Consider the following 72,089-nt stretch of genomic DNA (forward strand, 5'->3'; position numbering starts at 1 on the left):
TACAGTTGGTCTAAACCCCATCAGAGCAAGCAATACTTGTTAATCAGATGGTTAAAATCCTACTATTTAAGAGTCTACTGTTTTATCACGTCTCCTAGAAAGCGCCTCACAGACAGACAGTCGGCTGCTTTGAAGATGAGTCACTCTTGCCATGTGGGCACACATGGGGGCCATTTTGCGCACAGCAAGATCCCAGAAAGCCCAATGAGGTGAATGAACCAGTAAATGCATTTTAACAGAGACGTGGCTGCTTTGTAGTGCGTAGAGCAGGTTTTTAAAAAATACACGCCCTGGGTTTTGCTGTACAATTATCCAAAACGTTGATATTCTCTTTGAAATATTGGGCCAGATTTTGCTGTGAGCGGTGGGGAACCAACGGTGCCAGCCGTTCGTTAGTCTTGTACTTGCCCATTGACTTTACGTGGGGGTTTGCAGGGCAAGTTTGCTGTCAGCCTGAGATCCAAACAGGGCGGCGCCTTCCGACAGGGCAAGCAACTGTGTGTCTCCTTAACCAATCAGATTGAAGAATCGTTAATAAGCAGAGTCTGAACCAGTAAGTTAGAATAGTGAATTGAATGTCCAATCAGGTACAGGAAGCAAAATAAAGAGGGAAAGAACGATTGGATTAAGAGAGAGATAAGAGACAGAGAGAAAAAAGGTTTAAAAAAACTAAACTTTTTAAATCTCCAACAACAATTTATAGCTGAAGGAATGAGACTCCACACTTGTAAAAGTTAATTTTCAGTGCCAGAGAGGTTGCTTGGCAGTAATTTAGACATCACACCCATTAAAAAGGTACTTAGACTGGAATGGACAAGCCTTAACTTTTTTTTGGCAAGTTTAGTCCGCAAACGGCAATTGACACTAGCTCAATTGCTAAATTTAAATCTGAGATAGATAGCTTTTTGGCAACCATTCAGGGATATGGGCCAAAGACAGGTTTATGGAGTTAGATCACAGATCAGCCATGATCTTATCAAATGGCGGAGCAGGCACAAGGGGCTGAATGGCCTATTCCTGTTCCTATGTTCCTATCTATGATGTCAGTACAGGAACTTCACACCTTTCAATACATTTGAATGGGCAGCCAGACAGTGAGATGCCATTTTCAAGCAGGTAATGGAGGAGTGGAGCATCTCAGACAGCAACTTCCAGATTTTTGCATTTGCGCCTCTCCACCCACCGGAGGTTTTGGCCCAATTTGTGCATAAATAACAGAGAGCACTGTTCGCCTCACCATTACTTTCACAGCAAAATCTGGGCCATTGTATTTTTAGTTTATGGGAAGAGGCTGAAACAGGTTTATGATGGGTCTAGGATTTAAGATGCTTTACTGTCTGAGTCTCATAATAATAAGATTATGAAGAACATCTTTAATCCTTTTCAGACACTGCACTTCCTCTTCTCTTGTTTGTTCTTTTTTTTTACAGTTATTGAGTTTAACCGCAGACACCCAGCTATAACCCATTTTCAAACCAGTCAAAGTCTCGCCAGACCACCGGGTGACTGGCCGGAACTCTGGGGAGGGACCACATGGAGTGGATATTTGAAGGAGGACAGTGTCACTTTAAATTGCAGTCTTCACAGGAAAACAAAGGAGGCCTTTTGGGGCAGAAGGCTGTTATTAAAGTCTACTTAAGATTAAAATGATTCATCTCAAATATGGTTTGCTATGACCACAATGTGCATTGCATTCCTTTGTGATCATAGCCCTCTGGTTTCAGCATAAAGCCACAGCTTAATTTATGTACTTTTACTGCATAGGACACCCAGAAACAAACACACACATACATATGTAAATACATATACATAGATAGATGCACACTTGTAAATACATATACACACACATACAAATATATATATAATTTGTAACAAGCTGCTGCAGGCCCAGGACCCAGTGGTCAATTAGACACAAACTATGGTATCCAAACCAGAGTATTTTATTCTCCCCCGATGGGTCTTTACTTGCAGCACAGAACCAGGCAATCACAGGTATTTCCTCCTCCAACTCCGCTCTCTAACTGAATCATTTCCCAGCCTCACAGGACATGAGTACAGATATAAAGATGGAAAATCATCAGCTGGTGAGTGCAGAATTGGAACATCCCAGCCTGTGTCAATTTCACTAGTGTTGATCCTTTATTGGTCGAATAAAGATAGGTGGGGTGATATACCTCGCAGTCACTGTTATCGCCTGAAATTCATCTTGATCACCTTCGGGGGGTCAGAGGGGCACTTCCCAGAATTCTTTGTTCCCTGAATTGGCCTAAAGTTTTTTGAATCTGTTTTTTGCCTCTCCCAGGAAATCACATGGTTGGTGCTGGGTGGGGCTTTGAGAATCTTGATGCTTAGTTGCAAGATAATTGAATGGGACAGGCTCGATGGGCCAGCTGGTTTTATCCTGTCTGTCTTTTTCACATATATGCGCATATATATATTTATAGATTATACACGTATAAATACACCTACACAAACATAGTCACACAATATTTCACTTAACTCTGTCGTTCGGAAAGAAATGAACTCCAGAAACTGAAGTCACAAAACCTTGGGACAATGGCCCATCCGAACTGGCACTCATCCTGGACCTATGGACTGCCTTCTGGGTCAGGACTAAGAGCACAGACACATGAGCAAGTCTCCCATTTATGCCCCCACCCCACCTCAGCATAGGATGGCCAAAGATCAGTGTAATAAAATAAAATGCAAAAAACCGTGGTGTAATAAATTCAGTGTGGACAAACCGCAGTAAAACAGACCGCAGTGTAATAAACCGCAGCGTGGATAAACCGCAGTTAATAAACCGCGGTGTGGATGAACTGCAGTGTAATAAACTGCGGCGTGGATGAACTGCAGTGTAATAAACTGCGGCGTGGATGAACTGCAGTGTGGACGAACTGCAGTGTAATAAACTGCAGTGTGGATAAACCTCAGTGTGGACGAACTGCAGTGTAATAAACTGCAGTGTAATGAACCGCAGTGTGGATGAACTGCAGTGTAATAAACTGCGGTGTGGATGAACTGCAGTGTAATAAACCACAGTGTGGATGAACTGCAGTGTAATAAACTGCAGTGTGGATAAACCGCAGTGTGGATGAACTGCAGTGTAATAAACTGCGGTGTGGATGAACTGCAGTGTAATAAACCACAGTGTGGATGAACTGCAGTATAATAAACTGCGGTGTGGATGAACTGCAGTGTAATAAACTGCAGTGTAATGAACCGCAGTGTGGATGAACTGCAGTGTAATAAACCGCAGTGTGGATGAACTGCAGTGTAATAAACTGCAGTGTGGATAAACCGCAGTGTGGACGAACTGCAGTGTAATAAACTGCAGTGTAATGAACCGCAGTGTGGATGAACTGCAGTGTAATAAACTGCGGTGTGGATGAACTGCAGTGTAATAAACCACAGTGTGGATGAACTGCAGTGTAATAAACTGCAGTGTGGATAAACCGCAGTGTGGATGAACTGCAGTGTAATAAACTGCAGTGTAATGAACCGCAGTGTGGATGAACTGCAGTGTAATAAACTGTGGTGTGGATGAACTGCAGTGTAATAAACTGCAGTGTAATGAACCACAGTGTGGATGAACTGCAGTGTAATAAACTGTGGTGTGGATGAACTGCAGTGTAATAAACCGCAGTGTGGATGAACTGCAGTGTAATAAACTGCAGTGTAATGAACCACAGTGTGGATGAACCGCAATGAAATAAACTGCAGTGCAATAAACTGCAGTGTAATAAACTGAAGTGTGGATAAAACGCAGTGTAATAATCCGCAGTGTAATAAACTGCAGTGTAATAAACTGCAGTGCAATAAACCGCAGTGTAATAAACTGCAGTGTAATAAACCGCAGGGTAATAAACTGCAGTGTAATAAACCGCAATGTAATAAACCACAGTGTAATAAACTGCAGTGTAATAAACCGCAGCATAATAAACTGCAGTGTAATAAACTGAAGTGTGGATAAACCGCAGTGTAATAATCCGCAGTGTAATAAACTGCAGTGTAATAAACTGCAGTGCAATAAACCGCAGTGTAATAAACTGCAGTGTAATAAACCGCAGTGTAATAAACTGCAGTGTAATAAACTGCAGTGCAATAAGCCGCAGTGTAATAAACTGCAGTGTAATAAACTGCGGTGTGGATAAACCACTGTGTAATAAACCACAGTGTAATAAACTGCAGTGTAATAAACTGCAGTGTAATAAACTGCAGTGTAATAAACCACAGTGAAATAAACTGCAGTGTGGATAAACCGCAGTGAAATAAATTGCAGCGTGGATAAACCGCAGTGTGGATAAACCGCAGTGTGGATAAACCGCTGTGTAATAAACTGCAGTGCAATAAACCGCAGTGTAATAAACCGCAGTGTGGATAAACCGCTGTGTAATAAACCGCAGTGTGGATAAACCGTTGTGTAATAAACCACAGTGTAATAAGCCAGTGTAATAAAGCACCATGTAATAAATTGCAGTTTGGCTAAACCGCAATGTAATAAACCATAGTGTAATAAATCACAATTCGGATAAACCACCGTGTAATAAACCATAGTGTGGATAAACCACCGTGTGGTTAAAACACAGTGTGGATAAACACAGATAAACAAAGATGGTTTATAAATACATAAGGAGCAAGAAGATAACTAAGGAAAGAGTAGGGCCTATTGGAGACCATAAAGGTAACCTGTGTTTGGAGGCGGAAGACGTGGGTATGGTTCTTAATGAATACTTTGCATCTGTCTTCACAAAAGAGGGGGTGATGCAGACATTAAGGAGGAGGAGAGTGAAATATTGGATGGGATAAACATAGTGAGAGAGGAAATATTAATGGGCTTAGCATCTTTGAAAGTAGATAAATCACCGGGCCCAGATGAAATGTATTCTAGGCTGTTAAGTGAAGCAAGGGAGGAAATAGCAGAGGCTCTGACCATCATTTTCCAGTCCTCTATGGCTACAGGCATGGTGGGAGGACTGCAGGACTGCAAACATTGTATCATTGTTTAAAAAGGGAGAATGGGATCGACTGAGTAATTACATGCCAATCAGCCTAATCTCGGTTGTGGGCACATTATCGGAAAAAATTCTGAGGGGCAGTATTAATCGTCATGTAGAAAAGCACGGGTTAATCAAGGACAGTCAGCGTGGATTTGTTAAGGGAAGGTCGTGTCTGACTAACTTGATTGAATTTTTTGAGGATGTAACAACGAGAGTCGATGAGGATAGTGCATTTGATGTAGTATACATGGATTTTAGCAAGGCTTTTGACAAGGTCCCACATGACTGACTGGTCAGAAAAGTAAAAGCCCATGGGATCCAAGGGAAAGTGGCAAATTGGATCCAGTGGCAGGAAGCAAAAGGGTATTTTTGTGACTGGAAGGCTGTTTCCAGTGGGGTTCCACAGGACTCAGTACTAGGTCCCTTGCATTTCGTGGTCTATATCAATGATTTAGACTTAAATATAGGGGCATGATTAAAAAGTTTGCAGATTATACAAAAATTGACCATGTGGTTGATAATGAAGAGGAAAGCTGTAGACTGCAGGAAGATATCAATAGACTGGTCAGGTGGGCAGAAAAGTAGCAAATGGAATTCAATCCAGAGAAGTGTGAAGCAATGCAATTGGGGAGGGCAAACAAGGAAAGGGAATACACAATAAATGGGAGGGTGCTGAGAGGTGTAGATGAACAGAGGGACCTTGGAATGCGTGTCCACAGATTGCTAAAGGTAGAAGGACAGGTAGACAAGGTGGTTAAAAAGGTATATGGGAAGCTTTATTAGCTGAGGCATAGAATATAAGAGCAGGGAGGTTATGCTAGAACTGTATAAAACACTAGTTAGGCCACAGCTAGAGTGCTGCATACAGTTCTGGTCACCACATTACAGGAAAGATGTGATTGAGAGGGTACAGAGGAGATTTACGAGGATGTTGCCAGGACTGGAGAATTTTAGCAATGAGGAAAGATTGGATAGGCTGGGGGTTTTTCTTTGGAACAGAGGAGGCTGAGGGGAAATTTAATTGAGGTGTATAAAATTATGAGGGGCCGAGATAGAGTGGATAGAGAGGACCTATTTCCCTTAGCAGAGAGGTCAATAACCAGGGGGCATAGAATTAAAGTAATTGGTAGAAGGATTAGAGGGGAGCTGAGGAGAAACTTTTTCACCCAGAGAGTGGTTGGGGGGTCTGGAACTCACTACCTGAAAGGATGGGAGAGGCAGAAACCCTCAACTCATTTAAAAAACACTTGGATATGCACTTGTAGTGCTGTAACCTACAGGGCTACCGACCAAAAGTTGGAAAGTGGGATCTGGCTAGATAGCTCTTTTTCGCCCGGCATAGACTCGATGGGCCAAACGGCCTCCTTCGGTGCTGTGAATTTCTATGATTCTAAGGATCGCAGTGGAATAAACTGCAGTTTGGATGAAGTGCAGAGTAACAAACTGCAGTGTTATAAACCACAGTATAATAAGCCGCAGTGTAATAAACCACAATGTGGATAAACCAGAGTGAATTTGACTGGGAGGGGAAGCGGTGTGAGGCTCCTTTATCCGGGGAGTCTCACTCCGCTTGGTTTCGGTGTCAGGTCGAGCCCTGACATCAGATTCGGGCTGCATGTCCACTGACTGTAGTGTGAATAGGGAATAAAACGGTTTGGCACCGATTGTACTGTGGTAGTGTGAATGCATTAGAAGGTCTCACAGTGAAATCGTCTGCAGTCATTACAGCGGCTAGCTTGGGGGGAGGGGTTAATTATAATCCTTTTGAAATAAATTGTATTAAATATTTATTTTCTAATACGAAGCGTCCCGGATCAAATGTTAATCTTACGAAAATGTAGAATGATTTATTTTCATAATCCAGACACAACGCCGATTTTTCAGGGTCCTTTGTATTTATATGAAAATCCTTATTATTAGCAGGTCCTTCTCGAGGAAGTGAGGTAGTTCTAACAGCAGCAGCCTGTTATGTTTGTTTCATCCTTTAAAGGAGAGCTCAACACAAATAACGTTTAATATCCATTATTAGCGTGCTAGATTTGCACCAGGAATCGCAGAGAGGAGGGACAGTTCAAGGAGAGAGAGACCTAAAACGACAAAGAGGGACAGTCAGAGAAAGAGAGAAACAAAGATGTAAAGGAAACAGAGAGGGAGAAAAAGTAGCAAAGAAAAAGACAGAGGTAAAGGAAGGAGGAGAGAAAGATCGAGGAAAAGAGGAAAAAATAGAAAAGTGGGAGAGCAAGAGAGACTGGGAGTCAGACGAGAGATGCAGACAGAGAACGAGAAAGGGAAATGAGGTCTTTCTAATTCTCCATGTAAATGTTGTACCTGTTGATGTCCTGGGATGATTGGCGATTCTATTCTTTCAAAAATATGACTGCTGTAAGGTGGAATAAGTCACAGTGTGCAAAAAAGGTGAGACTTTAAGTATGACACTGGAACTCTGTTGATGCACAGATCAGCCATGATCGAATTGAATGGCGGAACAGGCTCGAGGGGCTGAATGTCACGTTCCTGTGTTTCTATTTTAAAGAGTATTTGAGGTGTCTACACCTGGCGAAGTTAGTAGCTGGAATGATGGTAATGATTTTAGTCAAACACGCCAAGTCTGCTCGTTGCAAGTAATGCAACACTTGCATAAATCATAAAATCATACAGCACAGGAAGCCATTCGGCCCATCGTGCCTGTGCCGGCTCTTTGAAAGAGCTACCCAATTAGTCCCACTCCCCTGTTCTTTCCCCATAGCCCTACAAATTTTTCCTTTTCAAGTATTTATCCAATTCCCTTTTGAAAATTACTATTGAATCTGCTTCCACCGCCCTTTCAGGCAGCGCATTCCAGATCATAACAACTCACTGCTTCATCCCCCACCACCCCCCACTCCGGATTTTTTGCCAAATATTTTAAATCTGTGTCTCCTGGTTACCGACCCCCCTGCCAGTGGAAACAGTTTCTCCCTATCTATTCTATCAAGATCCTAATAGTTTTGAACACCTCGATTAAGCCATAACCTTCTCTGCTCTAAGGAGAACAATCCCAGCTGCTCCAGTCTCTCCGTTGTTAACCAGAAAAGTTAGATTTACACAACTTCAGATATTTAAAAAGCACGGGGACATAAGGATTTTTCCTTAAAGGCTGGACTGTAGATAAGTTGATGAAGTTGGGTTTAGAATTTCAACTCTATGAACTGGCCAAAGAAACGATTCACATCGCTTCCTGAAGCAGCAGTGTGGCGACACCAGCGGATTTACCAGGGGAAATTACTGCCAGACTTATTCCAGGTACCTTCGACACGTCGCGGTTTTATCTTTTGACATTTCTAAATTGGTAATGTGGCTAAAAAGATGGAAATTGACCTTTTAAAGTTCACACGCTTAAGTCTGATTTTTTTATGAATGGGGTTTTATTTATTTCGAAAGGAACAATATAAAACCCAGGATGACACCCAGGTAACGGGTGCAACAGCAGCATCAGACAACGAGAGAAAAATATATCAAATGTGATTTTCAATTCGACCCCTGTCTTCCCACAACCTCCCATATAACCCAATACACAGAGAACAGACATGGCCCGCCCCGGAATGGCCCAGTAGCCCACCCCATCCTAATCTGTGTATGTATATTTAAACCGACCTTATTGATCTGGTTTAAAATAACATGGAAGCAGCAAACTCATAAGGGACATAAACCTCATAAATAACACACCGCTTGGGTAGAGATACCAAGACAGTATATTACCGTATTCATTACAGTGTCCCTGCTGATTTCGCTAATACTGATATAATTCATGCATTATAATGCCTGTTGGGGTTATTCTGTTGGATTATAATAGGAATAGGTTCCATTGCTTTCTGTGGGACATATTTTGTTTGAATGCGGTGGCTGGAGTCACGAGGACAGTACTCTTTTTTTTCTATTTGAAATATCCCATTCCATAAATAGGGACTTTGTTATAATTGCGAATTAAACGGGCTGATTTTGTTTTCGTGCATTGACCGATTGCTCCAAATTTAATCGTGGATACTCTGAGCGTTGGGAAAATTACCAGCATCATCAGAAACAGATCATTTATCTCATTGGGATCTTGCTGTGTGCAAATTTGCCAGTAGCATTTGCAAACGTCGCAACAGTGGCTGCACTTCAAATGTAATTCATTGGCCGTAAAGCATTTTGGGGCGTCCCTGAGAATGTGAAAAACGCGGTAGAAAATCCAGGTTATTTCTTTCCTACAAATCTCAAAAGTACAGTTAAGTGTCACGGGAAAAAAAAAGCTTTCCTTCTGTGTCAGGTTCACACACAAATAATAAGCTCTTTAGACGATTTACTGTGTTTCTTCCTGGTTAAAGGAAAAGGTTCAAAACACACAATCAAAGAAACGCCAGTGTTGGAGTTCGAGTTCAGGTCTTTAGTTGTTCACATATACTGTAAGTGTCCCGTAGAACTCACTTCCCATACTTCCGATGTATTAACTATGGGACCTGCACACCTCCCACAAATGGTTAATGACATGATTTACGCTCCAGCACATTTGTAAAGGATGTAAAAAAAAAATAACTTCGGCGGCTCCAATGATTTGTAATTGTGTACATTTGGTCAGCAGAGATCTTCCGATTGAATTATTCAGTAGGCAAAGGGCTAAGGGCTAGAATGTGGGAGTAAGTGGTATAAATTTAATGCTACAGCAGGAAATGCTTCAAAGACATGCCAAGAGATTACCGCTTTGAAAGCAATACTGATGGTGAGATTAGTGTCACTGGATGTAAACTGCAAACAGCTGCTCTAGTGTCAGACTAATGTTTAATCATTGTTGCTACGCTGATGATGTCACAGGACATTCTTTGTTGCTATGCTTATGATGTCATTAAGCAGGGATTCCTTCTTGATTTGAGTTTGTCCTAATAGGTTGTTGCTACGGTGACGACATTCCATGCTGCTGTGAGCAAGACGTCATAACATGACATTTTCAGTTGTTACCGTGATGACGCCATAACAGGTATTCCGTAGTGCTATGAGAATGACGTCACAAAAGAACGTTCCCTTTTTTTGCTCAGTGCATGATGTCATAATCGGGTATGTTTTGCTGCTGGGAACATGAGACGCTCGGCTATCCTGTGTTGCTATGCAGATGATGTCATAACACTACCGCATTCACTCGAGTTAATGATATCATCCAAACGCGTTGTTTGATTACTTTGTTTCCGAATTAAGAAAGCCCTTGGTGAGACGCCGCGCCCCGCAGTGCAGGAAACCCAGGAAACAGAGATTAGGCGGCACCCAACTTGGTTTTTGAAAGCCTGGGATTGAGGAGGAAGTTAAAACTGAACGGTAAAGAGTTTACATATTTAAGCTCCTTGAAATGAATGGGTTACTTGATAATGTGGGGTTGAAATCATTTTATCCGTGATTTTTTTTAAATCAACTTTTATTTTAAATATTAACAGTTAGATTTCTTTCAAATTTAACTAGACTTTTTACATCAGTAAATCTATCACACTTCCACCAATGTCCATCCCGGGATTGAGAAGTTGGGGCAGTTACTGATTTCAGCTACAGACACCGACGTGAACAGAGTGATGCGCAGTAACAGTGTAATAACAAAGTAATTGAAATGATTGCAAATAAAGTAAAGTCTACCAATAAAACAAACGGGGTGAAGATATTCACACTTGAAGTACCATGAATGCTTTAATCATCTTTATTTCGCTCAGGAGAGTACCTACTGTATAAATGCAACAAATAAAGGCGTGCTGTACCCTGGATTGTACGATGCCCTGTTTGTACCGTCATCTATGAACTGGAGTGCTTCCAATTTCTGGTATGTTTCCAGTATACTGCACCGACTGTCAACAAAGCAGGGCAGATTATTTTCTACTTTATTTATATTCGTATTTTGCTAAAGATGGCGCCTCACGAGGCAGAGTTCCTGCCACTGGACGCCCCAAGCTACACCAAATTAGATATTTTGATCTCCAAAGCGAGCAGAATCTCAGTTACCAATATGGGCAAAGGCAGCTACAGAACTTATGCGGCGTGTGGACAGTGACTGAGGCACCCCTGGCTGCCTGGGGCAGACCAGCAAAGTAGTTTTCACTATTACTACGCTTCCCCAACCATTGACAAAGTTACTGGCCAGTGAAACAGGCGCTATTTGGGACTTCAGAGCAACTGCGCATGCACTGTTGACTTGATCCATTGTAGACGTCATTCTGCGGTATAAATGGGGACCATAAAGAGGAGCCGACACCGCACAGCAGAATCAGATTGGCCACGATCTAACCTAAATTATAAATATCAAATCAGTACCAGTGTCAGGCAGATCCATTTCTTACTCTTTGTTATGTATCTATCCTGCCAATGGAAGTCCTGATCTCCGAGGCACATTAAATATTATGCCCTCAGTCATGTCGTTCTGCTTATCCTGGCTGGGCACAACTCGGTCCTGTAGCTTTTTCTGAAATACAAGACTATAATTTTGCCTTTCAGGGTAAATGGAAGCACGTGCCTGTGCAATGGTACCCCATATTTTGGAGCATCCAGTGTGTGTGCCCAGTATAGCCTGGCTGGCACATATAATATTGACCAGGGCAACATTGGCTGTCCTGAAGAGTGAAGCTTCTGTCTATAAATATATATGGCCACCGTTATATACCTCATCATATACGTTAGCTACGGACGATTCTATTTTTCGTCCTGTTACATGGAATCTGACACATTAAGTGCTGTCAGACCATAGCCTAGTGTAGATCCGGGTGCAATTGACAGGGGGGTGACTTTATATTTAGCAACTCTGGTCATATTTCTATAGTGTATTATTTAAGTGTGTCAGCCGTGGTTCAGTGGCGGCACTATTCCCTCTGAGTCAAAAGGTCGTGGGTTCAAGTCCCACTCCAGAGACTTAAGCAAAAATGTAGGCTGACGCTTCCAGTGCAGGAGTGCTGCATTGTCGAAGGTGCCGTCTTTCCGCCTACCCTCCCAGGTGAACATACATGATCCTATGGCACTATTGGTGTCCTTCAACCAACAACACTAAAATAGATTATCTGGTCATTATCGCATTGCTGTGTATGGAATCTTGCTGTGCACATATTGGCTGCCCGTTTCCTACATTACAACAAGGACCACACTTTAATTTTCCTACAATCACAAATGTGCTTGAAATCCTAGTATAACAGTTTAACTGCAACGCCAATTAAACCCGTCCTTCATTGCAGCTGCAGCCATTATTGAAAGAAATGTGTGTAATCAGTACATCCAGCACATGTCTACAGCTTCCCTAAGCAGGACCTTCTTAAAATAATTTTATTGTAACCTTTAGTGTAATTTTGTTGCCCTCTGCCAATGGATCAGAGGGTAAATCATCGCCTCCATTTTACAATTCTCACCCTCATATTCAAATCCCTCCATGGCCTCACCCCTCCTTATCTCTGTAACCTCCTCCAGCCTTAAAATCCTCCGAGATCTCTGCATTGCTCCAACTCTGGCCTCTTGTGCATCCCCGATTTCCTTCCCTCCACCATTGGCGGCCGTGCCTTCGACCATCTAGGCCCTAAGCTCTGGAATTCATTCCCTAAACCTCTCCACCTCTCTCTCCTTTTAAGGCCCTCTTTAAAACCTAGCTCTTTGACCAGTCACCAGTCTCCTTCTTTGGCTCGGTGTCAATTGTTGTTTGATTACACCTCTGTGAAGCGCCTTGGGACGTTTTACTACATTAAAGGCGCTATATAAATGCAAGTTGTTGTTTTAGGAGAGTCAGGGGTGTAAAGGGATAAAGCTGGAGATGGGGGCACATAATTGGGTGTGTTGATTTGATTTGTTGGTGAACATTTGGTTTACAGCCAGCACTGATGACATCTTGAGAGGAACTGGCTTGGAGGCATCTCTGCGGCTGATAGAGTGCAGGAGCCGAGCTGACATCAGTAGATGTGTAGTCATTAAACCAAGGTACTTTGAACGATCCCATAATTTTAACTGTGTATGTTGATTCAGCTCGCTCACACTGTGGGGCTCTGCAATTCCTCTAGTTCCCCGAGATAGCATCAACACTCACTGTTTAAACAAAAAAATGTTAAAGAAATAGCTGCGGGAAAAAGGGACCGTGACTTTAATTTTTTTTTATACAAAGGAATAGTCATGTAAAAGGGGTACTGTTAATAATTTCTCTTTAAACGGGGTTCCAATGCATCTTTATCGGATCGTTATGAAAACTATTACATGGGAATGAAACACTGACTGTGTAGGGTATTCACCCTTTATTGAAAAAACAAGATTGCAGGTAATACTTGGGTATCGTGTAACACTCAAAGAACACCAGCTGCATTGGGATAAAACGACCACACAGATCTCCTTCCAGCCATACATTCCCAAAGAGGCGATCTCCGCCGCTTTGTTTTATACCTTGCCACTTTATGGAGCATGTGTAAAAGTTTATCTAAAGTACAATAATCTGCTCGAAAAACTATCCGCCTGTTTCCAGCGACACGTGTTCGGACGCAGCTGTTCCCAATGCTTTTTTTTAAAAGGACTTATAAAAGCTCCAGAATGTTAATCAGTTTCTTTGCACCAAAGGGGAGCCTTTCTCTGTTTTATTAGGCGCTGCGCTTCTTGAGATAAAGTTTTTCTGGGTGGTTATTGATGATTTCGGCTTGAGCTGTAACATTTTATAAATGTGTGCAACAGGAGGGTTCTTCCTGCCTGCTTCCAATAAACTTCAAAGCTGTTCGTTCCCTTTTTCAACATCATCGACTTTGTGTCCTGATTCATTTCATACCATTTTAGAATCAAGTGGTTGGTGAACTAACGGCAACCCAGAGTCGAGTCTGCCAATGAACACATTTCACTGAACAAATATATATGTGAATGAGTGAGTGAGTGAGTAATTGAGTAAGCGAGTGAATGAATGAGTGAGTAAATGAGTGAGTGCGTGAGCGTTTGAGTGTGTGTGTGTTTGAGTGAGTGTGAATTAGTGAATGAGTGAGTGAATGTGTGTGTGAGCGTTTGAGTGTGTGAAAGTGAGTGTTTGAGTGAGTGAGTAAATGTGAATGAATGAATGTGTAAATGAGTGAGTGTGTGAATGAGTCAATGAGTGAGTGTGAGCGTTTGAGTGTGTGAATGAGTGTGTATGAGTGCGATTGAGTGAATGAATGAGTGAGTGTGTGAATGAGTCAATGCGTGAGTGTGTGAACGTTTGAGTGTTTAAATGAGGGTGTGTGTGCGTTTGAGTGAGTGAGTGTGAATGAGTGAATGAGTGAGTCTGTGAATGAGAGAATGAGTGTGTGAATGAGTCAATGAGGTGAGTGAGTGTGAGCATTTGAGTGTGTGAATGAGTATGTGAATGAGTCAATAAGTGAGTGAGTAAGTGTGAATGAATGTGCGTGTGAGCGTTTGAGTGAGTGAATGAGAGTGTGAGCGTTTGAGTGTGTGAATGAGTGTGTCTGTGAGCGTTATGTGGGTGAGGTGTGGTCTCATTAAAACAAATACCAGTGTACATTTCAAGCTCGACTTATAACCGTTCTGCTTATTGTGTGAATTTCACTAGCTTTTGGATCACTTAAGCCTCGTCTGGTCAGGTGATTAACGAATAATAAGGATTCATTCAAAAAAAATAAAGCGAAATGTTGATTTATTTTGTCGAGAGAGATCTACCAAAGAGCCAGAGAAATGTCGCTAAAGAGGGTCAGAATAAATATAGGGATAGATAGAAAGAAGAGAAGGAACGAGAGAGAAAAGAGTGATAAAGAAGGAAAGAGAGAGAAGAAATAACCTTAAATTATTTTAAGAGTAGATACCCAGGCATAAAATGGAACAGTGGGGAACACAATAAACATTTTTTAAAAAGAAGTCGAGAAAATGGAGTGAAGTTGAACCCAAACTTATAAAAAAGGCCAAAAGGGCAGGAATACATGAAAATAATTAAATCATGGAACAAGCAGGGGCGAGGCTGGATAATGTTTCCGAACTATTTCCTCTTGGGAAAATGCTTCACTGTTCGAATGAAGTGAGAAAAGAATCAAAACCAAGGCCCCTGTTCTGTGAGGAGTTACATCAGTAATAGACTCATTAATGTGCAGCCTTCTCTCACCTGCAGAGATAATTCCCAACATTTTATATTATGTATTTCTGACATAACTCGACTTTGTTAAAGAATGAACAGGAAGAAATTCATTATATAAAGCAACAAACAAAAACTGCAAATGCTGGAAATCTGAAACAAAAATTGTTGGCAACACTCAGCAAGTCGGGCAGCATCTGTGGAGAAAAGAGATCAGTCAGGGTTTCCGGCAACTTCCTCAAAACTGATGAGGAAAAGTTATATTTAATTTTTCGACACTCGCTCAAAGCTGAGCGTCTGTGCTGCTTCGAATGGAGATTTCACCCCGAGCCAGAAACAACGTTTATAATCGGCAGAATTTGTAATTATGAGATTTCCTAGGAGCACGACATACAGAAAGATGCACACACACGTTCACACATAAGCGCACGTACACACGCGTTCTCTCTCACACACACACACACTCATCAGCACACTGAGAATCTCACGGACAAAAAAAATCCCACACACTCCGCCACGGACATACACAAACACACCCACGTGCACAATCACAATCATCCACGTGCACTCACGGCCCGTCACACTCGCGGTGCAGAATCTCACGCGTACACAATCGCACGTGTAGTCGCAATCTCACGTTCACACAATCACACGCAGCAGCACCTAATCTCAATCCCATCCTTACATAGAATCTCACATATTCACAGACAAAAGACCACAATCAGACTGAAACAATGACCGCTATACAGACACCGCTTCTCACCATCGCCTTGCACTGCTTTGAGTTCCAGGTCTTTTTTAGGTTGAATATTTTTTTCCTGAACAAGTTTTCTTTTCGACTCAGTTAATAACATGTTTATCTCACATTCTCTTCTGTCCTTGGGACTATAATAAAATCAGTAGCAAAATCAATAAAAGTGAGGATCTCCAAATCGAGTTCTCAGCAGCTTCATCCCGTTGCCTCTCGTCTTTCCCGTGGCTTTTTTTATATACTTTATTTGTGACCAATTTACTGTCGATCCTGCTCCCCGCGTCAGCTGGTGCACGTAACAATCGCTGGTTGGTCGCGTCTGGGTTTAAGGAGCTGAAACTGATGCAGATTGATAGTAAAAGGATATCACAAAAATCGCTGTAACTTTCGCGCTGTTATTTACTGGTGTCCAGCACAAGGTACTTCAGACTAGTTTTTGCTCAATTCTCCTTTAAGAAGGCAAAGATTTTATTGTTTGGGGCTTTTTCTTCAATCGGTTTTGGAACTAGGCTACAAGTGGGCCCGGGTTTCTCAGCGCTTAAATCTGATATGCAAAGGGTGGGGGGAGGTATTGCTGCAGTTAACTTTTCACTTGAAGCCTTTCTATTGATTCCCACGTGCTTTGTATGTCGCTTTATTGTTCGTCGTATTCCAGGAAATTGCAGCTGTCAATCATTTCTCCATACGCATTATTTTCGAAATGAAAAAAAAAGCAGAGTAACCCCTTTTTTTGGAAATTTAGCATCCGTGTGTCCCGGGTTTTTTGCCAAGCGCGACCGAAACCAGATTAATGAAACCGACAGCTACCTTTTGAATTTTTAAAAGGTCAAATCCCAGTTATGTTTTATTTTCGATTAAACCCACAAAATGAGATGGTTGTTAAGTTAAGACTCAATATATATTCTAGCTATATGCTGCACGTTCTTGCCTCCTATGTTTTCCTTTCAAAATTAAATGAGCTGCCTAGAAACTGCAAACGGCCCTTACTTTTCGAAAGTGTCTTTTTATAAATCTATACTCCGTGCAATACTTCGCTGATGTTATGATGTTATAATCTAGCTTTCATTACCAACACGCACAGCGTTTACAGCAATACCAAGAAATGCGAGTCATTGCGCCGTGATTTACTGTAGCTTTATAGCAAGACAAGCTTTTTTCTTATGTTTGCCTTTAGCGAGCCAGCATGTTTGTATTTGTTAACCCCCCGATTCTGTTAATGAAGAACAAAAGCCCGGCCATTCTTTGCACGTCCCTTCCCCTTTAATGGTGGATTGAGTTCGCCCAGGGTCAGGGGTCAGCCAGGGGTCAGATGGGTCATTGTATTGTGATCATGGGTCAATAAGCAACCGCACAGCCACTAAATCCACATCATTACCTAAATAGCACCGGAATGCTCAGGACCATTCACCGCAGACAGAGTGGCCGAATTCTTAAGAAAGCTAATCAATACTTTGAATAAACCTGGTTTCGTTTCATTTGTGTGTGTGTGTGTATGTGTGTTGTGTGTGTGCGGTGTTTTAATCTTCGTGGGTTGGTTTTATAAAGACTTGGATGCAACTGTGAAACTTACACGCGTGCATTTTCCTGAGAATATTTCATTACAATCCCACATGATTTAAGAGTCAGTGCCCTCCTTCAGTATTGATTTGTGGATTTCGGAGTAGAATCACGGAAATTAAGGCACGGAAAGAAGCCATCAGCTGGGACTGTCCAACCGAAACCCCATTTGCCTGCTCTTTTCCCCTATCCTCTTATATTCCTTTCCAAATACCTAGCAGATTCCCTCTTCAGTGATGCTCTGTTTAGTTGTGTGAGGATTCCCCTACCAGAATAACAAGCCCTGTGTCTCATTTGAGGTTAGTGGCCATTCTGATTCAGAAAGTTAAAGGCTGGGACATTAGATGGTCAAATCGTTCATATGGTACTCCAAAGACAGATTCGCGTCCAAGAGCAGCGTTTGTACAGGAGGTTTTGTTATATCGAACAGCTGGATTGATCCCTTCTAGTCAGGCCGGAACCTAGACTCAAGCTCCTGGCCCTATAAAAACGGTAGAGCTGATACAGCCTGCTCCTGGTCATTGGAAGTGCGTTTAATGCGCTTTTAAAAAATGGAATTGTCCAATAGTTTGAATTGAGCGAGGTAAATAACACAGCAAAGTGGGAAGTTGCTGCTAAAGAATGAATGATCAGATAATATTGAATTAAAAGAAGTAGACAGCATACATTTCAGGTAGTTGGCAGCCGTCGAGGAACATTGGTGAAAAGGAAGATAAAAAAAACAGGTTCCAAGCTGAAACTTCTCTTCATATAGTGGCATTCTCCCTGAAGAAAGAAACGAACGATACGCTGTAACGATAATGATCTATCTGTGTACTTAGTTACCCATAGAATTATCTACCTGCACCATATAAGTGCTTACTTATTTTAAGAGATCATTAATTCTATACATTAACAATTAACATTAGCAAACAGTGGAGAATTAGCATTCACTAATAGACATGTGATAAAATATATACAGTTTTCACAAATTGATGTACGATATAAATTATGAGAATTTAATGAAGATTTAATTGCTAAAAGAGCTCGTTTTCTCTCAATCAAAACAATATTTAAAAGGTAGTGTCAGGTTTAGGGTAGGTTAGTATTCTCCTCTAAAGTGTGACCTTTGAGTCTATCAACTGAGACTCCTACTTGGCTTCTCTTTTTAGAATGAGGATTAATATTCACTTTGTTTTATGGTTGATGAAGAAGACAACAGAGATGCAAGTTATCTCTACTACCCGCAACCGCTGTGTGCAAGTTAAACACCACTAATGGACTCCTATTCTCCCTATATTGCAGATAACCTGACCAGATACAGCATGCATCATTTGATCATGTTTGTGTTAAATCTCAACCAGTTAATCATTATAATCTTATCAGTAAAACCACGCAAAGTAAAGGGAATCAAATTGAACTAATGCGTATGTGGAATAGTTTCTTTTTCCATTTTGGTGTCGATTTAATACGTGTGCACGAGTGTGTAACCTAACTGAGATTTCTGTTACTTGTTACTGGTTGAAGGGATTTCGAAATGTCGATGGAGGGAAGCGTTCCTAAAGATATAACTAGAAAATAACGAGCATTGCTTCAACTTCTAATATGAAAGGTATCTGATATCTGCTATTAATGAATAAACACATTCCACAGCCCAAAATCTCAATTTGATCCTCTCCCAAAAAGATTCAGAAACCTTGCCTTTGAAACGATAGATCCACACGATGATTACTGTGATCCGGTATTTTTTCATCCAAGACTAACGTGGGTCAGTGTTTACAATGCAGAGACCGCCAAGAGCTCGCTGATTGCCCACCTCACAATGATCAATACTGTGTACAAGCAAAGTTATATTCTGAACACCTGGTAGAAGGGTCAGGGGGACAAACCCCACGGAGTTGCAACATTGGTTATATGTTATTTATCATTGCTGCAACTTGGCCTTTATAATTGTAATGTTTAAAAACAATTTGTCCACGATTATAAGGTAGTATATCCGCTTGCGTAGGCTGACGCCGCAGTTTGAAGTCACTATTTTCTTCAGAGGCGACGATGCCGATGAATAAAACAACAACTTGCATTTATATAGCGCCTTTAACATGGTTAAACGTCCCAAGGCGCTTCACAGGAGCAATTATCAGACATAATTTGACACCGAGTCACGTAAAGAGCTATTAGGACAGGTGACCAAAAGATTGGTCAAAGAGATAAGCTTTAAGGAGCGTCTTAAATGAGGAGAGCGAGGTAGAGAGGCGGAGAGGTTAAGGGAGGGAATTCCAGAGCTTAGGGCCTAGGCAGCTGAAGGCAAAATGCTGGAGATGCTGCAAATGTCGGTGATTTTTTTTCAGATTCCATATTAAAGATACTTACAGATAACTTCGTTCTCTCTCTGTAAGTCCTTTGCTATTTTAAAGATATTCATTAACATCACATTGATTCACATTTGGCGAAGGGGCGAAATTTCCGCCAACTCACATTTAATGTGATGCAAAGTTAACGCAGGGACCATTCTCCATACTGAGAATCTCACTCTAAAAAACAAAAGTTGCATCCTGTTTCAGTTAGAGGTACGTAAAGATGAAAGGGGTAGCATTTAAACAGAATGCGGCCCATTCAGTACAGACTGTACTATAGATTTCACTGTCTTCATAATAGTTTGGACACCGGGAAGGCTGGTTGTGGGTTTTTCAAATACAAGGTTTTCAGGTTATTTGAAAAATGAGAGATATTGAATGTAGGGACGTACAATTGATTTGTTTTGTTAAGTCCACACAATATAAAAATTCTAATACATATGTTTCAAGCTGTACGGTGGTAAAGAGTGGAAGGGAGTGAGATTGTGTGAGATTAAAGAGACTTTACAGTAGCATCGTTTCTGTAATTGTTTTAATATACGTGAGCACCTTCATTTAAATCTTGTTTAGAGGTCGAAGGTTCTGTTATTTTATTTAATCAAATCCTTCTCCTTCTCAAAAAAAAAGTTACAGAAACTTCCTTCCTAGACACAGCATTGCCTGAAAGTCAAAACAATTCTGTTGCGTTTTTAGAGATAAATAAAATGAGTTGGTAACTATTTTGCTGCAAGTTTCATCGCCAATTTGGAGAATCAGCCGTGGAACTTTAGTCTTAAATATGGAGCAAATCAGTTAGGACATGGAGTGGAACACTAAATGTAAAGATATGTCAGTGCGTGCGTGTGCGGATATTACATTGTATAGACAGCAAAGGAGGGGAAGATGTGAAAATGGCTCGAAGAAGCTACGAGGAATATAAACCCCGTCTGGTGTGCAAGAAACAAAAGGATATATTCTTAACCATTCACTCCGGACAAAAACAACCCCTCTACCGATTAAATGAATAGATATTAAAATGAGAGTGAGAGAATAATAAATATGTGATCTCAAAGGCTGCAAGAGTAATTAAACATAGCGGGCATTGATTCAATATAGGATGAGATAATGTAAAAATAATTACAGCACTAGCTGTTTTTTTGAAGTACTGGGTCATGTTTGTTGTGTATTAAATTCAAGAGCAATGAATGTTTTATCTCATTGAATCAGTGCACTATTACATTAAAATCTTTGTCATTATAAGAGGGGCCGAAAACTACGCTGAATAATTCCAATGATACTCTTAAATTACATATAAAGTACGAAAAAGATTTCAATATTGGTTTGTCATCGATGTGGGAAGGGATGTATGGGAAATGTGCGGCATGTGTGTGATTGGAGTTCCGTAATGATTGAGGGTAAAGCAATACTTGCTGTCTTAGCTGAAATAAGAAGCTGACAAAGGATTCATTCTTGTGTTTTTGTTTCCTTTACTCGGGGGGTTTCTCGTGTTGCTGGAGACGTGTAAAGCGAGTCCCTGTTTCTGTCAGGATATTCGCAAGGCCAGGGACCAGCTAAAAGTCTGAAGGGGCATTTAGAAAAAAATCTTTTTTTTTTTGGAAGCGAGGTTAAATCCTCCTGATCTGCCATTAAAATGTTCACAAAGCCGTGAGTGTGTTTTGTGAAGGCGAGAGAGAAAGTGTCTGTGTGTTCTGCACGTGTAAGAAAGTGTGTGCCTCTTTGTGCGCGTATATAACGTATATGTGTGAGTATATGTGTTTGTAGGTGTTCGTGTGTGTGAGTATATGTGTTTGTAGGTATGAGTTTGTGTGTGTGAGAGAGAGAAAGTATGTGTTTGTAGTTATGTGTGTGAGTATATGTTTGTAGGCATGAGCGTGTGTGCGTGTGAGAGAATGTGTGTTTGTAGGTGTGTATGAGAGAAAGTATATGTTCGTAAGTATGAGCGTGTGTGTGGAAGAGAGGGTATATGTGTTTGTAGGTGTGTGTGTGTGTTTGTAGGTGTGAGTGTGTGTGTAAGAAGGATCTCCAAATAATGATACAGAAATAATTCGGGTGGTTGCACACCTGTAAAAATAGTAACACCTCAATACACTCTAATGTAACATTGCACACTTTCCCTGCCGTGTTCTGCGAGATTGATAAACAGGACCTCATGATTCATCCAGAATGGGAGAACATCGACCCTCGCCGTTTGAATTTCCGGAAACAAAACCACAGCGAAATCCAGAATTTCTTTTTTTTTGGTGATTGTGGTGAGGTGGAAAACGAAACCAAAACTTGTCAGCCCAACCTGGAATTTTCCTTGACTGCTTAATGTCTAAATACTGCGCAGGATGTGACTCCTTTTGATAAGGAAACTAATAAATATGAGGCGCTTGGTTCTTAACGAGGAGAAAATTGACACTGAACAAGAGACAGGATACAAGACATGTTTATATTATTTGTGTATGAGAGTAGTGTGTGTCCTGTAAGCGTGAGAGTATGTGCCTAAATGTCTCTTGTGTTCGTATGTAATTTGTATCTGTGGGTGTTTGTATCTACACACATCTGTGGTTTTGTTTATTTGTGTATAATATAGAGGAGAGCCGGAGAGACTGCCACAGAATACAAGAACCCCTTTTAGTTACCAAGCATTTTAATCTCAGTACTTTAGAATGTCCGCTGAGTAACTGTTTGCACAGAATATAGAAATAGGGCTGATTTCAGATTAACCTCACCACTTAGAAATGAAAATAAAGAAATATTAATTTCAGTACAATAGGGCGAAGCGTCAGGCCCTGTGTATGGGGTTGCTCTGCAGGTTGTTAATTTCCAGTTTCACTCGAAGCCGAGTCAAGCTCCATTCTAATTACAGTATGGCTGCTACAAGCCAATAAATTTACCGACCTGGGAATGAATCTACGCTGCAGCCTGACCGTGAGTACACTCACGTTGCCTTTTCTCGAATTGCTTGCCTTATCATCTGGTACAGGATCTATCCCGAGCGCTTCTTACATCTGTATCCTGTTATTGAGGGATCGCTGGGGCAGAAGCTGATTTTGTTTTTTTAATTATTTGAAGGGCATATTGTGTATTGAAACGTTGCATTTGCTGGATGGATTTTGGAGCTTCCTCTGACAAAATGGCTGATGCCGGTTTTAGATTTTCGGAAAACAACACGATTACTTGTCATAGGTGGAGAGCCCCGAATCAGGAAGGTTTTAATCTTCCCTGCCCCCTGCACACACTCACCCATATATATATATATATACATACACACACATATATAGACACACACAAATACACACACATACATACATACACATACATACAGACATAAATATATACACATATATATACGCACACATATATAGGCAAACACATACTCACATGCACACAAATATATATATACACACATATATTTATATATACGCACATATATATACATTCATATATACACATATACATATATACACACATACATGCACACATATTATGTATACACACACATATATATATATATATATATATATACATGCATACATAGCACTAAGTGCAGTTGCCTGGGCTGCGAGCTACTTTACCAACTAACACGCTGTTGGTCTGTTGAGTTATCAAACAGCGACTCAAATTTACCGCGTTCCAGTACCCTGCCTGTGTGGAGCTGGGTAGGGAACCCAGAGGTCGAAACTACATCTCAAACCTGCTCAGTGTCTGCCTGACTGACCTCCGGCTGTGACATGGCATATTTGTTCTAGTCACTGAACTAGATTGGATTCTCTCCTCCCCCCCTCCCCCTTCACTCCCCGATAAGGCTCGGATCGATCACTTTAAAATCAACATTTTAAAAAGTTAAGGCGACCGTTTGAACATGACGGATCGGGGTAACCGGATCAAAAATCAAAACACGGCCGGAGAGAAAGGGGGGAAGAGAATGTAATGGCAAATTGGACGTATTTAATACAATATTCCCAGCCCCTATTTGAACTGCAATCGCAGAGACCGGCATGCAGTGATTACCTCGTTTAAAACCGACTCTATTAACTAAAAATAATCAACCGCTCGATATGATTTCATGCAGAATTTTTTTTTTCACCGAAGGAGCGCACAGCTGATTCTTGGCACATAATAGCAAATGTGGAAATTATAAAACGACGAGGTAAAATCGACTTCCTGGCCTATAAAACAAACATGCTGTGTGTGAGTGAGAGAGAGAGAGAGGAAACACCGTCTCTTCCATGGGCGTGTTGCAAAAATAGTTTCTTTGATTAAGACGCACTTTAGTAAGTCTTTTTTGTGCCCTTTAAAGTACTGAGCGGGATGATATCTGGGTCACTAAATCTCCCCACGCTTTTTTTTGCTTCAAAATTAATCGTAAAGGCTGTGCCTGACTTTAGACAAAAAAAATATTAGAATATTTAAAGTTAATGTTTGAAACCTTCCCAATAATTCGGGCTTGTGTGTGGAAGGCACGAGGAGTCAGGTAGAAGCAGCTTTAAAGGGTTTAGTATGCAACTGTTGGGCGGATCAAAGGAGGAGAAATCGAATGTCCCAAACGTAATGTAATACACACTTATTTTAGTTTTATATTATAAGTAACATGTAACCTCGCGGCTTCCCTCCGGTTTTAAAGCCCTGCATTAATGTTAACACTGTAAGAATGAGATCAATAACATTGACTGTTGCATCGCTTTTAAATGAAATAAATTGAAGATATTGAGTCTTGGGCCACGCTTGGCGTAGAAAGCGAATGAGGGACAATATGAGTCCTACTCTGTAGTGTTTGAAGCCTTGTTCTGCTCTGCAGGCACATTGCAAGGCAATATATATGAATTCTGATAACACAGATGTTTTATATTTTGCGAACTCATTCCCTAACTCAATTTTAGCTTATAGCTGCTCATACTGTGCTTTAGACTGGAGCACGGAGATTTGGCACTGTCGTGTCATACGTTTTCTAAGTGGTGCTGAGAATAATCGGAAGATTAGCGGATCTAAATCAAGAAATTTAGTGACTCTAAAGATGTCCTTGCTAACCTGAAGTTTGTGTGTGATGTATTTGAATATATAATTTATATATAATAGACTGGATCAGAACTGGAAAGATATAGCAGTTAAATAGCAAATATAGTGACATGAAAAGAAAGATCTCAGCCACCTTACAAGGCGGGAGGATTAATACCAGGACTGGTCAGAAAGGGATAATGAAACTGCTTTGTCATGATGAACCTAGATTGCTAATCCACACTTCGACGAGCAATTAATATAATTTGAATGAATCTATGGTTTATTAAACCCAGATGCCAATAAGGTATTTTGTTGCCTGCACGCACGCTACGAGTTTCTGAAACTACCCTGAAAAGCGTTGATTTGGACCTATCTGTTATTGTAGGTGAAATCACATTGTCCTGTATAAGGAATTGCAACCAGTTGTACATGTGTACTGGAAAATGTGGAATTCGGTTTGATTTCCTTGAACGTATCCTCCAGGTGGTCCCATTTAAACAATGGATCAAACCCAGACACAACACGTGGTTCCAAGGGACGCTTGATAATTATTCATTGGAATATTTAAACACAACAGATTTGAATTTATTTTTGATATTTTTGCCAAATGAACCACGCCACAACAATAGAGGAAAGTTTGATTAAAAAGAACATCGACATATAACCCCTCCAAATAGTAAAGAAAATGTCTTCCATGCTTTCGGGTGTGTATTAAGTTGCAGCATTTCTGAGGTTGGGGCCGGGGGATTATACTGCAATCGTCTTGATTAGTTAAGCTTTTAATAACTCTTTAGCTAAAAGGTTTTTTTTTCGAACATTCCATATTGAACTGAAACACCAAATTACCTATTCCAGACATTGCACGTTCAAGTTTTTGCTTAGAATCCCCCCAAAAAATACATTAATAAGAATTCACAAATCGCGACGTTCAAAGATTGAAACACAAAAAACCCACGACGTTAATAAATCTTTACATTGCGTGATTAATGTATCAGGAGCTGTTCAAAATTCCTACCCATACTGGATTGGATTTACGATTGTGCAAGAATATAAGCGTGGTTTTTAAGATTAAAAAGTGACTGAACATACATGTTGCACAGCGAGCACTGGTCGTTTAAAGATTCCTTGTACCTCTAATAATAAAGAAATCTCGTTTTAGCAGCGGAAGTGCATGTGGGTTATATTTAATGTGATGTGTACTTGCTGCTCGGGCGGTTATGAGTGTTTCAGGGGGTGGGGGCTGGGGTGGGGCGGGGGGGGCAGAATATCAGCTTTTATTGCATCACATGTAGAAAGTATCCAATCAGCTTTGAGTTGAGGAAAATTATTTGGTGGAGTGTCTCTCGACAAGTGTGCTGTACTGTGAACTTCTCTCTAGGAAGGAAGCGGGCTGGAGTTGCTAAGAGCATCTTAAATATCTCATTTAACCGGTGCTTTTTTTAAAAAAAAAATATTTTTTTTAAGCTTTCACCAAAATGCTGCAATGAAATGCAGAATACATGCAAACATATTGTTCATTTTAATCTTTGCACCACTACTTGAGCCATTTAATTTTTACAAAAAATAATTAATGGCAGAGCAATCCCCTTTCTTTTTTGGATGGCGAATACAATGGTTGGGATTATTCCAACATGCGTGGATTATATCTCAAATGTTGTGCTGGAAGGATTTCAATTTGGCCACCTCGAAATGGACGGGGTTAAACTGGGTTACCTGCGGATCAATGGGAAGCAAATGTTCGCTTTGTCTCAGGTCCTGGCGGATCTATTCAAACACGTCCCTAGGACCACGATCCGAAAGAGAATGGAGCAGCTGAAGATCAAAAGGCGCCGCTGCGATCTGCGGGAACTGCGGACTCTCAAAGCCATGAACTCGGTGCCAAGCCGAGCAGTCAAATGCTCGCTCATTTCCAAAGAGGACATCGAGGCTTTGTACACGGTTTACAAAACGCCCGACCCCACCAAGAAGAAAATCAAGGTAAAGGTGAGAGAGAGAGGGCAGCTCTCCAGCCCGACCAGGCTCGGTTATTTCTCCGGCTTCTGCAGCAGAGAGAGGACCGTCTTGCTGCGGGCTCGGGATCCTGCCGTGCATTGCGAGGAGAAATGCAAAACTCCGGGCGAATTAACTGAAAACGGTGGCATTCCAGACGGGCACAGCTGCTGCCCGGCGGCTGATCCCGCTGGCAAAGGCTTCCCAAACTATGAAAATGCAGGAAAATCCAGTTTCTGTCCCGTGTACCGAGAGCAAGACGTGTTTTACCCGGACGTGGTCCGTCGGTTTCCCAAAGCTTACCAACCCGCCATTGCAGTTCGATTCAACGGAGCCGATGGTCCCGTTCATTTCAGGGCGAAATATTCCTGTTGCAACGAGAGCAAAAATATGGGAAGTGGATTTATCGGTAACTATAATTCATCCTTAACACCCTCGGCTTTCAAATCTGTTAAAAGGATGGTCCTATCTGGAGATATAAAAGCTTTGAACGAAACTCGTTCTGCCCAGACTTGCCAGAGCGCCTCTCTGGGTTGTTCCAGCGACTCTGACTGCAGTTTGGATCCCGAGAACGACTCCGATTTCGGGTCAACGGATGAAGAGGAAGACGACGAGGGAGAGTCGGTATTTTCCGGCTCCAGCAGCGACGATGAGAGCTCTTCCGCCTCCGACTCTAGCTCGGCGTGTAGCGGGGTCTCGCTGCACAGCACCCGCTTCAGGCGAGCCACTTTACCCAGCCTCTGCTGCAAGGGCCCCGCGTTCCCGTCACAGCCCGGCCCCCAGGAGAGATCGGAGCCCACCGTGGGGGACCGCCAGTCACCTTACGCCGGAGGTAAGCTCCAGTCGCGCCCGTTCTTCCGCCAGCCGGAGCAGGGTGCCTCAATTAGTTCCGATTGCGCCCAGTACAATAGGACGGCCGACACCAACCCAGCTCCTCGCAGTCTCAAGCCTGTCCGCCCTCCAGCCGAGCAGATCGCCCTCTTACAGTCAGAAAATCCCAGTCGGCCGCTACAACTGACCCCCAACAACTTTGCAAAGCATTGGGCCTCTTTAACCCGCCTCAAAGACAACTCGCAATCTTCACAACAAAGGGATTCATTACATTCAAATGCACGGTCCGGAGCATCTGCTGCACTCTGCCCGAACAAGAACTATTTGAAAACCGACGGGACTGACAAAGCACCTTCATTAGATCTCAATGCCCAACTAGAGGAAAAGATTAAACAGCCTTTCGAGGGCTCTGGTTTGAGGGAGCGGTCACCAGTCACCAGCAGGACTCGTAATCAGTTTAAAGCACAGCAGAATGTCGAAAGTGTCTCCAATCCCATCCATAAAACAGGCGTTCGGACCTTCGGAGCTAACGAGGGGCCGGGGAACCACGATCACAAGAGAAAACGGCGGAAAGCCAAACTGGGCTCTGGGATCCATTTGAATGAAAACAGTGGGATCGTACAATCAGTGAGGGAGCTTCCTGGCTCCTTCCATCAGCCCACACATTCTACCTCAAAAGGAGTACAAAACCACAGCACTTTACAAAGCAAGGCTTCTGCTATTGATAGGTGGGATAATGGTGCAAAAAAGAAACAGGTTTCTTCCAGGCGCGGTCGGCCGGAAAAGCAGCGTACCTCGAAAAGATACCCAGGGAAGGCATCTGACAGGATTCAGCCATGGGTAACCGAGAGAGGCAAAAGGGCGAATTTGTTGAAAGGCTCTGCGAAGTGCAAACGTGTCACTTGCGGATTAACGACGCCGGTTAAGAAAGCTTTTAGTCTAATGGGCAATTTCCCCTCCCCGCCTTCGCTGGTTGTGGGCGACGATGGCGATTTGTACCCTGCCTATTCGTTTTGCTCCGACGACTCCCGCTCACTACAGAAAGCTCATCCGGTGTGGAGATGGCAAATCGGGGGCACCGCAATTCCTCTTCCACCAAGCCATAAATTCAAGGGGTTTAGCCTTTAAACCTTTAACCGGCATCAGGCTAGGTATTGGTTTGAACGCAAATTGTCTATGGGTAAGATTCTGCAGGGGCCCCCCTAATGGTATTCTAATCACGACATTCCCAGGCTGTTTGAAAACACCCAAAATCAGAAAATCGTTTACAACAATGATTAAAAGTACATCTTGATCATTTCATCTCAATACAAAACACTGCCACAATTCCACCAAAAAGTTGTCACAATGAATTCACTACAAAACTTAAATTTATGAATTATATATATATATATGTTTCTTTGAAGACTGACTTGTATAATAGTGATGGGGGGGAAAGTGAAACAATCAGAATCTAGTCCCAGAGATGTACAAACCTATATGTAGCTTTGCACTATTTATTTTCTTTGTGCAATCGACCTGTATACATGGGAGTGTCACTTTGTGAACGAACAGCCTATCAATCGAGCGCATTTTCAAACAATGCATTAAAAACGATAAAACAAACTTCACGTATCCTTTCACAGTAATCAGAATGCAATGTGGTGTCGGGAGGGGTTGTGTCTCGATAGTAGGGATTTTTTTTTTAAAAACTATCAGACAATCCCATCACAACAATCTCTTTTACTTATCTCAGTTCTTTCACTGTGTCCAATAAGCTGTAATTAAAAGTAGTCAAAATATAGAGTTGACAGGACAAGGAGAATCAGCTGTCATCTTTTATATAAGGTGGGGAGTTCTTTCAAAATTGTGTTGCAGTTCGTTTTTTAAAAAAATATTTTTTTCTCAAAATTCGGTCGTATTGATAAGCTATTGTCATATTTTATTTAAAACACAGTTGAACTGAAGTCTCAGTGAAGACCGAGGGGAAAAAGCGAGGGGTACCTTCCTTTGACTGTGTATATGAGCCAATGAGTAAATATCCTAGGGTCTGTGTGTTGCTTCTGTCTCCTGCTTAATAATCGGATGTATAATTTGCAGGGGAAACACAGTAACCTTCCGTTTAGATGCAAATCAGTTGAACTCTAGAGGAAGAGAGGTTAACGCACCAGGGCATGCATTGCTGATCAAAACCCACGTAATGTTCCAATCAATAGTTTCTTTCAGCAGAAAAAAAAAGACTGATTCTTGAGTTGAAATGCGATTGTAATTCCTTTTTTTAAATTAAAATTTATTCCTCAGTTGTTGTAAGTTTTATTTATTTAGTATTTGATAAAGGTTTCTTTCAGGAACAACAAAGAAAAAAGTTTGGCACGTAAGTTTCCTTTTGTTCTTTGTTGAACTGACAGTTTGCTGCGAGCGAGCGAGGCTTCAAGGGGACGATCTTGTACCTTGTGCTCTCAGCATTAACAGTTGGAATTAATGCTTAATTTTCACGGAAGAATCAGTGGAAAAACGTGGCGACGGTGTTGCACGTTTAAAAGGATAATTTATACTGTTTTTCTGTTCACAATAATGGCACTAACGCCAGTTTTGAATTAGCCTGATGCAAAACACATTTAACACAAGTACATTTGAGGGGAACCTGAGCATCTCATAAGATTTTAAATCTGTTCTGCCCTCTCCCGCGACCACCTCTCTCCGCAATAAAAAAAAGACAATTGCATTTTCTGCCAAGATGGTGGTCGTTTATTTACATATACAGGGTCCGCAGTGGAGGAGTTGAGAGATAACAGTTCAAGTTACTCTCACGCTTCGGGTCAGAGGAACTGCTACATGTCACGAGAGCGATGCGGGCTGCGAACAAAAAGGTTCAAATGTTCCATACATTCGCTTTTAGTGTCACGGAAGCTAGATGATAGATTGAACAGAATTGGAGGAGTAAACAAAAAAGCAGGCAGAGCGAGGGGCGAAATGCAGAGAGAGAGAGAGAGAGACTGTTTTTGTTGTTAGTGAGGAGGAGGATGGGTGGTTGTACTATATGAACGCCTGGAGGGATCAGGCAGTCTGCATTGGGGCGGCCTTAAGATTAAAACGTGACACAGTCATTGGAAAAAGACCAATCTAACATACTCAGCATGTATCACAATCATTCGCAACCCGTGCGTTTAAAATGCAAGGTTCGCCGTGTACAATCCACTTGGACACGTGACTGAGCATTTTACACAATCAAAAGAAAATCGAGTGGGTAAAATGAGTCAATTTCAGGGGAAGTTGTAATCGGAACTCAAGGGACCGACACAGGCTTCAAATCTCCTAGCTCGGCTCCACTGCCAGCTGTCCAGCAAGGAACTGGTTCTAATCATCAAGAGTCTTTTTCCATATAAGAGTCTCTCATTTTCTACCAGAAGATAACATCCCACTTGTAAAAGGAAAACGCATCTAATTACATGGAGTATATATACAGTTGATGTGAGAGAACATTTTTTTTCACCAGTTTTCGAGTCCTACAATTAAAACGCCAGAAATCGTTCGACCATCCGCTGTTATAAAGTACACGGCTACAAAATTTGGAAGTGATCATTCAAACTGCAGTCCTGGTTTTATACACAGCCGGTGAGTCGCGTCGGTGTTCCAGGCTAGTTTTTAAAATGTTAATTACATTTCTATTCAACCAGTTGCAACAGATTGAAGAACCCGCCCGATACATGTACCGGATACATGGGAACACACACGGAAAGGTCCTGGCCGTGGAATCGGAATCGGTACATGCAAAATTAAATAAAAAGAGGCAAGAATTAGTCAGAAAGCATGAACAAACTGATATAAAATATAGGAGCAACAATTTCACCCTGTGTTGCATGTGTATTGTGTATATATAAAATATATGTGTGCGTGTGTGACAGATAGGTATAGATAGATACTGTTAACCAAAACACTCTCACGGCAAAGGTTTGTTTCTGACCTAACCCTGCGGGTTTTGATGCCCGAATCCACTTCTTTCACACCGATTTATCCATTTACCCAGCTTAGTATTTTCGATTGTGTTTCTACCTCTGGCCCACTTTTTCTGACAACGTTCAAGTGGTTCCGTCTGCTCCACTTTCAGTCCCAAACTGAAATCACACTGGCCCTCGCAAAGCAGCAAAAGAGGCGGTAACGCAAGGAGTTTTCATCTGACTGCATCACTTTTAATGTGATTCTAAATCAACAGGAGGATGACGATTAATCCTTCCAATCCATTCTTAAAAAGGGAACTGTTCTGTTGCTGTCACGTCATTACAGAGAGTCCTGGATTTACACCTAGGCTTTGATCAATTGTAACACAATCACTGGGATCTGACACGCTGATCGGTTTTTCCTACCAAATTGGTTTTTAGCTGTTGCTGGGGCCAGTGGGCCGATCTTAGAGCAGTTTCTACACTTATACTATATAAGCAGATTAAATAGGAATATTTTGGGTTAATATTCTGACAGATATTAGATATTACCACAAAGACTCCACGAAGAACCCTTGCTGAGTCCTTATTTGCTGTTAACAATTTGAAGAGGGTATTATTTGTGATTCAAATAAATATGAACTGCACAGCGCTTGGATAATTCTTAGATTGGACTCAACATCTGCCAATTATTGTTTCAACCAGAGATAGTATTTTCTGTTAAGCTTGAAGCATAAATGGTTTTACCCTGACAGCAACATCACTTCGAGGCATAACTGGGATTTCAAAGGCCTTTCTCGGCTTTCCTTGCATGTGTTCAGCAGCCGCTTGTGTCAGCTCGGCCTGGTGTGTTAGTCGCTAAGTTAGGTATTGACTTGTTCTTTTTATTATTGACAAGCCTAGAAGAAGGGGACAAGAATTGCACGCCGACAAGGTTGAGAAGAGTAAAGAAGACCAGAAACATCAGCGACCCTGGGTTTTAAAAGCCTGTGGATTGTAGAATGAAGGAACGATTGAGTGAAGTAAAAGGTAACATAGTCTTAAGGTCCCGGGAGTCAGAATACTAGACAGTGGAGTGAGGCTCGATTTCAACACGGGAGGGAGGGAGGCAGCGACTAAGGAAGAGCTTGTAGGACTGGGCATGTGCTGAATGTTATGGAATTAGGATATTGTATTTATATGATCACCTTAATTATAATTTCTTTTCAGCTCCAGTAAGCATTGTAATCGAAGACAACTTCCTAACTCGTCAAATAGACACAAATTTTGACACAAGTGCCAAGGAGTTCTAATGAGTCTCAGTAATGAGAATATTCAAACATTCCAATTGAAACCAGCCAAAATTTCACAGATTTTCTATTTTGCTTTGTTATGCTGCTTTTTATTATAATTCTTATATTCCATATTTTACATTACACAGAAAGAATTAATAAATGTATCCGGTTATAAAAAGAACAAACTCCCTAAAACACCTCACAACGGCAACACAACGAAACCTGAGAATGAGGTCGGTGTTGATTCACAGCGTCGGATGATGTCAGGCAATTTTTTTTAATGTGGTAGGTTTGCTGTACAGTTTTCCTTGGAGTATATGCATCGCCTGTTCTTTATTCGAGGTCAGCCCCACAGATTCTAGTGGATGCAATCCCTTTTTATTTATATGCTAGAATGCGTGAATTGCCACGTGTAGAAACCATCAAACTGTCACACCTTGGCACATTGTACAATATCTCAAAGCTGAATTTTAAAAAAGGTAAGATATACTATAGTGTGCAGTGTGATTTGAGCTTCAGAGTCTCTTGATCCAGCACTGCAAAAAGAGCCACCACGATTTTAGAGCATTTAATATCTCACTAAGGTGGAAGGGGGCGAGGAAGCGTTAGATCCCATGTATAATACAACAGTAGAGCTTGCGGTGATATGCGTGTGTTTATATATTTATGTATAATTCCAATCAACTTACCAGGGACATTGCAGCACAAACTGCTTTTCTGACCAGATCACTTCGGCACTTATCTTTCAATGACAGGTCTCCATAGGCATTGGAAACTGTGATATTTAATATCGTTTGCTAATATTTTATCTGTTCACCAGGGACCCGGTGCGCCAAAGAATTCGAATACACTAATATGCAGCGAATGGAAAATTCATTCGTCTCACATTTCAGGATGTGATGTTATGCTGTGCAGAAATCAAATAAACACCGTGCATTGATCATTTATACTTCGCCTTAAACAAAACAGAACAACTCAAGCCTACAAGTATGTTCGGTTCTACTCGCTTCAATTGAAAATATAAATTCCTAACCCTGTGGTTTTAAAAAACGATTATCTATTAGCCAGATGGTAAAGATTGTGGGCCAAATAGACCATTAACAATCGTATAGTTGATAAAAGCACATCAATTCCCTAATGTGGGATCTCCATTAGTTTCCTTTTATGCTGAACACCAGCATACATTCTATTGACTAATTAGCTTTTGTATTTGCCAGGATTCAAGTGTACCACAATAAAACCAGCGCTGGATCGGACTAATAATACCAGTATATATATGAACGTTCGGAGTAACATTTCCCAGTGTCTTCTGTTATTTCACGTTCTGGTGGCTGCTGATGTAAAGCGAGGTTTCAACATTGTTCCTAGTTTTTTTTAAAAACTGTCTTTGAAATAAGATGGCTCATAAAAACAATACTTGTGCAAAGCTCTCCGCCATCTCAACGTTCCATTTGTACAGTTCTTTCAAACCAAAAAAAGTTTTGGTCTCCGAAGTAAACACATTGAACACTTTTTACAGATCTCGACAGAATGGTGGGTGGAATTTCTGCTGCCCTGTGCTGAGATTTCAGGCACTGCGTCACTAACAGGTCCTGTGAGCTCTCTGCTTCCAGCGTGTCCCGTTCACAAGGATTTTTTTTTAAAAAACAGTTAAAAGCAACTGAAACCATTGCTTTTATGTTCAGTCAAAATGTTTTTCTCAACGCATTTGTTGTCTGTGAAGGCCAGTGTTAGACTGGGGTCTGAAGGCTGATTCTGATTTTAATGAAAAGTTATCACTGTTTACTGAAGTCACTGTGGATGCAGACCTGTGAAGTATGGTCTGAAAACATTGTTAACAATCTCATCCACATGGCGAAAATCTAGTTCCTAGTTCCTTGCACGGTGATTCATCAGTTACCTAACATTCGCTTAACTGATACGGACTTACAACTTCGGTCAGCGTGTAAAGGCTAGGACTTAATAATATCCTAACTATAAAAATAAAATTACAACTAAACACATCTATATAGTTCTTTCTTTCTTTCTATCTCGATCTATCCATCGATATTTCTCTCTATATCTATTTCTTTGTTTCTATCTCTCAGTCTATCCCTTTCTTTGCTTCTTTCTTTCAAAATTTCCCTGGTATACCTATCCATCTACCTGTATTCCATCTGTCTCTATATTTCTGTTTGGATCTATCTGTCTGTCCATCCATCCATCCATCCATCTATCTATCTATCTATCTATCTACCTATCTCTCTATCTATCTACTTACATAGAGGGAAGATACTATATAGGAATGGTTATGCAGTTAGACAATTAATAGATTTAGCTAAACATTAAGCCGATTTTTACAAGATAAATAGTCAATTTCTGGCAATATTTTAGTGTTTGATCAGGTAGAATCACTTTGAAAGACTGTTAAGTAGCAGTTCTGTTCTATTATCTATGGCATCAATTTTGTTTTGTGTATTTTATTGGTAAAATATTTTAATATAGTATTGAAAGCATAGATATGACAGGTGAAGATATACCCGTCAGTGAGATGTGTAATATGCTAGGTCGGTATAATTATAAATGGAATAGATAACAGGGACAAATGGAATCAATGGGAATCGAAAATAATAATTCTTTACCAGAAAGAACCACGTATCGCTTCAGAGTTTATTTGTGTTTTACAGCTGGCTCTCTGCCAGTGACGCTGCGTTGTTTTGGGGGACGAGGAAAACCAGATGTGCATTAGGAATTCAACACTGTGTTTAAAAAAGAGGGCAGAGGGGTGGCAACTTGGACCGTGCCGTCATCATGCGAGGCAAAAGGAGTCTGTCCAAACTGCTGACACCTTCGTGATCCTCCGTTAAACAAACAGGAAAACGATGCAAAGACTGGCCGGTGGCGTCAGGTGTTTATAAAGAAAAGAGATAATCGTATTTTGAAACGTGAAGCAATGGGAACTGTGCTGGACCCCCAGTTTTAGTGACTCCTGCCTCCAACCAGGCAACACACTCGGGTCGGACAAACGTCAAACAATCACAGCGTCAACGTGGAGGATCTTACGGCCAATATCCAAAAATCTATCTGAATTGGGGGAAAAAATCACGAAATGTAGTAACAACCGTTGATATAATACTGGAAGGATTCTGCCCTTCATATAAGTATTGAAAAAGAACTCCTGCACGCAGGAAATAAACAGCCCAGCTTTCTCTGTCCATCTTCACTCTGTCCCTTTATCTCTAGGTTTCTGACCGTGTTGTGTGTGTGTGTGTGTGTGTTTTTATCTCTGTCCGTCTGTCGATGTCTCTGCATCAGTCTCTTTTTGTCCGCTTATCTGTACTCATGTCTCTTTCTATCTTATGTCTCTATATAGCTGTCTTTCTCTCTGACTATCCATGCCTCTGTCTCTCTGTTTCTGTCTCTCTGTTTGTCTGTCTCTTTATCTCTTGTCTCCTACTGTCTGTAACCTCCTCCAGTCCTACGAATCCTCAGAGATCTCTCCGTGCCTTCAGCTGCCTAGGCCCTAAGCTCTGGAATTCCCTTCCTAAACCTCTCCGCCTTTTACCTCGCTCCTCCTTTAAGACGCTCCTTAAAACTCTTTGACCAAGCTTTTGGTCACCTGTACTAATATTTCCTCATATGGCTCGGTGTCAATTTCTGTTTTATAACTCTCGCCTTGGGACGTTTTACTACATTAAAGGCGCTATATAAATGCAAGTTGTTGTTGCTTCCTATCTCTGCCTCTCTGTCTATTTCTCTCTGCCTATACATTCCTCCGTCTCTCTGTTGCTGTCTCTCTGTCTCTATCTTCTGCTGTTTCCTATCCACGTTGCTGTTCCTCTGTACCTGCCTCTTACTCTTGCCCATTCGTGTCTCTTTATCTCTCTCTGCCTCCGTGTCTCTCTCTGTCTCCGTGTCTCTCTGTCTCTGTATCTCTCTCTGTCTCCGTGTCTCTCTGTCTCTGTATCTCTCTCTGTCTCCGTGTCTCTCTCTGTCTCTGTATCTCTCTCTGTCTCAATGTCTCTCTGTCTCTGTATCTCTCTCTGTCTCTGTGTCTCTCTCTGCCTCTGTACCTCTCTGTCTCTGTATCTCTCTCTGTCTCTGTGTCTCTCTCTGCCTCTGTACCTCTCTGTCTCTGTATCTCTCTCTCTGTATCTCTCTCTCTGTCTCTGTGTGTGTCTCTCTGTCTCTGGATCTCTCTCTCTGCCTCTGTATCTCCCTCTCTCTGTCTATGTATCTCTCTCTCTGTCTCTGTATCTTTCTCTCTGTCTCTCTGTCTCTCTCTGTGTATCTCTCTCTCTGTCTCTCTCTCTCTGACTCTCTGTCTGTGTATCTCTCTCTCTGTTTCTCTGTCTCTCGCTCTCCGTATCTCTCTCTGTCTCTCTCTCTCTCTGTCTCTGTATCTCTCGCTCTCTGTATCTCTCTGCCTCTCTCTCTCTCTCTGTGTATCTCTCTCTCTGTCTCTGTCTCTCTCTCTCTCTCTCTGACTCTCTGTCACTGTATCTCTCTCTCTGTCTCTCTCTCTGTGTCTCTGTATCTCTCTCTCTCTCTGTATCTCTCTGTCTCTCTCTGTATCTCTCTCTGTCTCTGTCTCTCTCTCTCTGACTCTCTCTGTCTGTGTATCTCTCTCTCTGTCTCTGTATCTCTCTGTCTCTGTATCTCTCTGTCTCTCTCTGTATCTCTCTCTGTCTCTGTCTCTCTCTCTCTGACTCTCTCTCTGTCTCTGTCTCTCTCTGTATCTCTCTCTGTCTCTGTCTCTCTCTCTCTGACTCTCTCTGTCTGTGTATCTCTCTCTCTCTGTCTCTGTATCTCTCTCTCTCTGTATCTCTGTTCCTGTGTAGGTTTCGTTCTCTTTCATTTAACATACGAACCAAATGTGCTTCCATTTAAATTGCAATAGTTTCTCTTATTCGAATAATGATCATTTATAGTCAGTAGTTCACTTAAAAGTAATTGAAAAACGCAGCAAATTGCGCGTTTGTACATTTACACGAACAGTGTTGAAAGTATCATCATTCTCGCGAGTCTTTCCTGTATCTCTGATCAGGCGCTGAGCCGGTAGCAGTGTTTTACGAGTGGAGAATAGGAACAATAACCATTTCCAGTATTCTTTCTTACATTCGGCCCCACCACACTAATCACACGAAGGTGTCTCCACTGCAGGATGCGGAAGGTCTGGTTTGTATTTTCCAGAGCTTCCTAACAAAAAAAATCTCTATTGCATTTACTATTTTTAAAAGAAACTATGATTATTGATCGGTATTTTCTCTGTCACTGGGGGTGGAGGAACTTTTTTTGTTATTTAATATACGCACTTAATATTAATCTACTGCTTAATATTAATAATTAAAAAGTCACTGTGTGAAAGTCTTTCAGGTGTTTTTGGGAAACGTGACAAAGCTGTATAAATGTATTATTAATACTGAAGTTTCATTCTCCATCATTTTTCTGTTTATTTTCCGTTCCAGGCCTTTGTGTTGCTGCTCTATGATTGAAAGTGGAGTTTCCTGTTCCTACGGTCACTTTTTTGCGAACTTTTATTGAATGTTATCACAAAGCTGGCGATAACTGGTATTGGCTGGATTACCTCAGGCGGATCAGCGTGAAATCAATGCATGCAGGTCATACAAGACCAATCAATTGTACAAACCCAGCAGCCTCACACCTGGATTATTCCATGCCTTGTTTACTATAAGAGAACAATCACTGAACTTCGGAATAATTCACTGATTTGAGACACTTCTGACAGATTTGACCCTTACAGCGCTGTATGAATGTAACCCTTTCTATGTAATGTTGCAATGCATTTAACTTCAATATATATGTTAATAGTAAGTGATAGAGTTTATATCATTCATTTTTTTAAAAAATGGTCATTCAATCCTCTCAATCACTATTACATATCCTAATGGCCGGACCAGACCTTTAGTTCTCAACCATGCTATCTGGGCAGTAGCAAGTCTGGTAGATACAGCAAAAAAAAGTTATCAGAAATTGCTGTTAATTGCTGCGACCTAACTCCCCCACCCCCGCCTCCCATGTGACTCACTATAGATTATTACTAGCAGCCGTCTAACTTTGGGAGAGGAACATCAGGATGACAATTATATATATGAACTGAGTAAATCCGATGAGAAATGGGTAGTATAACAAACAATCCTTTTTTTAAACTAACTATAGTGAAACATGTGTGTATATATTGAAAATAGCATAACAACGCACATGTTGTGCGGACGCAAGCGGGAATAATCCTCTGGTGTTAACACCAATACAGCAGCATGCCTTGTAGCCCTTTATCACAGCTAAATCACATTCCGTAAATGTGGATGATTTTTCCTCCGGTGGAAACGCTGTATCGGGCTCGCTGAGCTGTAACTAGGAGGACTGGCGCAGCTTGCGAGGCGCACAGTCTCATTTCCATTTTTATGAGCTGATCGTATCTTTGGGTTAGTTGTTTATTTTGGAGCTGTTATCCCCGGGGTGTTGATTCTGATTCTCACCCTTCCTCTCTTTCTCTCTCTCTGCTCCTTTGCGTGTCTCTAACCCTCTCTATCTGCCGCACCTTCATTCTCCCCTCTGCCGTCTCTTTCTTGATTCTATGACCGTCTCTTGTTCTACCCATCCTCTCTATGTTTCGCTCTACTTCACACTCTCCTCTGTGCCTGCGTCTGTCTGCCCTTCTGTTTCTCCTCGTCTCCCTTCTTTGCCTCTCTCTCCTCTTCCCTGTGAACTCGGTGAACTGCGCTCACAGCTGTATTTGCAAATAGAGCTCCCGACTCGGAGCGCCCAGCTGCGCTCCAAAGTGCCTCCTTCATTTGCAACTGTCTAGTTTAAATACCTTTAAGCCCATGAGCTGTTCGTTACAAAAAAGAGAGAGGGAGAGAGGGGAAGCGAGTCATACGGTTTCAGAAACACTCTGCTACAATTAACGATGGAATATTATTAAGTACACAGCACTTGAAACCGGGATACCTAAAAAACAAAGCCAAGACGAATAAAGACACAAGTCCTTTAACATAATGACTGTTCCGCGTGGTACTTTGATGGAAATTAAGACGTGAGGACCCAATAACTACTTAATAAGCGCTTCCACTTATCTGTATTTCCGAAACTGCCTAATTCCGAGTAGACAAATCAAAACATCCACTTTACAGAATTCAGCAAATATGTGGCATTTTTAAAATCCTTATTAGGCAACCATCAACATTATATTCAAGTAAGTGGAAGGTTTGTTATCTAACCGGTTCTCAAAAATTACATTTCTTTTTTCTCTGTTTTAATTTGTCCAATCTGGTGACTTTTCCTACATTACAACAGTGACTACACTTCAAAAGTACTTTATTGTAAAGCGCTTTGGGGCGTCCTGAGGTCGTGAAAGGTGCTATATAAATGCAAGTTATTTTCTTTCCTTTTCAAGTATTTATCCAATTCCCTTTTGAAAGTTACAATTGAATCTGCTTCCACCGCCCTTTCAGGCCGTGCATTCCAGATCAGAACAACTCGCTGTGTAAAAAATAATCTCCTCATCTTCCCTCTTGTTCATTTGCCAATTATTTAAAATATATATCCTTTGTTACCGATCCACCCGCCAGTGGAAATAGTTTCTTCTTATTTACTCTATCAAACCCCCTCATAATTTCGAACACCTCAATTAAATCTCCCCTTAACCTTCTCTGCTCTCAGGAGAACAATCCCAGCTTCTCTGGTTTCTCGACATAATTGGAGTCCCTCATTTCTTTCTTCTTTTGTTAGATCTGCACTGTCAGATACATTGGTTGTTTATTGAGTCGGATCCGTGTTACCATTTCTAATTCTAGACACAATAACACTGAAGGAAGTGTGTTTCCTTTTATGTTCTGAAAAATAAATTGGCGATTTCCAGCCAAACAGCAGCGTCACATTCAGACACAGAGCTGCTCATTAACTTCGTGAATGTAGACGACAGCTTCTGGATAAAATGCAAAGCGGAGAACTGAGCGTCTCATAATTTCAACGTCTGTGAAACCCAACAACTTTTGTCAATATATAAAGTTTATGAGTATTATAATTACACGTTGTAACTAAATTAAATAAAAGTTGGAATCAGCGAAAGGAGCACCTGGGGTATTATTTAAAATCAATGGGTACAGAAATGCAGAAAAACAACACTTTATGTGGCATTGCAAGCTTTTTATTGTATTTTATCTGGGGCAATGGAGGCGATTGTATCGAGGCACGGGCATCTGACTAATTTGGTTGTCGGATGCATAGGAATTGAGAAATCGGCTTGATATCTGCCATCTGCGTTGTCTCTGTAACTCCCTCCCGTTATTTTATATCCCGGTCGGAATATCACAAGTGTACACTGTGCTGCTGCCGAAGAGGTGGCTTTATATCTAGTCAGTTATTACATTGTAATTTTACTGCACATCTACCATCGGTTGTGGAAAGATAATTAAGGGTTTGGAGGAGACTGGGCTGACTAAAAATAAAGTGCAGATGTTATTGATAATTGAATTAATACAGCAATATCACAGGTGTTGGTTTATAAAGCGTGGATTTTAGTATTACATATGGCAAAATAATTATCATTTTAACACTTTAATGCCATTCAGATCCCTTGTTTTTTTACTCTGTTACACATATTTTGATTGTTACAATTACTTCAGAATGCAAAGATTGCGATTTCACACCTCGGATGCTCCAATTTGTTAACTAACAATCTAAGTAATAATTAGGGATGTTTGTAAACCCAGACTGCAATATAATTTCCATTTAGGACTTGTAACCCTTCCCTCTGAGCACATACACACACTTTCTCCCCGGCAATGTTGCACATATCCTTAAAGAACCTTTAAATTGGACACAAATCAAATTGTAATTTCAGACTGCACTGGAATCCAACGCCGTTGAAGAAAGGGGGCTCATGTCACTCACACGCCCCCCATTAAATTAGTTTTCCTTCTACAACTTGTTGAAATTCGCCAGTCTCTGCTTGGAACCTAACTTTTCATTCATACCTCAACAATTTTTTTTAAAGTTTTCCTGCATTTTCGCTCATGGGCCAAATACTGAGGGTTTTTTTTTAAAGTCAGTTTCTGTGTTTAAACCTGTTGTTATAACATTAACATAACATTAACCGTGCTTCCTGTTCAATGTGCCCAACCTTATCAAAAATACTTCCATCCAAAGTTTAAATTGATACTGCTAATTGATTGCACTTTATTACCATGCGTAGCTCAATTGCTAAATTTAAATGTGAGATAGATAGCTTTTTGGTATTAAGGGATATGGGCCAAAGGCGGGTATATGGAGTTAGATCACAGATCAGCCATGATCTTATCAAATGGCGGAGCAGGCAAGAGGGGCTGAATGGCCTACTCCTGTTCCTATGTAGCAAAACATCGACTGAGCGTGTCGGCCGCTGTATATGTACGTGTGCATACACAAGTGTGAGTGTCTGTGCATTTTATTGTGTGGTGTGTTTGGTGATTATTTGTGTGCGTTGTTTGTGTATATGTTGTGTGCGTGAATCTGTGTTTGCATGTATGTGTATTTATTGTGAGGTTGGGGTAAAAGAAATGGCGAATACGCTGGGAGGGGAGGAGAAAAAACCGGACTAGAAACAGTTCCTTTCTCTTTATGTTCAGGCCCGTCGTGGTGACAACATCCTTTCTAACCAATTCTCCCGGTCAGCCTGTCCCCAGAACAGCGTGAGTTATTCCGCGCACCCACGGCGCTGATACCGAGTCCCGCTTTGTACTTCTAACCGTATACACGTGTGTGTATATGGAGAGACACATACATACGCGTACAGGAATTAAGGCCAGAGCGTACAACATTACTGATCGCCCCATGTGAGCTGCAGTAAACAGCAGATTGCTGAATGCTTTCTACATTCTCCGTGTACAAGTTTATTTGAATGTACACAGTAGGTGTGCAGATATAAAATATACCCCCTACCCCACCACCGATTTAAGGATTGGTGAGATGGAAGTGTTGCTGCTACTTTTTGTGAAGCTATGAGTCCAGTCCGGATCAATTCAGAGAGACGCATGCGACAATAAATTGCCATGGTTTAAAGTTTTCTTTTTTTTTCTATTGTCCATGTGAATTTTTATACAATTTTTGAATGATTCCTAGGACATTCTCTCACAAAATGACCAATAACCAGAGACGACCATCAGACTCATTGTCGTGTATTTCTACGGTGCGAATTATTTACAGATTGAGACCCTTTGCATTGTTCAATTGTTTAATTCGGATTGTTTCTGTTGTAGGTGGGATGTGTAAATCGTACCGCTGCAATCTAGTACCAGAGGCACAGTGTTTAGCGGCCCCGGATCGATCAGGAATCGAAGGTGCTTTTTACAACCAGGCGATCTGATTTCTGAAACCCCCTTTTAAAAAAAAAGTAAAATGTAATTTCTGTGGAAAGGTTCACCAAGACTTTTAAATCCAAACCTTGTCCAATAATCATTCCGACTCCCTGTCCACAGTGATTGCCGTTTGTGTACGGTATACTGCTGCTTCTTGTTGAGTTGGATCCCTGGCGCTTTGATTACCCGTGCGGTTTATCACGGAGCAGGAATGAAATTAATCAGTGTATAAATAAACTCAAATCTAAAACTTTTGTCGAAAAGTTGGGATTCAGTGCCCGTTGTGTGCGAGCGGTGCAGACTAACATTTCCCCCAAAGCGTTACTATTGTCTCACATATTGAACCCTCCCGTTAGGTGATTTTTTTCTTTCTGTGTCTAAATTCACAGATTGTCCTTAATTTGCAATGGGAGCGAACAATTTGGTGTTTCTAGATTTTTTGGTATTTTTTGGGGGGTGGGGAAATCAAAGCCAATCGGTGTAAAACTAAAACAAAGGGCATCTTTCCATCAGATTCAAGCTGCCAGCTCTCCGATCCCTGCCCGACTGTCTTTGTGTCTCTCTCGGCGGTCGCCATGTTTCCAGCTCCGAGTCGATCGCCTCGCCGTCTGGTCTTTTTGTTAACATGCTTCCTTCTCTCTACAATCACAACCCGAACCGCATTTCTTGAAACAAACAGCACAAAAAAAAACGCAGCATAATTGCAGGGTGCCAGGCACTGCATTTTAGAAGTTTGCTTTTCGCACTGAAATAAAATAAATACATTTTTACAGGCGAGAGAGACGGTTACACAGAAAGTTAGTGACTGGCAATGGCGTGTTTTTAAAAATCTAAAACCTTCGATGCTGCACAGATACCCCGTGTGCTTGTGCTAGGATTAAATATTTGCACTGAATAAGCACAGAATCGTTTCCTTTTCATTATTCCCGATTAGGAATTGTAGGTCTCCGCGAGCAAACGAATTGTGATTTTAGAAAATATCACATTTCACACTGCGGTGTTTGGAAACAATGAAATCCCAAAGTTAAGAGTGAATTATATTCCCGCGATTTTTGTTTTTGTTTTGGTCAAATCATTTAAAACTCCACTGAGGTGAAGCATAGATGCTGACTCTGTGAATTTATTCCACAGCTGCACAGTTTTACGAAGTATTAATAAATAATCGCCAATCTTACATCTGCAAATGTCAGGAGGCAATGTTCAGATTGTTTTACTGTGGAGTTTTGGCCCGAGGTGATGATCACATAGGATGGCTGGAAATTTAATGTCAATATTACAGACACAGCACAAAATACAGCTGAATAAAAATATCTACACAGCGGAAGCGTAAACCAAAACATTTGCGTCGAAGCCACAATCCTTTCTGCAAAAACACTGCAAAAATCACTTGCAGCTACTGGAAATCAAGGGAATGCAGCATTTACACATTTATCTGATTATTTTGTATGACAAGGATGGCGGAGCATTTTAACCCGACGATAAGTAAAGCCTTCAGGTTTTTTTTGGGCAGGAATCAGTTTTGGAAAATTATCCGTGTAACAAAAAACTGTTGTCTATTAGTGACACGAGGATTCAAATTAAAAAGAGCAGATGTGAACGGGCAACAGTGGAGTTTTTCAGCTGTAACGTGTGCTACATATTGCACTCTTCGCTGGTAAGCATTTCATTGTGCCTGTTTCTAAGTCTGCAGATGTAGGAAGCTGAATGTGGACACATGTTATGCTGGATCAGAAATAATAGGGGTTTTTTTTGCTAACAAAAGTCCGAGTTTTACAGCCCTGTCTAACCGAATCTAATAAAAGACTCTGTATATAACCTGATTCTTTTGACGAGAAAGTGTCCTACTGGGTAAGATGTTTGACAACAATCAGTGTGGCAATGAAAGTAAAAAATAATTGGAGACTATGTCCTTGCATCAGGATTAGTCCATGTTATTCCTAAATATTATCCCTTGACCAGGAATTTCATATAAATGGGAGTGAATCCTATTTCTAACTCACTCCCATTTATATGAAATTCCTGGTCCAAGCTAACATTTGCTGTATATTTTTCATTTATCTGGAGCCTGTTGTATGTGACAGATCCTGATCTCGTTAGTATTTTATAGCAGTTGCCACCAACTCTTCCTCCTGGCTGGTGCTTTATGTTCTAGTATTTTTGTGATAACGACATATGTTTCGATTAAGTATTGGAGCCGTTTTGCTTTACTGTTAGATTGTTTCGCCTTGATAAGGTACTTTATCTTAAAGAAACAACTAATTCTAACACGCATTCTTAGCATTTTCTGATCAATAATATTCTGTGACAAAACTGTTGATACAAACAGTAAAACTTTTCCAATCTGTTCAGCAAAAATTGAACTCCCGTTGTTTGTTTTCGGGCAGAGTGTAAATGGACATTGATCGTTTAATCCATTGGTCAGATAGTTACTCCCTTATGATCACAATTATGGCTAACCAGCTGCACTTTACAGCCTAGATGAACTGACATAATTAGTACCTCACTAAAATCAGAATAGTGACATCTTATATAGTTTCGATTCGTGTTTCAAGTGGTGATACCCAACTGGTTGCAACTATTTAGAAAGCAATGGAGCAAAATAAACATAGCAGAATATTTTTCCTGCCTACTTCAACATGTTTATTGTAGTCAAATAAACAACCGGGACTTTACAGTAGCAAAAGACACGTTAAGTAACAAGTCTTCCAGTCTGTCTTAAATACGTTTGCAACTACATTTCCTAGTGGAGTCTATCCAGCAATCTCAATTTAACTACGTTAGTTATTGTACAGCTCTGCCGTAGAGATTCGGTTACAGTCTAACATATAATTTGTTTTAAAAACAGACACCGAGACAGAGGGAACAACCACACCGGATTTTATAACATTAGATTATAAACATGGTTCCCCATCAAAGGGCAGTCGTAAATCCCTGCCTGAAATTAAGTAAATAATAATAATTAGCTTCTAACAGGTGTTGGTGGTCCCTTTAATTCGCACCTTTCCTAGGATTGAAACTGACAAGACTACAAGACAGACAATGTCTTATTCAGGTGTAGTTCACTCTTTGTTACTAAGTTCCTGCAACTGTTTTTGTAAAAACAAATAAATAAGATAAAAAGATTTATTTACACGACCAATTTTCCACTGGTACTATTCCATATTTATTCCGGAAGTTCTTTGCTCCCACTCCCCAAGCGACTGGTAAAATAGAGCCTTAAAGATGAAGCACTATTTAATTGTTTTATTCTAATGTTACATTTTTATTATCTCCAACATTGAAAAAAGTTTGCTGGGGAATCCCCTTTGTCACAACCCTGTATAGCACTATAACCAGTGGGTTGATTATGAATTTCAGAGGTCGATGGATATGCTTATTGAAGTAAACGTCCTTTCTCCGCCTAATCCCCCTGGTCGTCTTGGCAAGAAGTGAACGACCATTGTTTATATTAAACCCTTGTTCGTGTGGCAGTCGATGCTGTGTTTAAATTTATTTGCTTATCACATATCTGCAAGCAAAAATAATAACGGAGATGTTGCATTTAAAAAAAACAATTTTATTGCCCTTGGAGAGAGTACATTTAGTTCATGTTCACTAATGAGCGTTGTATCTTGCATTAAGACTTTTGCAGATTTTCAGCCATTAACGAGTTTTCCATGTGTTGCAACGGACATTTTTTTTAAAAAAGCAATTTAAATCGCTGGATTGCCTTCTAAATAAACCGGTTATCTATACTGCTACTGTTGCACCCTTTCTAAAACAGTGAGTTTAAAGCTTTCGGCTATTGGAAATAACCGAAACATTCCTGAATGTATTTAATTAATTAGAACATTCCAGAATATGGATCAATCATTCTAATCTCTGCCCTTTCGGGATGAAAGGGTTTTAAATCAGATCTCCTCAATGAGCCGTGGAAATGATTCTAGATTTGGGGAACAATTTCTATCAGACCGTGAGTTGCAGGAGAGACATTGTTACTTTCATGTCAATGAGGGGAGTTTTATTTTTTTAAAAAAACATTATTGACCACAACCAGTGCTGGACATTCTCCTGAGTAAACCCCGATTATTTCATCAAGATTCCATGTTTAATTTATTTTTAGTTTTAAAAATCGAAATTAAAGGCAACTGAGTGTCAACGTTAGTCTTAAACGTATCTCAACAACAAGAAACATACTTTTCTCATTGAATGAGTGACTTTTGAACCTCGGGCTGATACGTTAACTAAGGTTATTTTTCCCCCCCATTGCATTACAAAAGAATCTAAACTCAACAGACCATGTACTGGTCCGGGGTTTTTAAAAAAAAAGATTTAAATATATCTACTATCATAGAACTGGGATGCGTCATTACACGCTACATACAACTCAATGCAACTAGACCTGGAGATGGAATGTGTTCTCTGAATGCACCGAGGAGGAAATGGCGTGTCTCTATGAAATAACTGCTTCAATGCTATCACGATATTTAAAGGGCGTCCTACTCCCTTGGACCAGAAATCCATTTTTGGTTCCTGTTGTGCGCAGTACAACGGTCTTCTGGGATCACTCGTGTAAACAGACCCACGGGGGGCGGGGAGAGGGAGCTGGAGATGTTTCAGTCCATTAGCTCTGTTTTAACTGGTGGGTTTGACTGAACTGTATCATTATTGGGGGCCGCATCTACTGAAGTGACAGATCAGTGTCAGAACTCACCTGAGGTACAGGTATCCTCGGTGCTGGTATATGGAACCGAGCCTGTACCGATCCGGTATCTCTACCTGTGGGACTTCAAAAAAATGACCTATTCCGCCGAGGGATGTGGCACTTTCTCCTATTTTTGAAACCCCGTTCTGTGATTAGGTGAGGGAAGTGATAGGCTGTGTCTTTTGCCGGAAACGTGGCAGATTGTCCCCATGGATTGAAACCCTGAGATCAGGTTATTGGGACACTGGCAATGAAGTTGACCCGTGTATCCACTCATTCCCATTCAGCGAAACCCAGCGGGTTCGATTAGGGGAGTAAAGTGATTTCAGGAAGGGTGGGGCGGCTGTTATCCAGGAATATTCCCATTGCGTCTCGATTAACCGGCATCAAGTGTGGGATCTGTATTACAGGTCTGTGCATCTTTAAAAATTGTTGGACTATAACCTGGTGTTGTAAGATTCCTTACATCTTTAAAAACCCAACGCATTGTACCGTAAGGATATCCTGCTGCTCTGATCCAAGTCAGGTATCCCTTTGTAAGGAGCTGTTTATCGTTGAGCGGTATGGAACATTTCTGGCCTCCATTTACTGATTTGCATTACAAACGGCACCTCTCATTCCCATCCTGGAACATGCATTTTTCTCATTAAGACCCACTTTCAGTAGATAAGAGGATCGCCCTGCCATTTGTTTCCACTGTTAATCCCGTTGACAAGTGTTCGCCAAACAGTAAATCACAGGAGTGTGGGAACTCTATTAGAGGAAAATAGAACGAGTTTGTGCTTAAATAAAGGATTGGTGATGCAACTGCATTAACAGAACGGCAAGGTTCGAGTGTGTGTGTTCCGCATTGTCGTGACACAGTGCAACAGTGCACAAGATTTAAGGACTTCCACCAAACCTCATGTTCTCTTTTCAGACGCTAACAGACCTGCTGTGTAATTCCAAGCAATTTCAGATTTCCAGCAATTGTAGTTCTTTTCTCCCCTTGCTCTGTCCTGTTCCCCCCCACCCCCAAAAAAAGGCTTTGCAACCCCCAACCTCCTTGTTGAGCAATCACACAGAACCCTTAAACTAGGCCCTGGGGTATTAACATACCAAGGCCTAACTCACTAGTTCATCGGTACGCAAGCAATCGAAGTCAAGCTGAACCTCTTAGGCTTTGGAGGCTTGATTCCTACTGGCAAATCCATAATCCCATCTGAGTTTGTTGGGATTTGTTTCCATGGTGACGTCATGACATCACAACACATGCTCGCTGAAAAGGTTAATTTTAGAGGCAATAAAAAGGATTTTAAACATCATCCCCAGGAGGGACAACCAATTGCATAGAATTTACTGCACAGAAACAGGCCATTCGGCCCAGCAGGTCTATGCCAGTGTTTACGCTCCACATATCAGCATGTCCATCTATTCCATTCTCCCTTATCTAGCTTCTCCTTAAATTAACCTATGCTATTCGCCTCAACCACTCCATGTCTAACGAATTCCACATTTTCACCACTCTCTGAGTAAACAAGTTTCTCCTAAATTCCCTATTGGATGTATTAGTGACTATCTTATAGTTATAGCCCCTAGTTTTGGATTCTCCCTCAAGTGGAAATATTTTCTCTACTTCTACCCTATCAAACCCCTTCATAATTTTAAAGACCTCTATCAGGTCACCCCTCAATCTTCTTTTTAGAGAAAAGAGACCCAACCTGTTCAGTCTTTCAATTGAGGAACTATTTAAGGTCTGATTTAATTTTTTTCCTCCCCAAACCTTGCTCAACTTTGGGGCCTGAACCAGGAAAGACTGTGTTCACTCTCTGATCTGCAGTTTGGGTCTCAAACCATCAGTTGCTGGGGATTCAATTTTTTGGGTCTGCAAATTGATTCAATCTGACAAGGACCATGTTTACACATCCTCTTTAGCACTGCCAGAACCCTTTCTCTGCGACACTGAAATCAGTGTGCCAATGCACTCCATAATCCCTCTCTCCATTATCTTTGTGGAAGTGCTCGCACACGTATTTCAAATGGGCTACTACCTCTGCTAAAATAGTGGAGAGAGTAATTTCAAGCAAAATGTTGCTTTGGTATGTTACTATCCCATGATGTAATTTCAAGGCTCACAATTGTATTCTACATACACTTACCTCATTACTTAAGAACAGGAGTAGGCCATTCAGCCCCTCGAGCCTGTTCTGCCATTCAATTGGATCATGGCTGATCTGTACCTTAGCACCATTTACCTGCCTCTGCTCCGTATCCCTTGATACCCTTCCCTAACAAAAATCTATCGATCTCAGTCTTGAAAGCTCCAATTGTCCCCCAGCATCCACAGTCTTTTGAGGGAGAGAGTTCCAGATTTCCACTACCCTTTGTGTGTAAAAGTGCTTCTTCCTGCTTTAATTCCTTCAGGGCCTAGCTCTAATTTTAAGATCATGACCACTTGTTCTGGATTCCTCCAGCAGAGGAAGTAGTTTCTCTGTCTCTACCCTATTAAATCCCTTTATCATTTTAAAGGCCTTGATTACTGGGATACCAACTGGAATAAATGAAGTGTTTGTGACAATCTGAGACCTCCGGGGGCCCAATCCCCAACAGCTTGGACTACTCCTCATGCCTTCAAGACTAAGCCTTCAGTCTCATAAAGCGTTCCTAGGTTGGAAGGTCTGCTCCCCTCTCCACCCCATTGACAATGTTTATTGTCCAACAGTTTTAAAATATGCATCCAGAGAGCACTGTGCAGTTGCTGGTCATAAATTGCATCTTTTTATGGAGGTGCCTTTATGTAAAGGGTCAGGAAGTTCAAAGATTTTCCTACCCCATCTGCAGCAGCTCGTCAAGGCTTAACCCACACCCTTACTCTTGTCACATCTGATATTTATACTAAAACTATAAGGTTTATTTTTAATTTCACTTGAGAGAACACTGTAATTAAACAGTAACAAAATGTGATTAAACAGTTGGACCGTGCAATTTATATCAATGATTTTGGTTCCAATTAAGAGCCCAGAAAACTAAAGGCATTCCCCTCTTCCCAACTCCCTCCACAACACACCCAGCATTCTGAGCAGCCTCTTCATCAAGCACTTTGATCACTCTGGGGGCTGGAGCCAGAGCAGTAACATTTCAAAATACAATGCAATTTGCTCTATCTTGTTCAAACCAGTAAGTGATATTCGCCAATAAATAATATCAATTTCTGACATGTTTCCACCTTATACAAGGAGGGCACCACTAAAAGAAATATAGGAACAGGAGTAGGCCATTCAGCCCCTCGAGCCTGCCCCGCCATTCAATTAGGTCATGGCTGATCTGCACCTCAACTCCATTTACCCTCCTTAGCTCCATATCCCTTGACACTCTAACACAACAAAAATCAATTGGCTCACAACTAACTAAAAATGCGTGCAATTTTGAATAATATTCTGTTTGACAGTCAATGAAAACTGGTGTGTCCAGCGGTACCCACTGGTCGCGAAACGCTTGAAGTGAACTGGTAGGCACTGGTGTGTGATCCCATTCCAGGGTCACCCGGGCACGTACGAGTCCCCGGAAGAGGGGCAAGCATCCAGAGAGTAAGATTCCAGCAGACAGTGTAAATCAGTTGTTTTTGGCTAAAAGTTAATTCTGTCGCTAGTGGACTGGTAACACAGTATAGTCATGGTGCAAATGATTCCTATTCATGATAGTGACAAAAGCACAAACTGAGCAAAAAGCAATAGCTTTCCGTAGGAAAATTAGCTCCCAAATTGAACTGATCAGAGTAGGACAGAGATTTTGCATTTTACGGCTCTTCTTAGCTTTTTTTTTCAAAAACTACAACAATTATAATTTTATTAACTAATCACCTAGATATCCTAACCCCTGGAGGGGCAGAGATGTGGTCAGGGGTCCAAATTTGGACCCAAATCCACTGGGTTTCAATCACATTTCAAATGAGCAGAAAATTATAATTCATGGAGGAGGGGTGCCTCTTCTGTCCACCCACTCTACCTTCCGGCAATGGTTTGGGGACGTGTCTGGAGGTGTTACTGGGCTACCTCAGCCATAGGATCTCCTTCTAGTGTAGGTCCCAACACATTAGAACCTAACGGTAATCAATCCTAGATGATTTGAATACTGCTCAAAGATTGGGCCCTTCGACCTGAAACCATAATAATTTATAGAGTATCTTTCGCCAGAAACAGGACTCTGTATCCCCCTCTTGGAGTGGTAGGGTGCCGCTCCACAATTCCATGGGGCTAGCAGCGATGGCCTTTTTCCGTTGCGTCACTATAGGCACAGGCACCTGCCCCTATTATTTAACTGGCCCCAACCCTGGGCTTTGGGATGGGGTCACTGTCAGCACAACAGCCCGGCAGGATCTCCCAGACATGCCCCTAAACCGGTGCCCAGGACTTGGGGGTGGGGTGAGCAAGAACGAGAAGCACCCACCCCTCCCCCGATTGAGACTTTCTGCGCAGTTTGAACGGGGTGGAAACCCAGCAGTTCCCCCAACCTCTGACCCCTTGCCCCCTCCCCATGACCACCAGAATTCCTGCCCCTCCATGGGTAGAATTTTGGAGGCTATTTTCTTTCGTTTTAGTGATGTCAGAGCTCATCGTTATTGTAACGTTAAAGTGCCTGAGGTAGAATTTCTGCTACAATCCTCCTGATCTCCCTCTGTAACAACAGTAGAAGATCAGCAGGAACCCTGGAGAAAGGGCATAAACTGTTATGGCGGGAGATTGCAAGAACCCCCATGGAAACGTTACCACCATTTATTCAGTGTCTCAATGCTTGGACCCTGTGTACGAGAGAATAAAAACAAATTAAAATGTGATAACCCATCAAGGGTATATTTCCCTCAAAGCTCATGAATAAATGTACTGCCCAGTAATGAACCATACGAACCAAGCAAGTCCCAGGTTTGATCCCTGGTCTGCACTGAGTCAGCAGACCTCTCACCTTGGATACCCCTAACCCTAAGAGAGTGAAGGCTGACGGGATATTCAACTGTGCCTTATCCTGTCCTCTGTTGATGTCCATGCTCATGCATTTCCCATCAGGGTTCATTGAATAGTGATTAGGAGAAGGGGTGCTGAGGCCCATTGTAGATCCCCAATTGCTATCCTATCTTAAATTAGTTAATTCAGCTAATACTGGGAAATTAACCCTGGAGCTTCTGATTTGTGCCACACAGGGTGGTGTTCTTGTCCACTGAATCACAAGGGGAGCTTGAATGGGATTTTAAGGCTCTTTAATACTAATACTGGAACCCAGGAAGAGTAGCCTTCAAGCAGAGATCCAGAACCAACTATCAATGCTCTAACCTTTCTATTTTATTTTAGTGTCAGCCATGGTTCAGTTGGTAGCACTCTCACCTTTCAGTCAGAAAGGTCGTGGGTTCCAGTCCCCCTTGGGACTTAAGCACAAAATCTACCCCAACACTTCAGTGCAGTACTGAGGGAGTACCACACTGTCGGAGGTGCCATCTTTCAGATGAGATGTTAAACTGAGGCCCTGTCTGCCCTCTTAGATAGACGTAAAAGATATCACGGCACTATTTTGAAGAAGAGCAGGGGAGTTCTCCCTGGTGTCCTGGGCCAATATTTATCCCTCAACCAACACCTCAAAACAGATTATCTGGTCATTATCTCATTGCTGTTTGTGGGACCTTGCTGTGCTCAAATTGGCTGCCACGTTTCCTACATTACAACAGTGACTACACTTCAAAAGTACTTCGGTGGCTGTGAAGCGCTTTGGGATGTCCTGAGGATGTGAAAGGCACTATATAAATGCAAGTCTTTCTTTTACCAGCATGCCCCATTGACCTGTTAAGGGGTCAAAAGCTTAAAGTTGCATAAATGCCTATATAAACGACTTGGATACAGGCACAGGAGGAATGATATTGAAGTTTGCTGATGATTCCAAACTAGGGGATCTGGCAAACTATGAGGAAGAATGCAGGAAATGGCAGGAGGGCATAGACAGATCAGCAAAGTGGGAAGACAGGTGGCATATGCAGTTCAATACAGAAAAATGTGAAGTAGTGCTTTCTGGAGAAAAGAAGAGTGAAAGGAAATGTATGCCAAATGCTAAAATTCTTTACAGATAGAGCAAACAAAGAGATATTGAGGTGCAGAAAAATAGACCATTAAAGGTGAGAATGCAGATAGAAAAAGTTGTTAAAGGCAACAGGATTCTGGGTTTAATACATGGGGCATTAAATATAAAGCAAGGAAGTAATGTGGAATTTGTACAGGACATTGGCTAGGCCACAGTTGGAATGTTGTGTGTATTCCTGGTCACCCCATTACAGGAAGGATTTTAGAGCAATGAGAAGGGTACGGCAAAGATTCACTAGAATGATACCAGGGATGACATGAAGAAAGGCTTGAAAAATTCGCACTTTTTTCAATGGAACAGGGAAACGTTTTGGGAACCATTGTTTTTGCTGGTTGATGAATCAGTTATAAGGGGGCACGGACCGAGGGTGCATGAATGAAGGGGTAATTAGAAGAAACTTCTTTCAAATAGAGATCTTTTTCAAGACTGAGATCGATAGATTTGTGTTAGGTAAGGGTATCAAGGGATATGGAGCTAAGGCGGGTAAATGGAGTTGAGGTACAGATCAGCCATGACCTAATTGAATGGTGGAGCAGGCTTGAGGGGCTGAATGGTCTATCCTTGTTCGTTTGTTCCTAGGTAGAGGGTTCTTAGAATATGGACTGTTTAACCACAAGTAGTTATTGAGGCAGAGTCTATAACATAATTTAAAAAGGAAATGGGATAAATATTTAAAAAGGCAGAATATAAAAGGTTACTGGGAAAGGGCAGGGAAGGGAGGTTAGAGTACGTAGCTCCAATTAAAATGGTAGCACTAGCACAGGTGCGACTGGCCAAATTGCCTCCTCTGTGCTCTATGAGGCTCCCGTTTTGCACTTCCTTGGGACCCAGGAAAGGTCGGATCCCAGACACCACAGTTGCTCGATGTCGATGTCAGTGAGCGTTCTGTGCTCCTGTCACCCACAGTAAAAGTTCCTTAGAAGGGTTGCTTCTTATTCTGCTTTGCTCACACTCAAGCTCATTAATCAAGGCATCACTGGGTTGTTTGTGGTTGTAATTAGAACCTTTTTTTAAAAAAAAATGAGAACAGGTTACACATTCTAATTCATTCTTTTCTAATCTCTCTGGGTGGTCAAAGCAAAATCAGGCCTTTTACACTTTTGGAAAAAATAAACAGAGAAAGACCGGAGAGAGTCCGCATGGTGTTTTGGCCAACAGCTGAAGTTGGTCAACTATATATCTTCTGGTGTTTAATAATGATGCTGGAAAGATGGATTTGTCAATAGTGGGGCTCTCATTGGTCCTGGTCGGAGGGGTCTTTGTGAATCTTTGTGTTTATCAAAGTCTGTGTTCAGTTTTGGGAATGTTTGCACTTTAATGATTAAATCTCCATACCAAACACATCAATCAATCAATCTACTCAATGTAGAGTAATGTTCCCTCTACATTGCCTATTTTCCAATACTACAACAAGAACCTGCATTTGTACAGCACCTTTAACATAGAAAACCGCCCCAAGGTGTTAACTTTCTCTTTACCCATCCTGCCCTGAAGACAACTTATGCCAAACTATGTGCAGTTTTGTGCTGTTGACTTGTGCCCACAAGGAACATGGTTGAGACTCAGGCTGCCCAAGCTCATTTCATGTTGGACTTGTACAACTGGCAGAGTGCTGTTATGTTTATCAACTCCAGGTTCTGAATGTGAAACGATTGCCTGGTATATTTTCTTCTCCTTGTTAATGTTAATGAAAGACAAGTCTTGAGTATAATTTCAACTTTTTCGCTAACAGTGGTGAATAGAGTTGAATTTACCCCACTGATTGCACCACCCATTCTCACATAGACTTTGGGACAAATAAAATCAAATTTTGAGTCATTTTACAAGATTTCTTTATTGCACAAAATGCAGTTGAATATGAAAAATGCAGTATCCAATCTTTTGTCTTTGTTGCCCATATGGATGCATTCTGTGGAATTTCATGTTCCATATTTCATGTTCATATTTTATCGCTATCTCAAGTAGTTCACACTATTTGACCTTGGTGCTCTGACAATAATGTATGCAACAATTAAGTGTCAGCCATGGCTCAGTGGTGGCACTCTTGCCTCTGAGTCAGAAGACTGTGAGTTCCAAGACCCACTATGGAGACTTGAGCACATAATCCAGGCTGACACTTCAGTGCAGTACTGAGGGAGTGCTGCACTGTCGGAGGTGCCGCCTTTTGGATGAAAAGATAAACCAAGGCCCTGTCTGCCCTTTTAGGTGGATGTAAAAAATCCCACTGCACTATTTAAAGAAGAGCAGGGGAGTTCTTCCCGGTGTCCTGTCCAATATTTATCCCTCAACCAACATCACTAAAAAAAAATTATCTGATCATTATCTCATTGATGTTTGTGGGACCTTGCTGTGCACAAAATAGCTGCTGCGTTTTCCTAAATTACAACAGTGACTACATTTCACAAGTATTTCATTGGCTATAAAGTGGTTTGGGACTCCCAAGGTCGTGAAAGGCACTATGCAAATGCAAGTTCTTTCTTTCATTTATTAATTCAGCACGAAGATTTACTTTAGGAGAAAAATAATTTTAGAAAGTGCCAATTGAGGATCCATCTTACAATCCTGTGAAAAATGATTGCCGTCACAGACTGATTATAGAGCCTGCAGGAGGAACAACGTATCCAGCATTATCTGGAATGGGGTCGTCCAATGGAGGCAAATGCAAAACTCCACAGAGGCCTTAATAATATGGAAATCTGCAAAAGGTTAAAACCCAGTGCACTTAGTGAGCACAGCGCTACATTAGTGAGAGCTGTGCTGTACTCATCAATTCACAATTTATAGCACAGTAGAGAGGAATTCAGTCAGCACTAAGTAGTTCTTGATTTTGATCTTTTGACATTTGATAACAATAATAAGCAAATATATCCCAGAGGTTTTGTCTCCAGTGCGGTGGAATCAGAGTGGAGATTGTTGAAGGCCCCATGTTCAGTGCTGAAGGGCTGGCAGGTATAATATACATTCCATTGTCATAATCCATTTATAATCCATCTAGCCTAAGTGTACAGGGTGCATTGGTTAAATTTGTCTTACATACCCCATGTAAAAGAGGCAACTACAATTAAAAAAATTACAAGAGTTAAAAAAAATAATCATTGTCCTTCTTGCCGGCTTTCATTTGTAGATGTTTTTGAGTTATGTGTAAATGGAGGTCACAATAAGCTACATCAACAACTTGAATTTATATAGAGCCTTTAACACAGCAAAACGTCCCAAAGCACTTCACAGGAGCGTTATCAATCAAAATTTGACACCGAGCCACAAAAGGAGATATTAGGACAGGGGACCAAAAGCTTGGTCAAAGAGGTAGGTTTTAAGGAATGTCTTAAAGGAGGAGAGAAAGCTGGAGAGGCGGAGAGGTTTCGGGAGGTAAGTCCAAAATTTGAGGCCTAGGCAGCTGAAGGCACGACCGCCAATGGTGGGGCAAATGAAGTGGGGGATGCACAAGGAGCCTGAGTTGGAGGAACACAGAGATCTCAGAGTGTTGTGGGGTTGGCGGAGGTTACAGAGTTGGGAAGAATGAGGCCATCAAGGGTAAGGTAGTGTAGTGTTTCTGGTGGTGGGGTAGCAGCCCAGAGATTATGGGGGCAATTTTAACCTAACTCATTGGGCCAGAAATGCATGGGATTGGGTGGAACACCGGTTTTGCACCCCGCCCAATATCACTCTCCATTGACTTCATTGGAGAGTAAAATCAGGCAGGGTGTATAACCAACGTTGTACCTGAATTCATCAGTTTCTCGATCAAATCCCACCACACCAAGTACTGAAACTGAATTCAATAAATCTAGTAATTTGTGGGCTGGCACCTGGTGGCAAAACTGACCATGGAAGCTGCTAAATTGTCATAAAAATCCCAACGGCTTTATTAATGTCCTTCATGTGATTCTACTCCACACTATGTGGTTGACTCTTAGTGGCCTAGCAAGCCATTTTTTTCAGAAGGCACTGTGCCACCTTTTCAGGACAACTAGGGATGGACAGTAGACGTGGCTTTGCCAGGGCTGACCAGACTTCTTAACGGAATATTTTCTTGATAGTGAAAGACTTTAAACTGTGGAAGAGCAAAGCGATTTGGGTGTCCAAGTACACAACTCGCTAAAAGCTACTGCACAGGAACAAAAAGTAATCAAAAAGGCTAGTGGAATGTTGGCCTCTATCTCAAGGGGATTGGAATTCAAAAGTGAGGAATTTGTGCTTCAGTTATACAGAGACTTGGTCAGACCCCATCTGGAGTATTGAGTTCAGTTTTGGGCATTGCACCTCAGGAAGGATATAATGGCCTTGGAGGGGGTATAGCACAAATTCACCAGAATGATTCCAGGGCTTAACGGGTTAAATTATGAGGACAGGTTGCATAAACTTGGCTTGTATTTCCTTGAGTTTAGAATGTTGAAGGGTGATTTAATTGAGGTGTTAAAATGATAAAACAATTTGACAGGGTTGATACACAGAAGCTATTTCCTGCTGGGGGAATCCAGAACCAGGGGGCACAATCCTAACATTAGAGCTCGGCCATCTAGGAGTGAAATCAGGAAGCACTTTTCCACACAAAGGATAGTGGAAATTTGGAAATCTCTCCCCCAAAAGGCTGTGGATGGTGGGAGACAATTGAAATTTCCAATACTGACATTGACAGATTTTTCTTAGGTAAGGGTATCGAGGGATGTGGATCAAAGAAGTTTAAATGGAGTTGAGTTACAGATTAGCCATAATCTAATTGAATGGTGGAACAGGCTCCTGGTCTCTCTCTTCCACCCTTCTTAAATGATGGGAGTGACAATGGCAATTTTCCAATCCAAGGAATAGGAAGCTGGGCTGATTTTTCTCTTCCCTAACCTGAAGGTGCTGAAGCCAATTGTAACGCCACTACCCAGCCTCGGCTGAGATCTGCTAACTCTCCACAGAACAGGGACTGAACCTGGGACCTTCCTGATCTGTATGGTTCTAATACCACACGAAGGGGTGCATTTACAAACTGTGCCATGAGAGGGGGCAATATTGCTCAATGTTGTACATTCTATTCTGTGAGTTAACGGTAAATTCAGGGACATGAATACTTTTGGGTTCCTCGTGACCAGGTGCTGCTAATACAGGTAAGGGTGACCTCGCACCTGAATGTAGGTAAAATCACATCATCGGCACTACAGACATAATGTTACAATAGTAAAATATAAGAATATCACATTCAATATATAACAACAACTTGCATTTATATAGCACCTTTAACGTGGTAAAACGTCCCAAGGCGCTTCACAGGAGTGTCATCAAACAAAATTTGACACTGAGCCACATAAGGAGGTATTAGGACAGGTGACCAAAAGCTTGGTCAAAGAGGTAGGTTTTAAGAAGCGTCATTAAGGAGGAGAGAGAGTTAAGGCGGCAGAGAGGTTTAGGGAGGGAATTCCAGAGCTTAGGACCTAGGCAGCTGAAAGCACGGCCGCCAATGGTGGGATTTGAAAACAAGGATGAGAATTTTAAAATTGAGGCATTGCTAGACCGGGAGCCAATGTAGGTCAGCGAGCACAGGGGTGATGGGTGAACGAGACTTGGTGCAAGTTAGGATACAGGCAACAGAGTTTTGGATGAGCTCAATACAGTATGAATTAGATAAAAAGAAAAACCTCAGATGTCAGTGAATCTGAAACATAAACAGACATCATTGGAAATGCACAACAGCTCAGTAAAAATAATTGTGGAGTTGGCCTAACTTTTAATAAAGGGCATTAATCTATAATTGCTTTTGTAATGGGTTAAGTGCCGTGTTAATGCTGGCGGCTCCCAGCATGCAGATCTTATGCAGCTAGGGTTACCAACTCTGGAGGTTTCATCACATGGCCGACTGCCTCCAACTGCCCCGCCCCCATGCTCCTGCCATTGGTCGCCTGACATGTCCATCTCCGCGGTGCACCACCTTCCCATATCAACTGGCAAGCGAACTGACTTTTTGTTACCCAATTGATTGATTCTTGACTGATGGTCAAATGGACTTTTTATACCTCATCTCCAATATTTTTATAACTAACAAAAGAAAGTGTTCAAAGAAAATGAAAAAAATAAATACACACAATTTTTTTTACCGCTCCTATGATTTTTCTCCTGGGTTGTTCCACTGCCATGTTCAGGAGATTAACCTTTCAATCCTGGAGACTCCGGAAAGGTTGGCAACCCTATGTGCAAGGTCTTTCTGACCGCTAACCTTAGCGAATCTGGCAAGTTTACTTTGACGTTGCCATTGGCTGCACAAGCACGTCCTCTCTCCTCCTTTGAGACTCTCCTTAAAACCTACCTCTTTGACCAAGCTTTTGGTCACCTGTCCTAATATCTCCTGATGTGGCTTGTGTCAAATTTTACACGGAATTACATAGGATTTACATCACAGAAACAGGCCATTCGGCCCAACAGGTCCATGTTGGTTTATGCTCCATGCAAGCCTCCTGCCACCCCTCTTCATCTAACCCTATCAGCATATCCTTCAATTCCTTTCTAACCTCAAGTGTTAGCTAGCTTACCCTTAAATGCATTTATGCTATTCACCTCAGCTATTCCTTGTGGTAGTGAGTTCCACATCCTAACCACTCTTTGGATAAAGAAGTTTCTACTGAATTCCCTATTGGATTTATTAGTGACTATCTTATATTCATGTCCCCTTCTCTACTTCCACTGCACTGTGGCTCAGCGGGGAGCACTCTCGCCTCCTAAGTCAGAAAGTTGTGGGTTCAAATCCCCTTCCAGAGACTTGAGTATAAAATCTAGGCTAATACTCCAGTGCAGTACTGAGGGAGAGCTGCAATGTTGGAGGTGCCATGAGACATTAAACCAAGGTCCTGTCTGCCCTCTGAGGTGGATGCAAAAGATCCTATGGCACTATTTTTGAAGAGCAGGGGAATTATACCCTGTGCCTTGGACAATATTTATCCCTCAACCAACATCACTAAAAAACAGATTATCCGGTCATTATCACATTCCTGTTTTTGGGATCTTGCTGTGCGCAAATCGGCTGCCATGTTTCCTACATAACAACAGTGACTACACTTCAAAAATGCTTCATTGGCTGTAAAGCACTTTGGGACATCCTGAGGTCGTGAAAAGCACTATATAAAAGCAAGTCTTTCTTTCTTTTTCCATCCTTTCAAATATTTTGGTCTCCCTCCATCCTATCAAACCCTTTCACAATCTTAAAGACCTGTATCAGATCACACCTGTGTCTTTTTTTTTGGAGAAGGGTTTTGTATGATAACGCTCCTGTGAAGCGCCTTGGGACGTCTCACTAAGTTAAAAGCGCTATATAAATGCAAGTTGTTGTTGGAAGCTAGCTGCACTAACACAGCACTGAGCCCAGTGTAAAAGCACTGAGAGTCTCACTGACCTGCTTAGCATTTGCAACACTTTTGTGCGCATCCAATGCCTATTTTTATTTGTGTTCCCCGGAGAGCCACAAATCAACAATCTGAACAATCGTGATGTACGATTTGAAACAAAGGCTATTTTCAAATATTTTGGTGCAAGATCTTAACGTGCAAACAATTCTTAAGGGTCAGTCACCCCCTTCCTGCCTGTCACCCTGTCAACGCCAATCATCGCCCAGGGGGCACAGCCAGGCTGTATCAACAAGGAACCATCGCAAGTCAACATAGCAATCGTTAACGGACTAAAACCCAGTACTTTCCAGCATCACAACTGCCCAGTCATTTTTATTTTAAAAAGGGCTTTCAATAGAAAAATACACGCTGGAACAGGACTTTTTTTTGCATATATAAATGATATAGGTTGTTGAATGGTATCTAGTTTAAAAACTAGCTGATGGGGGGGGGGGGACATTTTCTAACGTCTCTTTCGTTCTGTCTCAACGCTTCATTTTGCGTTCCCTAGTCCGATTTTCGTCGCGCTAATGTAATCTGACAGCCGTAGCTGAGAATCGGTGCTTTTATGAATTGAGTCATTTAATAAAAAAAATAAAGACTTCCCCCCCCCCCCCACGGGTTGAAAATTAACAAAAGGCCCCGGACAACAGGCAAAAGATACGGCGGAACTTTTTTTTTAAAAAGAAGAAGCTAAAACTTTGGGGCTTTTCCTTCCAGCAAGAGAAAAGGACGTGATCAAAATAAAATCGACGGACCGCACGTCAAAAAAATAAAAATCTAATTCTTATCAAATGGTTCATTTAAATGATGGGTGGTGGGAGGGGGGGGGGGGAATTCGCCCCGCGGACACCCCAGCATTGGCGTACATGCGGCGTCCAAGTCCAGCTCCCCGCAGATTAGCGTGGGTTTTAAATCCTCCACTTCATTGAAACCCAAAGTAACAAGAAAATGGCAACATTTCAAGCCCCGGATTGACAGCTTCCGGCTCACCCACTTGTATACCCACAATCCTCTTCAAAAGAATTTATATTAAAAAAAAATTTTTAGTTTGTAAGATCTTCCCTAGCATTTTAGTTGGAGAGACAGCGCCGTGTCCTTTTAAAGCGACCGTCGAAACCAGTCAGTGTCGCCAATGACCCCACGTTTCGACTCAGTTTTGTTTTCAAATCACTGAGTCTTTTGCAGCCGGGATGTTAGAATACAAGGATGGGCTTGGACTGTATCTTAGCGCATCGTCAGTGATATTGTCACTGTAACTGACAATGCAGATGTTTTGAAATTGATTGGGACATAATCTTAATTCCAACCCCCCTCCCCAAGCTAATTTCTTCCCCCCCTGCCACCCCTAAAGGCACTGACTCATGATGGGATATAGCTACACGAGTGCCCCCAGCTGCCCTCCAGTCTCCTTGCCGAAGTGAGCGTTCTTTATGAGTGAGGCCATTTGGCTATGGCAGGCATCACAGCCAAGCCCCCACCACCCTGCTCCCACTCTCAATCAACCACCACGTACCAACATGTCCCAGCAAAGGTCAAGGGTGGGAACACTGGGTTAATTTATTCCCTTCCAGAGCCCAGGAGAGCAGAGGTTAATTTCCCCATCCCTACCACTGTGGTGGCAGAGATAAGCTAATTCCACAGAGACTGGTGATGAAAGCTGGGACCTTGCTGGCCTGTATGGCCCAATACCATATTTGTGGGGTGCATTTACCAACTGAATCTTCTTAATCTTAACAGCTGTAAGTAAGGCTAGGTATGAAAATGGTAATTGGAAGACAGTGGGGGGGGGGAGCAGGGAATTGGTGAATTCAATAGAAAGGAGAATCAGGCCCGGTGTATAACAGGCAGCCGATTCGCTACGAGCCCATTTCCCATTTTGTGCATAGGTCAATTTCATCCCCAGTGTTTTCTGGGGGTGAAACTGGACATCTCATTGGTTTGGTGAGTTAGATGGGTAGCAGAAGATGGTACCTTAAGGAACATTAGGAACAGGAGAAGGCCATTCAGCCCCTCGAGCCTGCTCCGCCATTCAATTAGATCATGGCCGCTCTGTACCTCAACTCCATTTTATTGCCTTTGCTCCATATCCCTTGATAAGAACATAAGAAATAGGTGCAGGAATAGGCCATACGGCCCCTCGAGCCTGCTCTGCCATTCAATAAGATCATGGCTGATCTTCTACCTCAACATTGCCGCCCTATCCCCATATCCCTTGACTCCCTTTTTGTCCAAGAATCTATCGATCTCAGTCTTGAATATATTCAATGACTGAACATCCACAGCCCTCTGGGGTAAAAAATTACAAAGATTCACAGCCCTCTGAGTGAAAAATTTTTTCCTCCATCTCAGTCCTAAATGGCCAACCGCTTATCCTGAGACTATGACCCCTAGTTCTAGACTCTCCTGCCTGGGGAAACAGCCTCTCAGCATCTACCCTGTCAAGCCCTCTAAGAATTTTATACGTTTTATTGAGATACTCTTGATAACCTTACCTGACAAAAATCTAGCGATCTCAGTCTTGAAACTTCAATTGACCCAGCATCCACAGCCTTTTGGGGGAGAGAGTTCCAGGTTTCTACTAGCCTTTGCTTGAAGAACTGCTTTCTCATTTCATTCCTGAACGGCCAAGCTCTAACTTTAAGATTATGTCCCCTCGTTATTGATTCCCCCACCAGAGGAAATAGTTTCTGGGTATCTACCCTAACAAATCTTTTAAGAACATTTACTCTCACATAGCAGCTAAACGGGAGACTGTTCTGAGTGTTTAAAAGGCTCCGGTCATTAAATTTGTGTTTCTTCACCATGGTGTGGTATTGAGCCAAGTGGACAAGAAAGGTCTCCTGTTGGATTCTTGGGGGGTAATTTTAACCCTCAAGGATGGATGGGTTGGGGGCGGGTGGGAGCTGAAGAGAGTCGTTTTTTTGGGTCGCAACCACAACATTTTTGGACTTTGCATTCCCAGTGGGAAGCCTAGACTTTTACCGCCCACCCTAAACCAGGTTTGCGGTCGCGACCCAAAAGCAACTATTTTCAACTCCAACCCGCTTCCAACCCACCCGTTCTTGGGGGTTAAAATCACCCCCTTGGTCTCTGCTGAGTTAGCTGATCTCAGCTGCGATGTACTGGGGGTGTTACGGTTGGCCTTAGTATCCCTGAATTAGGGAAATGAAAAAATAAGCTAGAGCTGTCGATCCTTGTCACTGTCCAGTAACAACAAGTAGCATTTATATAGCGACTTTAACATAGTAAGACATCCCAAGGCGCTTCACAGGAGTGATTATCAAACAATATTTGACACTGAGCTACGTAAGGAGATATTAGGACAGGTTGGTCAAAGAGATTGGTTTTAAGGAGCGTCTTAAAGGGGGTGGGCAAGGTAGAAATTCAGAGAGGTTTAGGGAGAGAACTCAGAGCTCAGTGCCTGGGCAGCTGAAAGCACAGCTGGCAATGGTGGAGCGATGAAAATCGGAGATGGGCAAGAGACGAGAATTGGAGGAGCGCAGAGATCTCAGAGGGTTGTAGGACTGGAGGAGGTTACAGAGATAGGGCAGGGAGAGGCCATGGTGGGATTTGAAAACAAGGATGAGAACTTGGAAATATATCGCAGTTCCTTCATTGTCGCTGGGTCAAAATCCTGGAACTCCCTTCCTAACAGCACTGTGGGAGAACCTTCACCACACGGACTGCAGTGGTTCAAGAAGGCGGCTCACCACCACCTTCTCAAGGGCTATTAGGGATGGGCAATAAATGCTGGCCTTGCCAGTGACGCCCACATCCCATGAATGAATTAAAAAAAAGAGGCATTGCGGGCCGGGAGCCAATGTAGGTCAGTGAGTACAGGGGTGATGGGTGAACGGGACTTGGTGCGAGCTAGGATATGGGCAGCAATAACCCTCACTGGAAAGCTCATGTGTCTGTATGTCAGGTGAGGACAAGGATAAGGTTGAGCTGTGAGGTCCCTCATGTCCAAATTGCCTGTTGACACACATTTTCTAGGCTGATATGTGTCTGTCCATGTAACTTCAACCTTGGCATGTTTTCAGGAGCAGTATAATGGAGGAATATCAGCGAGGGAATGAAGGCAAAACATGTCGTTATCTTTTGATTCTATAAAGTTTATCCAATCGCATCGATAGGCAACAGAAACTTTGCCCATATTGCGACCACATCACTTAGATCAAGGCACTGTGTGGTGCCTTCACACGACACAGCACTACTGATGCAAATGAGCTTGTTCATTCCATATTGCACTGAAACAGACGTCTGCATAAATTGCATCCCACAGAGTGCTGTTTACTGGCATATGTTGTGTGGTATCAAGAGACGCGTTGACCTGTGAGGCTCATTCACACAATCCTATTATTTATGTTATTTGCAATCAAACAAGTCGGTAGGTTAAACATACTGGCCTCGATTTGAACCTCCGCCCCCACCCCTGCCGGTCAGGAGAGGGTTAAAATATCAGGATCGAGCAACCCGACCTCATTCCCGCCCCTTTAAATTTTAACATACAGAAATCAGGTCATTGACGAGGCTCCCGCAAAAGGCAGGCAGGGGCCTAATTAACATTCCAAATTCGCGACCCGATGACATCATCGGCGCCGTGACATAAAAATGATCTGGAAGTGAGGGAGGGGCCCGAGCTCGCGGCTGCCCGGCGGCTGATCCGAGGCGGGAGCGGCTGACTCCCGAAGGTAAGTGCTAAAGATCTGCTCTTCAAGCACTCCTTGTGGGCCAGGAGGAGTAGGAGTGCTCCTCCCAGGCCTCCCAAGAAAGCCTTCAGCCTCCCCCAGGCGCGATCACTGCCCAGAGACCCCCCCACCGCTCTTTCCCCTCACTCCCCCCACCCCAGCCCCGATCCCCAGCCTCCCCCCCAGCCCTGATCCCCACCCTCCCCACCCCCCCCCACTCCAGCTCAAGGCCCAGAACTGATGCTCTCTCCCAAGTGCCGAGTCCCATCCCCACGAGTCCCCGGCTGTGTCCTCCTGTCGTTAGTTTACCCTCTCACCCGCCGGGCAGGCTGTTAATTTGTCCGGCTGCTTGGCGGGAGGCGGCCCAACCATATTCTAATGAGGCCCTGCCATTGAGATCGCCAGGGCCTCCACGTACCCGGCCCTGCCGGGTTCTCTGCCCAATTATGGACTCCCCCACGACCTCCCCGGATCCCCGTTAATATCGGGGTCATTTTTCTTTAATAAATGAGTCAGAATTGCCTAGTGTCCCTATCTCTTTTTTTGGTCACTCAGTGTCACCAAGAGAGTAGCCAGGCAAGCAATCCGCTTCTCACTCCTCACCCGGTGCTGCTTCACAAGAGTAAGTAAAGGTATTCTACATTTGGTCTTCACCATGTGACTCTAATCTATGGTGCTGCTGGCTCTGTGATTCACCATGTGGGGAAATTGCCGGCACACACCTGTGTCCTATCACTGGGTAACTTCGCCACCTCGGTGAACTCACACTAACCATCCGCCTTTTATGGATTTCCCACTTTAGGCCCACTTAGCATTTGCTGATGAAAATCATTACAAGATTTCAATGCTTTGCCACAGGAACAGGAGTAGGCCAGTCAGCCCCTTGAGCTTGTTCCGCTATTCTATTAGTCATGGCTGATCTGTAGCTCAACTCCATTTACCCGCCTTTGCTCCATATCCCTCGATGCACTTACCTAACAAAAATCCATTGATCTCAGTCTTGAAAGCTTCAAAAGCTGCAGTGTGTACCATCCACAGGATGCACTGCAGCAACTCGCCAAGGCTTCTTCGACAGCACCTCCCAAACCCGCGACCTCTACCACCTAGAAGGACAAGGGCAGCAGGTACATGGGAACAACATCACCTGCACGTTCCCCTCCAAGTCACACACCATCCCGACTTGGAAATATATCGCCGTTCCTTCATCGTCGCTGGGTCAAAATCCTGGAACTCCCTTCCTAACAGCACTGTGGGAGAACCTTCACCACACGGACTGCAGCGGTTCAAGAAGGCGGCTCACCACCACCTTCTCAAGAGCAATTAGGGATGGGCAATAAATGCCGGCCTCGCCAGCGACGCCCACATCCCATGAACGAATAACAAAAAAAAATTGGCGCAGCACCCACAGCCTTTTGAGGGAGCCAGTTCCAGATTTCCACTGCCCTTTGTGTGAAAAAATGCTTCCTGATTTCACTCCTAAATGGCACAGCTCTAATTTTAAGATTAAACCCCCTTGTTCTGCAGAAGCTGATAGAGACCATTGCAACTATTAAGGGACATGTAGATAAACATTTGAAGCAGAGGGAGATACAAGGGCTTGAGGAGAGAGCAGGGCAGTTTAGGATTGCTCTAACAAAGAGCTAGCAGAGGCACAATGGGCCAAATGGCCTCCTTCTGTGCTGTAAATTTACATAGTTCCAATGCTGCCCCAAGATAACTCCAGAATGCAACGCAGCAAAACACTTCTACAGACTTGTAGCCATATCAGAAAATCTTCCCCACAACCCCGCACTTATCAGCCTAGTTAGAAGGAAATGTGAGGCATCCAGTATGTAAGTAGAAGACACACTCTCCTATGAGCTGGATGCCTTTGTTCTGATCAGTGGACATAATGCTGGTACTTTGTAGTGGGAGATCGTGCTGGAGAATAATTGTTCACACGATTTCATTCAAATAATGGCAATAAACAGTTAATAAACTAAGAATTATATGCTGCAAGTTAAACAAAGGCAGATCACAATCGCAGAGGTTTTCTTTTACATTCGGGAATATTTAGAGTCATAAAACATAACAGTGCAGAAACAGGCCATTCAGCCCATCATATTTGCACCGGTATTTTTCTCTTAATGAACCACCTAGTGTAATAACCCCACTCTCCTGCTCGTTCTCCATATCCTTTAATATTCAATTTTTTAAGCATCTATCTTTTAAAAGAGTTTATGGAGTCTGCTTCATTAATCATAATTTGTGGCAGAGAATTCCACATTCTTGCTATCCTCTGTGTAAAAAAATTGTAACCTCCCCTTTAATTCTTATGTGATTATCTTAAATTTGTGCCCTCTTGTCACTCCAGACAAGTAAAACGTATATAAAAATACACACACACACACACATCTATACTTATTGGCTAGTTTTTTATTCAAATGAATGCTTGGTTTAGCAAAATTATTGCAATGAAAAAAGCACTGTTCATAAAGCCAGTAAATGAAATGCCTATTCCGAATTGTTTGACAAACTAAAAGATGATAACAACCACATAATCAACACGAGCATTAGAAGGAGTTGCTTGTTAAAATGCTTCCGACATTTGCCCTTCCTCAAAGAAAGTGCTGTCTTGTGACAGGGTTCCATGGTCACCTGCCGCCCTCCAGTACCTCTCCCAGAGTGGCCAGTCTCCATGTGTGAGCCTGGACAGTGCGTGTTCAGCAGGCTGTTTGACCTAACAGCTGAGCCAAGTCCAGACATCCACAAAATGCACTTTCCAGCAGGGAGATAGAGATAGCAATCAGGAACAGGAACACTGACTGACTATTTTCCGTTTCCAGCTCAGGGACAGTGAGACAAATCGTTGTGCTCCTTCTACTTCCCACTTGGCTGTTTAATTTTATCTTAGATTTATGGGTTCGGCTGAGGAATTTGACCTCATTCTTCCAGGATATCAACCTACCATTCGCCCATTACAACTGTAACATCCATCTGAACAGACAGAACTTTGGTTCAAGGATGAAGTTGGGTTTAAGGATGATGTTGAAAGAGGTTTGGAGATCTTAGACTCAACGGTCAACATATCTGACCACTGCATAGCAGCAATCAACAAACCACATAAAATGTTGTATTATTTAACCCCTGGAATTCCCTCCCTAAACCTCTCCACCTCTTGCTCCTCCTTTAAGTCGCTCCTTAAAACTTACCTCCCTGTCCTAGTATTTTTTATGTAGCTCGGTGTCGAATTTTGTCTGATAACACTCCTGTGAAGCACCTTGGGATGTTTTTACTACCTTAAAGGTGCTATATTTGTTGTATTGCAAATTTCACTAGAGCTCTCGTGCACTGGTTGGGCCAACTGGGAGGAAGTGGAACAGTGTGGGTGATTGTTTGACGTACTATTTTTTTCTGTCTATTTTCCCTTGCAGTCTGGTAGCTACAAATCCCACTGGCTCCCAGAGGGTCTAACAGTTCCAGTTCCTTCTAATAGCCTGAGTGGGAGTTTCCACGTCCAACCATTTTGGTGGTCTTAGAATCATAGAATTTTACAGCATAAAAGGAGGCCATTTGGCCCATTGTGCCTGTGCCAGCTCTGTGAAAGAGCTATCCAATTAGTCCCACTCCCCTGCTCTTTCCCCTTAGACCGGCAGATTTTTTCCTTTTCATATATATCTCCAATTCCCTTTTAAAAGTTACCATTGAATCTGCTTCCACCACCACTCCAGCCAGTGCATTCCCGATCATAACAACTCGCTGCACAAAAAAGATGTCTCCTCATCGCTCCTCTGGTTCTTTTGCCAATTACCTTAAATCTGTGTCCTCTGGTTACTGACCGTCCTGGCATTGGAAACAGTTTCTCCTTATTTACTCTATCAAAACCCTTTATAATTTTGATCACCTCTATTAAATCTCCCCTTAACCTTCTCTGCTCCATGGAGAAGAAATCCAGCTTCTCTAGTCTCTCCATGTAACCGAAGTCCCTCATCCCTGGTACCATTCTAGTAAATCTCCTCTGCACCCTTTTGACATCCACCCTAAAATGTGGTGCCCAGAATTGGACAAAATACTCCAGCTGAGGCCTAACCAGTGATTTATAAAAGCTTACCATAACTTCCTTGCTTTTGTACTCTATGCCTCTATTTTACAAATCTTTTTTTTTAAATGAAAACAAAAACTATGTGACAGAGCAGAGCCTTTGCACGTGTTCTGCAGCTCCAAGATGCTATGCCGTCGCAGACTGATAAAGCACAGATTTATGCTCGGGATTCCTCACGTCATGAACACCCCAGTCGGAATTTAACCATCCAGAATGAGTATAGAAGATTGAGGGGTAATCTGATCGAGGTGTTTAAAATGTTAAAAGGATTCGAAAGGGTAGATAACGAGAAACTATTCTGGTGGGCGAATCAAGAATGAGGGGACATAATCTTAAAATTAGAGCTAATCCATTTAGGAGGGAAATCAGGAAGCACTTCTTCACACAAAGGGTAGTGGAAATCTGAAACTCCCTCTCCCAAAAGGCTGTGGATGCTGGGGGACAATTGGAGCTTTCAAGACTGAGATCGATAGATTTTTGTTAGGTGAGGCTAATGGAGCCAAGGCGGGTATGGAGAGTTGAGGTACAGATCAGCCATGATCTTATTGAATGGCAGAGCAGGCTCGAGGGGCTGAATGGCCTGGTCCTGTTCCTAATGTTCCTAGAATTTAACCAAACGTTTCTCCCAGGCAGAACTTTCAAAGCCACAGAACTTCTTTTGTGATAAATGAGTAACCAGCCAACAATGAAAAGTAAGCAAGTAGACAAATATTCTGAAGGACATCATAAAATTCCACACAATTCTATTGAATTGCGTTATCAATAGTGATTACACAGCTGATTGAAATGGCTACAGGTGTACGGCCAGACCACAGCAAGATTGTGGACTGATTCATGATCTGTCTTTCACCTCTAGCCTCCATCCTCTCACTCCCTGCCACAGTCTTTCCTGTCTCTCTATATTTTGTTGATACACTATGGTTGTTGCTCCTTTTAACTTTTCTCTCTTGTTTCTCCTAAGCTCTAAATGTGCTATCCTCCACAGCCTTGCTCCTATTTGCATTTTTACTGCGTTGAAGTCGAGACATATTCCACCTTCTCCTACTCCAGGTCATGCTTTCCCAGGTCCTCTCTAACTGTGAATCTTCACCTCCCTAATCTCCCCTTCTTCCTACTATCTATCAATGTTTAAAACTCAAGCCTGACATCTCCTAATCATAAAATCTTGCTTTACCACATCTCTCCTAAGTTTTACAAACGTACATTTTTCTGTTAGAGACACCACATCATCCTGAGAACCATTTTGTGTGCATTATCTATAATTACCCAATCATCTGGAAATACCTAATAGTAGGTACCTGCCACCATCTCAGTGGGGAATAGGGTGTCGTTCATCTATCTTATCCCCTTAAAGTAATCATTTATGCTGCAGTTCAACCCTCTGAGAAGTCTGCGTTCCACCAGCTCTGGCCTCTTGTATATCTCCCACTTCCTTCTCCCCACCATTGGCAACCATCCCTTCAACTGTCTAGGCCCCAAGCTCTAGAATTCCCTTCCTAAACCTCTCCAGTTCTTTCTCCTTCTTTAAATCGCTCCTTAAAACTCATCTTTTTGACCAAGCTTTGCTGTTTGTTGTTGTAACCCTCTAGTACCTTGCTCAAGCTTTCATTCTCCACGTGAGTTCAGATAGTGACTATCATGCACTTTTCAGTCATGGGAAACAAGCTCGATCCTGGCTGATTTTCCCCTCTTTAACCCTGGGGGCACTGATACTAAATGTTGTGCCCTCATTGCTGCCCTGGCTGAGATCAGTTGGTCCAGTACAAATAGGGAAATAAGCCTGGGATCTTCCTTATCCATATCTTAAGTACAGCAAAACGTGGGTGTTTAGCCACTGAGCCACCAGGGAAACCCCTGTAAGATAATGATTGGAACATTGTTAAATGAGTTGTTAATGCTGATGACAGACAGTCATAAAGGAAGAAAGAAAGGCTTGCATTTATATAGCACCTTGCACAACCTCCAGACATCCCCAAGCATTTTACAGCCAACAAAGTACTTTTGAAGCGTAGTCACTGTTGTAATGTAGGAAATGCGGCAGCCAATTTGCGCACAGCAAGGTCCCACAAACAGCAATGAGATAATGACCAGGTAATCTGTTTTTAGTGGTATTGATTGAGGGATAAATATTGTTCAGGACTCCGGGGAGA

The 72,089-nt window shown here is 42.1% G+C and overlaps 1 protein-coding gene and 1 long non-coding RNA gene across 2 annotated transcripts; both read left to right on the forward strand.

Annotated features, from left to right (window-relative positions):
* Positions 1-26,015: 26,015 nt before the first annotated feature.
* LOC137299845 (SKI/DACH domain-containing protein 1-like) lies at positions 26,016-29,771 on the forward strand. Its single transcript, XM_067968776.1, has one exon. The coding sequence runs from the start codon at positions 26,272-26,274 to the stop codon at positions 28,618-28,620; it is 2,349 nt and encodes a 782-aa protein (XP_067824877.1). The 5' UTR covers positions 26,016-26,271; the 3' UTR covers positions 28,621-29,771.
* Positions 29,772-30,773: 1,002 nt separating this feature from the next.
* LOC137300100 (uncharacterized) lies at positions 30,774-38,493 on the forward strand. Its single transcript, XR_010958025.1, has 5 exons — positions 30,774-31,086; positions 32,308-32,438; positions 32,830-32,968; positions 33,504-33,670; positions 38,131-38,493. It is a non-coding gene; the product is annotated as an uncharacterized lncRNA (long non-coding RNA).
* The last annotated feature ends 33,596 nt before the right edge of the window (positions 38,494-72,089 follow it).

Source organism: Heptranchias perlo, chromosome 30 (assembly GCF_035084215.1).
Source record: "Heptranchias perlo isolate sHepPer1 chromosome 30, sHepPer1.hap1, whole genome shotgun sequence".
Classification (NCBI taxonomy): Eukaryota; Metazoa; Chordata; class Chondrichthyes; order Hexanchiformes; family Hexanchidae; genus Heptranchias; species Heptranchias perlo.

Excerpts from the sequence above, each read along its gene's own strand:
- LOC137299845 (XM_067968776.1), top strand. The coding sequence starts at position 26,272 with ATGGCGAATACAATGGTTGGGATTATTCCAACATGCGTGGATTATATC.